Source organism: Cylas formicarius, unplaced genomic scaffold, assembly GCF_029955315.1.
Source record: "Cylas formicarius isolate icCylForm1 unplaced genomic scaffold, icCylForm1.1 PGA_scaffold_10__41_contigs__length_53128322, whole genome shotgun sequence".
Lineage (NCBI taxonomy): Eukaryota > Metazoa > Arthropoda > Insecta > Coleoptera > Brentidae > Cylas > Cylas formicarius.
In genome coordinates, this window is record NW_026844214.1 from 20,177,884 (window position 1) to 20,249,972 (window position 72,089).

Genomic DNA, 72,089 nt, shown 5'->3' on the forward strand with positions numbered 1-72,089 from the left:
AAAGGTATTAAAAACACCCCTTGAACCAGAGCGATAAACATTTATAACCACTGTATCGATCGTAGGGAATACAATACCTCAGAATTCGGCATGCAAATCTACACAACATTTATCAAGATCTAATGCTTCACACTTAATATTATTTTTTACATATATTGCACAGCCACGTTTGATGGTGCTTTTCCTACAGTAGAAACTCTGCAGGATGGAATTTTCAAGATTTACACTTTTTAGAATGTCTTCACTATTTACATGATGCTCAGACATACATACCACATCGAAGTGATTATCCAGAAGGAACAGAGACAACATATCGATCTTGCCTCGCAGGCCCTGCACGTTCTGGGCAAATATTGGGAGCGCCCCACTACCACAAGGAAGAGTCCCAGCTACTTGTTGGGGTATACCTCCGCGGGACGTTAGAAAAAACGATTAATCAGGATCCCGGACGGCCAGATGGATGGATCAAACATTTTTGCGGAGTCATAATCAGATACAGTCACCTTGAAGGATGCATAATATTCCGGATATTTTGAATTTGCTTTGTTTAATAATAATAATAATAATGTTAATAATAATAATAATAACAATAATAATAATACTGATAATAATAATGATAAAAATAATAATATTAACAATAAAAATAATAAAATAGTAAAATAGAATAGAACTTTATTAACCATTCAGATAAGTCACAAGAACAACAAATGGTACGTCAAGAGTATGGCATTTACAATCACAGTGGAAAAATATATAAAATAAACAAAAATAAAGTACAAACAAATTGCACTAAATTATACAAAATAGTTCTAGATAATAAATAAGATGTAAATAATACATAATGTGGAAAGTAAACATGTAGATAACAAAGTCACGAATTACTAAACATTCGTATGCTTAAGAAGCTCAAAATATTCATCGGCGCCATAAAAGGGATTCTCTATAAAGAAAATTTTCATTTTCAGGTTAAATTGTCTGGTTGGAAGATTTTTAAGCTGCTCGGGAGAACATTGTATAATTTAACATTGATTTTAACAGTATAACACCTTGCCTGATGTTATACTCATGTCTACTAGTTAGTGTATGATAAGACCGCGGTGCGGAGTAGCGCCGCTAAGTAGCCGCATGGCCTTCTTTTGCAAACGAAAGGCTTTTTCCGAGTATTTTACCCCACCCCACAACACTACGATATATGCAGCAGATCGAAGTCGCAGGCCGTTCTTAGGGCCAACCTTGTTAGACAGTGACTGAGATGTCTTACCAGGAACAAACGCCGGGACAGTGTGGCTCAGATTTCGTCGATCTGGCTGGTCCATGACAGAGTTCTGTCAATAACCAATCCCAGTAGAGTAATATTGTCTTGATGAAGAAATTCTACTTTGCTACAAGAGAACGAAGTTCTTGAGTTTTTTGTTGGTTAAGGAGTAGGTTGTTTGCAGAGAACCACTGCTGCATTCTATGATTCCTAGCCGTTGAGAGAATTTCAGTGTCATCTGCGAACAGGTTTGACAGCGGCAGATCATTTATGTAAATAATGAAGAGCAGCGACCCCAGTATCGAGCCCTGAGGACGCCGCCACTCTCAACGTACTGAAACCTGCTGTCTAGATATGACTCTATTAATTGTAGAGGGATACCCCTGATGCCGTAAAACTCTAATTTATTCCATAGTACGAGGTGGTCAAAGGATTTTGTAAGATCATACAAATGGGCCTTCGAAATCTCACCATCACCATACCCCTGGACCACCCTGCTCACAAAGTCTATGAGTGCATGGGTTGTGGATTTCTCTTCACGAAACCCGAACTGAGAGTCACTCAGAAGTTTGTGGTTTTCAAAAAATCGTGAATGGCGAGTTTTTAAGGCTTTCTCGATCACTTTACCAAAGATACGGACGATTGCAGTGGGCCTTAAGTTATTCGGAATGTGCTTGTCTCATTTTTTATAAACAGGAATTATTTTAGATAGTCTCAGCTGAGATGAAAATTCAGAGGGCCCACAATGTGCTCTGCGGTGTGTTTCAGTATTTTTGAATTTATGCCGAAGCAGTCAGTGGAATTTGAATTGCTCAGACTCATGATAGTGTCATGTATTTCGGTTTCTGAAACCGGACTCAAAAAGAAAGTTTACTGGTAGAGAATTTCTTTAGATACGCAGAGGGATCATTGGATTTTCTATTAGTGGAGATTAGATCCTCGACCACATTGGAGAAGAATAGGTTGAACTCATTGGGCGTGATCGAGTTGGGTGTGACTCTGGATGATTGATTAGTTTCATGATTGATTAAGCCCCAAAAGCTTTTGCTGATGTTTTTAGATTCGGATATAAAGCTGGAATAGGCCTTTGATTTAGTTTCTTTCTTTTGTTTTTTGTAGTTAGAATTCGAATGTCTGTACTTTGTCCATTGGTCAGGCGTAGAGTATATTAGACATTTAGCCTTTAGGAATAGCACATGATCACTCTTATTTCTGAGGTTATGGTCGAACCAGGATACCGGTGAGCGAAAGGAATTGTTTCGCTCGACAACTTTAAAATGCAAGGAGCAGATTGTTTGTTAAGACTGATGGGTCTTCGTTCATGTCCAACAAAGGTTTCCAATTGGTAGCTTCAAAGCTGGCGGATAGACCACTTAAACCGGTCCGTGAAATTGGTCTAAATCGTGTGGGATTTTCAACCGCGGGACAAGAGTCTGAATGTAGTTTAAAAAACACTGCTGAATGGTCAGAGATTGCTGGATCCACACTGCCCGCAGTAAACAAACAAGGAAATTGTCAATACAGTTTGACGTGGTTCCAGTTACTCGGTGATTGTAGGAGAGATACCAAAGGTAGCTAGTTAGTAGTCAAGTGGAATTTGATAATAAAATCACCCGTAATGATGAGGTTTCTTTTTGGAGAGTAGAAATCCCTTAGGAGAAGCTCAAGTCTAGACATAAACAAATAAGGGTCATCGTGGTTCCCTGATCTGTATACGTTTATGATTATGGTGTTTTTGTGGATTAACTCTATTCCGCAAAATTCTGCGTGAATATCTAACGAGTATTTGTCTAAATCTAGAGATTTGCAGTAAACTTTTTTGTACTGTAAATTTATACCCCCGCTCTGACCGCAGTCTGACGGCATCGAAAACAATAAAAAATTATTAACGCTCAATGATTTCAAAACCTCTGCATCACAGACAAAGTGTTTAGAAACACATAAAATATCAATATTTTTGTCGAACAAAAAACAATTAAGTAAGTCAATCTTGCTAGAAAGGCCATGAATATTTAGGCTAAGAATAGTTAGACTAGTTTTATTAATTGGACTACCTTTATCACTTGGACTGTGGTCCTGAAGCCCGTCTACCAAAAAAACGATTCACGAGCACTCCGGTCGGCCAAATGGGAGGGTTGAGAATTTTCTCCGATTCAGCATCCAGCACCGTGCACTTAAATGATCTACTCCACTTTGACCTCCGTAAACATAGGTCTTAAGACCTTCTGATAGCCACCTGCAGCTTGCACGACGAAAGGTTGCTAAGATTGCCCACTATTGGGGATGAAATTGGATCAAGTTTTTAATTGCGGCGGCCCGGCATCACTTGCAGAACTGGTTCCAGGGACCGGGGCGCATCCGGATGTCAGATTGATGATTTCGCTGTATTTTTCCTGGCGGCAGCCTCATGCAGAGCTCCAGCAACAGTCGGTCCGGTTAGACTTTTTTGATTGGTTTATTAACCGTATAGCGATATAAGCTGCTGACTTATTCTTCAACATTGTCATCTGACGAACAGGGTCAGTACCCAGAGCCAGAAAGTATCAGGGAGTTTTGGGATGGCATCTGGCAGGACCCTCTCAATCACAAGGGATCGGCTGAGTGGATAAAATGCGAACAAAAGAAGACCGGAAAAATACAACCCATGCTCTCTCAAGTGATCGTCGTGGAGGACCTGAATAAAGTCCTGGCGAAAGCTAAAAGCTGGAGGGCCTCCGGACCGGATGGAATACAGAACTTCTGGTACAAAAGGTTCACTGCTATTGGGTCCAAACTTGCTGACATCTTGAGCCTGAACAACCCCCAGTCTGCGCCACCCATTCTGACAAAGGGGATGACCTACCTTCTCCCAAGGACAGATCACCCAGTTAAGGACCCTTTAAAGTACAGACCCATAACGTGCCTGCCCACGATATACAAAATTCTCAATGGAACAATAGCTAACAAACTGTACAAACACAATCTTTTGGCTGAAAAGCAGAAGGGGTGCAGACGGAAGGCACAAGGGTGTAAGGAACAACTTTCAATTGACAACGTTGTCACGCGCAACACAATAGCTTGCAAGAAAGATCTCTTTACTGATTATCAGAAGGCATTTGATAGTGTTCCGCACACTTGGCTGCTGCAGTGTCTCTCTGTCTATAAAGTCGACCCCAGAATCATCAACATTCTCCGAAAAGCCGAACAGCATAAGAATCCAACGAGGTATTTTCCAGGGCGATGCTCTAAGTGCCCTATGGTTCTGCATAGCGTTAAACCCACTCTCCTCCGCTCTCAATAATCTCAAACAAGGGTATCCACTTAAAAAAAAACTTAAGATTTCCCACTTAATGTACATGGACTACCTCAAAATATTCTCGGACACCGAGAAGGGGCTAAGACGGCAGCTCAGATGCATTGAGAACTTTTCGAATGATGTTCGAATGAGATTCGGTCTGGAGAAATGTAAAGTTGGCAGACTTCATAGAGGAGAGTGGCGCCAGATGGACGGCCATGAGCTTACACAACATAGTAGTGGTGATGAAATAACGTCCCTGGAAAAATTTGAAACCTATAAATACATAAGTTTTGCTCAGTCGCGAGGAATAGACTCTAAGAATGTCAAGGCGCAGCTCACCGGGAGATTCAAACACAGAGTCAAACACATCTTAAAAACAAGAATATCAGGCCGTAACATGGCGACTGTAGTCAATTCCTACGCCGTCCCTGCAGTGGCGTACAGCTTCGACATCGTCGATTGGACGTTGACAGAGCTTGACGGCCTGAATAGGACCACAATGACAGATCTAACTTAAGTTCCGTGCTCACCATTCACGAGCTGGCAGAGCGAGGGTACATCTACCTCGAAGTATCGGAGGCAGGGGATTCTCGGATTTGCAAATATGTCACAAGACCCAGATGGAGGGGCTGCAGAAATACTTCCATCAGAAAATCGAGAGCTCAGCGCTCCATCGAGCAGTGACAGGTCTCGATAGGTCACTTACAGCCCCCATGTTGCAGGACACACACTACCTTGACAAGCCCGCATCAGTTGGCTGGCTAACGAACGGCAACCTCTTCCCCGAGACTGAGGGTTTCGTGTGCAATTCAGGATCAGGTCATACCCACTCGGTCTTAAACACATAATCAAGGACCCGATAGTAACAACAACGAAATGCTGCATATGTGGAGAGGGTCATGAGAATATTGAGCACCTCATTAGTGGCTGCCCGATACTGGCGCTGAAGGAGTACTCCACAAGATACGACAACGTAGCCAAGATATGCCATCGGGAAATAGGCTTCAACCTTAAACTTCTTTTTTTTTTCACTGGAACCGGAAACATTCTAAGTAAATGCTTCAAAGCAATTACATAAATCGTCATAATTAAACAGCTTATTTCTAACAATCAGTTCGGTTTTACACAAAATAAAAGTATAGCTGATGCAATTGCATTATTATCTGTAAGGATATGTAACTGTCTGGATAGAGAACATCCCTGTGCTGCAGTTTTTATAGATCTGGCCAAGGCGTTTGATGCAGTTAGTAATAGCTTGGTGTCAAGGGTCTTGCGCTAAATCTATTCAAGAGATACCTCCAGAACAGAAAACAATCAGTTAGAATTAAGAAAATTATTAGCAGCAAACAAACTGTTAACTGTTTACTGTTACTGTTAACAGGGAACAGTCTCAGGTCCCATTTTATTCAACATCTACCTAAATAATTTACTTGTGATTAATACTAGTGGAATACGATGATAGACTCCTAATGATGGAAGCCGACACTTGGAATAATCTTGAATTGCTAATGAAAGCAGAGCTTTGCGCGATATCCAACTGGTTTGACGAACACTTACTTAGCATAAATTTGCAAATACACAGAGATCTGAATTGTCGCAAATAGAAATAAAGAACACTGTCAAATATCTTGGCACACTATTGGACACCCACCTGAACTGGAATATTCATCTTCAAATACTAGTTAAAAAAATCAGATCACTAGTATATATTTTTAAGCAAACGAGACAAGTTCTTTCAATAAAAGAAAAATTTCCTTATACATTGCTTTTGTCCAGCCACTTTTACTATACGGCGTTATCGGTATTAGAGGTTATTCAGAAAAGAGTCCTGAAAGTTATATTTAAACTTGACCTACAGTATCCCTCAGCTCAGCTTTTTAAGTATTGCTGGGTATTAACTATTCGACAACTATAGTAACTATGATTCGTATGAGCAAAAGCTCATTATTGAACCACCAAGCAACCACGCTGCAAAAATATAATTCCGAATGGCACTGCACCGTATCTCGGGTATTTAAAAAATATTATAATCGATTGAGTTATCGGAATTAAACTAGCTAGATCTCTTTAAAAGATTGTTTCTTGCACTAGAGTATACGTTAATTAAAATTTTAAATGCAACAGTATTGCAAGTATTAGTAAAGAAGAACATAAGTTTAAAAGTCACCGAAAACTGCAGCTTGATAGCTTTTTTCAATTCCAAGAAATTGTTCACTCTTGTCTAGTCATCTTCAGGTATAATGTCTTGCTAAAAATGTAGCTGGAATGCTACCAAATCGAAATCTATACGCAGTCTGTAAAATCCGCTTCCAGTTGGACACACAAACGTGCTTCCAAACAAATATTATTTATGCAAATACACGTCACACTTGTATGCGAAAGTAAGTGTACAAAAGCTCCATTTTCGGTTCGTTATTGCGGCAACCTGCGTCGCGCTGGCCAGTTATAAAACTCTATATTAGGTTTGTTCGCCGGAGTTACGACTATTATATTTACACTGCCGTTGGCGAATGTGGTTTTTGGCGCTGATCCATGTAAGTTTTATCAACTATTTTACGACTTCGTCTGTTTTTGCTGTAATTGGCCTGGTCACCAGGCTTTATGGTGATCTATGCGCTAGCAAAAATCACGTCCCGGCTACGCCGGACCCATTTAACTTGACAGGATGTAAATATCTCGATGCGCTGCTCCGCAATCGACGCGATGAGAGCGTAATGTTCGCCGCTCCTCGTTGTGAGGATATCGGGAATTAGGGAAGAAATACGAGACGTTTTTATTGAGGCGCCGGGGGACATCGCAATGCGCCTAAAAGTTTTAATTTAAAACCCGATAGCTGCTAAATCGATGGCTAAATGCGTGCAGTTGGTTTGGGAGAGTTTAGTTCAACGGGTTTGTATTGAAGGCATTGGTCCGTACAGCTACATATGCGAGTAACTTGTGACACACTCATTTTCGTATACAGCTCTTAAATGCCATTCTTGATGTGAAAATGTACTTTTTCCTACTCGTTACTCTAAAATACTAAATGATGGTGTTAACGAAAAATTAAATAGCCCCACATTATTATAAAATGATCAAGAACAGTACACCAAAATCAAGAAAGAAATGTGTCTATCGGTTGAAATCCGCTAAACGCGCTCTCATGGATCATGACGTCAGCACTCATGTCAATATCTCGCCAGTTAGCTTCCGCACAAGCTGAAAAACTTTTTCATCTGTTTGATAAAGTTTAAGCCTTTTACTAGATATTAATTATTATCTTTCAACAAGCAAATCCTTACTACCTTTATTTTAGTAAATACAGCGTAATTTCTTCTATAATATAATAACTCGGATTTTTAAAAGATCAGACCTGAAGTTTGGACCAAAACTTTACAATCTGTGCCATGCCTCCTTGTTCTTAAGTTGAAAATTAGCAATAAAACAAGTTTAGTATTAGTTGGGAAAATCGGAAAAATTCTACTTGCTTGGGTTGTTGTTGGTAGTCAAACATGCGAGCAATTTTTTAGAAAGACTCGTTCATTTGAGTTTAAATCTTTTGGTTTCCTCTTGTATCGGTTATTGACGAATCGAACTCGAGGACGTTTCGCTGTGGGCGTCTTCAGGGCTTAACTGAAATTTGCATTGCAACTAACCAATGTAAGAAAGAACTTAGGATATTGTTAATGCAGGGTTGTTTAAATATTTACTTAAAAAATTATGTTTATTTTAAATAATGTTTCTTTTTAGCAATGTTTGTGGTCGTATTTATATTATAATTATTAATTATTTTTAATAAAGGACTTGAGGGCCAAACATATAGTTGTTCCTTGAAGCTTCCTTGTTGCTTAAACCTTCCTTTAAATCAAATTTATTCCAAGAACGCTTTAAGGGACAAGGAGGTCTTAAAAACCGAGAATGAGTTTGATCTTAAGAAAAACATTATACACCTACATATTTAGTTTATTTTGATTGTGAGAAACCAAATGTGCATGTCTTTATTGTATACCAACCTTTATTTGATATGTTATTGTCCAGTTTGACGTCGTAAAGTTTTGGGAATAGCTTCATGGAAAATAGTCGCTGGCATTTGCTGTTCATTGGCTTATTAAAATTAAATTAAACTTTGCTAAATAATGTACTTTACATAAAAATTCCTAAGTTCGATTCGTCAATGCATCACCCGGTATAAGCAGTTACAGAGGATAATACAAATCAGGTTCAGTTATGTTCTGAACAAGTCACCTGGATGATTGGCGAAACGTCAACAAGTTCGATTTATCAACAATCGCCACAGAAGGGATCCAGACGATTTGTAGATAGTGTTGCAGTGTCCTGTGGAAGTTTCTTTGAAAATTCGTATATATTTAATTGAAACTTGTTTTTTCGCAAAGTCACAAAATCAAGATTTTTTTATGAACATATGTAAACCAAACATGGTTTTAAACTGGATTTATTTATTTTTATTATCTTCCACGAGTTCACTGCTGTGTCCATTAGGCGGGCTTATAACTATCCGTATCTATATTTCAACACTATCAAACCGTTTTAATTTTTGTTTTGCTTGACATTGAAAACTTGATGTTGAAATACTTTCTATATTCTCCTTCTCGGTTTTGTTTTTGAACTGCTTTACTACGATAACTGGATTTGCCTGACAAGTCGAATTCTGATATCTGCTCTATTTCTGACAATGTTTTCATGTACGGCAAGGCTTCTACAGGTTCTTAATCAAACTATAGTTGCAGCTTCTTGGTACATGGTTTTCATTTTTAGTGATTATTTCTGAATTTTTCCTGTTTATTGTTCGTATTTGTCAACTTAACTAAGCCATGCTTAGTTTCTTGCCTGTTGGCCAAATCAAAATATGTTGTATTTCTTGCTAAAGCAAAGCTTTTTGTGCTAAATTTCACGGCACACCAACAAATACCTTATCTGCATTGTGATGTCTGATGGTATTTTGACATTTGATATAACATTATTTCAACAAAATATATTTATGTATAAAACAGTTACAAGAATACAATATTAACAAAGCTGTATGTTTCCTCAGTTGTTACAACCAGAAATATTTTAAAAATCAGTAACCCCAAAGATGACATTTAATTATTGAAATAATACAAGGCAGTTGTGAGCCACAGAACTGAAATTCAGAATTCGGGTAAATCAATTTTGATACCATTTCTTAAGCTACATTAATTATACCGCAGTATTGGCTATTCTCTGGTTATCCATATTTACACTTATATTGAAATCCTACAGTTTGAAGCTTTTATATTTTTCTCGTATCACACTAGAAATTTTCCTGCGTACTACTTTCAAATTTGAAAAGTCGTTTGCAATAAAGTCTTTAATGAACGGCTTAGAATGACATCTGTTGAATATCAAAGATAACTTGGTTTTTAAATATTAAATATTATAACCAAAATATGTTCGCTTACTCCATACTTTAACCACTGAATCGTGAGCAAAGTTTGTTAAGTGTATGTTATTTAGTATGTTATACAGTCAATCAGTGAATTAATTCCTGCTGTTTCACAAAAATTTACCAAAAAACTAATTGTCTTATAAAAATATAGAATGCAACACGTTCATGAACTTCTTCAGTCATCTTTTTTAAGCATTCTCCGTTATGTTGCGCTCGAGCCAAATAAAAACAAGTGACTTTATCAAACTTGTTGCATTAATAGTTTTTAATAATTTAGTTTTGATTTAATCATCAAAAAAGTCTGTAAACTATATACTGTATGAAAAAGAACATATCTTACGAACATGTTTTGAGTTAAAAACTGATGCTTTTGTTTGCTTGTTTAAAAACTTTTGCAGCAACAACAATCAAGGAGAAAGAATGTGCAAAATAAAAATCTTAAAAATTGTATGCTTGGGTCCAGCATCCTTTTTAAAAGTCAATTATAAATTGGCCAATATTTGAACAAGTTTTTCACCATAATGTACTGCAGAGGTACATAATACAAATTAGATATAATAATAAACAAAGACAATAAAAGGACAAAAATGAAAGTTGCCATCAAAACACATACACTACCAGAAACTGCTCTCCACTCAAATGCCAATCAAATGGAATACTTTTACAAACAACGACACTCAGTTGTGATTTCCGATTCCAGCATCTACACTTATTAGATTAATTGCTAAAGTTTAAGTTGGTTACTTCTTCAGTTTGTTCGATTATTAATTAAATGCAGTAAGTTTCATGGGGGATTGCATGACGAAATATAGTTTCAGCAAATATAAGTTAAAACTCAGCGGAGAAGGCTATAAGACAGAGAGCGTCTATAAATATTAATTCGACGATGTGTGCTTTTGAATGTGTTCGGTAGATTATAGCCATGATATTTTTACGTTTCTTCATTCTTATGTGGATGTGCGGTTTTGCTTTGAAGAACATGTTAATAAAATTTTTACGTCGGTCGTATATCACGTGTTCACTCGTCACTCGTTTATTAAGTTCTCGCTACTCAGGTGACTAGAAAACCAAATCCGGAACATATTGAGGAGTAAGGAGGTATTACTGTATCGACTCAAATCGAATTAAAAAAAATAGTTGATTGTATTGTAGGACACCACTTTTTCAATAGTAATGTACGTAATTTTTAAACCAATAAAGATACAGCATCGGTTAAATTTTATAACATTTGGGAATTTAACATATGCATTGCTAATCCTAAATATTAAGTTAGTAGAGGTAAGCAGACAATCTTGCAAATGTTGTATGACTCAAAAAAAAAGGTTCTCTAGTATTGATTTATTTTGTCTACAGGGTCTCGCTATTTTAAGCTACTACAACCAAAATAAAATTTTAAATAAAAAACCTGATATTGTCATACCGCTATAAGTTTATATAATTAATTTTAAAATTAGTGCTTCTGTCAATTGTTACTTTTTTGGAAAAACTACACTGAAAATCGGAATTTCCTCTAATTTATTTTCAAATCTCTCTAAATATTTTGAGATTGGAGAAACATTTTGAACCAAACAAGTTTTGTATACCTTTTTGTCTCGTAAAGTTTGAAATAAATGTGCTAGGAAAGTAATACTAAAATCAAAGAATTTGTTTTTTTTTAAATATTTCCTAATCCACCCCTGCCAATTTAATTTTGATAGCTAAATATACACTTATTCCATTTATTCGATCCTGCACATTTAATAGTTCAAAAGTTACACAATCTCACCGAAAATATTTTTATTTAGGAACTGGAATATTGTTATTTTTAAATATTATATTATCGGTATTGGGGCTAACAAATCTATCTACCAAGATCATTTTAGCTTAATTTCTAGTTCAATTGTTGAACAATTGTTCTGCGCTGTATTCTAGCCTAATCACGGATACTCTTCAACCAAGAGACCTGTTTCCTCCCGACTCTCTTGCGAGTCTCTACTTACCATTTATAATAAGTTGAAGAGTACGGTCACTTTCACCAAGGAGGATATGTCCCAGATATGGCAGTCAACGACACTTAATAGTTGTCAAGATTTCACGAACAGCATTTCCTCAATTCAAAACGGCTTCATTTGTTTTCATAACTCCTAATAATATTCGGAGATTTATATTGTCTTTAAAAAGTGTGAGTTCATGCTTTTGAATGTTATACCAGCCACTTCAACTCTACATTTTACTGCCTTGGCTGGATCGTATTCCTCAATTAGGTAGCACCCGAGTTACTTAAAGTAAGACACTCTTATCGTGCCATATCTACATTTACATGGAAAAGCAAAGCCTCTTTTGTAGTGTTAACTGAACGCAAAAGACGTTGGAGACCCTGAAGACTGTCACAAATAATGATTCTGTCGTCGGCATATCGGATGTTATTAATGAATTCACCATTAATTTAGACCTCGTGATATAGTTGAACACCATACAACCTCCCAAGTCTCATGCTTCACGGGAGAATTGCCTTACCCGGCTAGCAACCGTGCTCCCAAAGAGAATTCATACCAGCTGATATAGAAACGCAAATAACAATAGGAATTATTCAACTAATATATTAAAAAAAAATAAAATTTTAGACGCAATTCACGCATCTTCGGTCTACGCACTGCATTAAGAGGTAGAGTGAGGGTGGCAAAAGGAAAAAAAGGAAAGGTTTGAAGATCTTTGGTTTATTAATGTCGGAAAAAGACTAGATTTATCACAGCTGAGTAGTCGTCGCTGGATATACTAAAATTTAAAAAAAAATCATTAAATTTGAATAAAAGAAAATACAAGTGATTTACGAACGAACAAAAGAAAAGAAATAATGCACTGCCATCATGTACACGAGGAGTTCACAATTATTAATCGTAATAAACCTTCAATTATTTTATGATATTATGCTCTGCGCGCCTCAAAAAAAGAATAGTACTTGTAGGTTAAGCGCTCCCCTTTCTACCGAACAGTCCCGTATTCACTGAACCAAAGGCTAACCCCAAAAGATCGGCGCTTACGCTACGGTTGATAATCGATTTAAAGTTTAATAAAATTTATCACGTTAGGCAAAAAAGAAGCAACACTGAAACGCTTAAAATTAAACGAATTCCTTATCTGCTCTCCTTGTGGTATGGAGCTCACATCTAGGCGAGATGCAGGTCTCTGTCGGTACAAAGTCTGGTGATGCCGGCGCGGGATCCGAGCAGATTGTTCAGCGTCGTAGACGACACGTGGTCCTGGAGAAAACGGCCGCTCGCCACCAAGGCTGGGCAACAACACGAGTAATAAGAACAATAAGATGGCGAAGAAGAAGGGGAAAAACCCTGTGAACATTGAATAACCACTAAAATTAGAGCCAATAATTACCTGGAATGCATGACCTCCAATAAGGAGAGTTCTACAAAAAAAGTAGTATAAGGTAAAGTTGGCGGAAAGTGCTTCAACAAAATCCCAAAAAAGTGGTCTAGGAGACCAAATACAGACACCACAATTTGCTCAGTCACAACCAGGTCTCTAATTTATTATTTCTCATAAAAAATAGAACCTCAACAAGAGCAGATTTTTTCTGTGGGAAACCTAAAGCACGAGAACTTCCGCCCGACTGCTTTTATGCATTCAATAACATCAAACAACGTCGGAACTCCGTGTAGGTTGATCAATAAGGGGGGTGAATCTGAAACGATTCTCTAGACGGGATTTATTTTTAATGCTTAATGAAATCTTGTATCGTGTGTATTCGGCTTAAGAAGCTCAGAAGGGTTCGCAAGGTCACAAGGTTGCGCATTGCTATAACTCAGAGGCGTATTGTTGCGGAAGGAAAAATGTGTGACGTCATCATTTAAAACTTATGCAAAATTCAGAAGTTTGATATGCCAGTGGAAAGGCAGTGAACTCCAATTCAAGTTAAAGAGGTTAGAGATATTACAAATATCTATTTGATTGAAGACAGTGATTTTCAAAATGAAGCTGCACTTGGAACCTGGGACAGAGACGTCGCGCACGCCTATGATATTTTCCGGAACCCTGTTGTGCGCCATAGACAACAAAACAGAGGTGCGGGGGCGCTACATTGTGTTTACCTTCGTTAAATAAGAAAATATATACTTGAATAATAAAGTAACTTTCCACCACACGAACCGCAAATCAGAAGAATACTGAACGAAAGCCCAATGGGATCCAAATGTAATAAAAAGTTGATGATTTTATTTACTAATCTACGGCTTTGCTTATAGATTGGATGACTCCGACCAACGGTTTTAGGGACCAGCTAAGGACACACAGATTCAAACTCCAGGAAGCAAACCCTGTTGGTAGCCCTTCACTGGTCTTAGAGCGGTCGCAATGGCGGTACCAATATTTGATCTACAACGCGGAATGACACTACACTACAGCCCTATGTGCAGATATATCACGAACGAGAAAATGTTAACACGTAGCTAAGTACTCTGCACCCTGTCCGGTTGATTCTAGATTTGAACGGCGGATATTGTTATGGAAATTTTGGAATTAAATTTCAAAAAATGGTGGCGTTTTCCCTTTCTTTTTGTACTGATGCTTTTCTGTTGAGTGAGGGCACTTGTTTCGCGCACCTCCATAAAGTAAAAATTGAACCGTAACAAAGAGTAACAAATAAATTAAAAGAAATTCAAACCAACAAACTATACGTGGTGAATTTTGCGGTGGTATTTAGTATACGTTTTTTAACCAAGGCACCTCTTGCTATAGAAGGATACGGGGTTAAACGTAAACAGTTATTTTCCATTTTTTACACTTTTTAATAACGTGTGAGATACACGTATTGGTTTTATTTATAATAGGGTAATTTGCCATAGGTTTTTCGTAATAATCATGAAATTTTCGGATACATCTTTAAATTTTATGCAAAATTAGTAATCTTATGTTTGTTGCATTCTTTAGTAAAACTTAAAAACGTTCTAAAATCACATTTCATAATAGGCTCGAAATAAATTTAAAACATTTTTTCGAGTTTAGCGCATTGCTTAAACTACTACATTTAAATAACACAGTAAATAATTTCATATAAATTGAAATATTTCAGTCTTGTTCCATTTATAAAAATATCTTATCAATACTTGAAAAAATTAAAATACTGACCATTCCACGAGATTTTACGTAAAAATTTCAAATAGCGTCGGTTTTTACCTATACGCTAACTTGTCAGAGGAGTGAAATACAAGGGGTAGCTCCGAAACTAACAATTGACAATTGTGTGAGTGCCGCAACTTTCGTTTTACAATAAAGTAGCTCAGGTTTATGGAAACAGCGAGCTCCTGCCTTTAGTAATGATCGAGATATCCTGTAATTTCAAACAAAACGAAACACACTAGACTCTTTTCTAATAATTTCTAGTAAATCTTCTGAAGGATAGATTTTGAAGAACTAACGGAAAAACTAAAAATTAAACAGAATTTTCTAATTTTACTAAATATTATTAAATGTTTGGAAATAATTTCCTCTAAGCATAATTGTCTTGTTTTGTTGAGGTACCTTGTTACGTCTACGATTAGCTGGAGACCGCAAAATGTAGTTGGACGGTAATCGGCTAAATTATTATTATAAAATTCAATATTTTCTTTGCTTTCAACTTCGTTCCAGCACAGCAATCGACGAGCAATTGCAAGTTAATGAAAGTTCGTAGAAAATTTTAATCCTGATCTTTCTTCTGTTCGTTATGAAAACTCACCATAGGGATAACTTATTTTTATGCATTTTCTTTTGAAATAAAATTTCCTTTTCCAAAGTTTTACGGGAAATTCGACGGTGATTTCTTTGACGCAAATCCCGGACCTTTATTCGAATATAATATAATTAATGGTAGCGACGATAAATTACCGTCCTTTCCCAACTGTCGTAGTCATCGTCTTTTGAAATAAAAATTTCTCCGAGATATTATTATGGATTCGACCTAAAATAAATAAAAAAAAATCGTCATTAGATCGTCGAATACAAAGAAGCACTCGCTGTATAAACGTTTTAAATGACAAAGGATAATCCTTTAAACGCTCCTTCGAAACTAAAGTATCTGTTTATAGAGAAAATAATAAACTCCCGTGTTGAGACGCCCAGTCCATTATCGTTTGTGGAACCACGCAGACTTGTTCCATAGATTATTACTGCTACCTATACAAAAGCGAGACTATTTGTACTAATTATGTGATAGAATATGCTGATGAAATGCTAGCTTCAGTATTCCCAGTATCTGCGACTCGACGCTTGCATAAAAACTTTATATATATATAACAACTTTGTACTTCGCGTTCAGTTCTCCTTGTAACGGGTTAAATAAAACCTCGTAGTTCTATTTGTAAAATAAAAAGTGTTTTTTTAAAAACGAGATCCTTCGTTAGAAAACCTTAACTGGCGCAGTCGTGACGGATTTGGGGTAGTTTTCGGTCAAAGCCACGTCATCGGGACGATTTGATAGCGAAACGTGGGTTTCAACCCTTAAACTCCAAAACGAACCAGTGATAGACTGTCTGACAAACCCAACGTGATTGAGTTCGACTGAGGGCAAGGAAGGCAAGAAATCACCCCCGCAAGCAGTGCTACGCAAGGAAAATTCCAATAGGAAGAATAGGCTGACGACTAAGAGAAATCAAGGTTAGTGCCCAAAATTCCTATTGTTCTCCTTTCATCTTCCCTGGTTAGGACGGTGGAAATAATTTTAAGGACTCTTAGTTTTAAGTTCAATTTTAAGAAATTTCAAAATCAATTAAATTTATGAACGAAGATAAATACGTCGACAATTTAAGTGCGTTTTTTACTTCGTTAAATTTAGTGGAAAAGAAAGTAGAGAATAGTCAAATCAATTTGAAAATGAATTCTAATCAATCGTCGAATTCAGGTGTAAATTACACTTTGTTAAAAATGTTTATAGATAGTATTCTGCCATATAATGGTGATTCCAACACTTTAAATAGTTTTCTATCAGCTGGAGATTTCCTTTTTGATACATATGGTCAAGGAAACGACGAAATTTTAAAACAATATTTGTTAAGAACTATAAGAATGAAACTTGTTGATCGCGCACAAATTCTAGTAGGCTGTAGAATGGAGTTAGTAACGTGGGACAATATTAAAGGAGCTTTGTTAAATTGTTTTGGCGATAGACGAAACTTAGAATGTTTAGAACAGGATTTGTTTATGGCCACCCCCTTTAAAAATGAACATCCTTTAGATTTTGGGAAAAGATTACAAGTTTTAAGAAGTATCCTTGCTCAAAAAATTAATGCATTTCCTGCCGATACCATGGATAATGCAAGCAAAGTAATTCATTTACGTCAATACGATCAAATTTGTTTAAGGACGTTTATTAGAGGATTACCAGGACAATTACAAAGTATTATAAGACTTAAAAATCCGAGCTGTATAGAATTAGCTATGACCCAAATTGTTGAAGAGGAAAATTTTCAATATACACAAAATATCTTCAGAACTCCAATTCAATCAAAAGTTTTACCTAATACTTCTATCGAACCCGTTAAACAATTTTCACAAAATCCAAATTATTTTAGTAACCAAAATTTTAATTATGTACAACCGATTCGCCCTACAAATTATTTTCAAAACAACAATCACCATAACCAAAATTTTAAAATTAGGCATGATCAAAATCAGTTTACTCCCCAGACTAATAGTTTTCCCAGAGGTCCAATTAATATGCCTCAACCACGCGAAGTTCCAAGAAATTTTCCTACAAATAGGCAAGTTTTTGGCCCACCTAAAAACGTATTTAAACCGACAGGTCAGGTACCTAACAATAAACCCGAACCTATGTCAACAAGAACAAACTATACTATACCACGTCAAAATAATCAAATTAACCATTTGAAACCTACTGGCCCTAGAAATTTTATTTCTCAAGAATTATACCAAATCGACGAAAGTAACGCGGTACAAACAGATGAAACATCTGCGGTATTTCAAAATGAAAATATTCACCAAGAGGAATACTCTGAAATTGAATTTTCAAATCAAATTGAATACTTTAATGACACTCAAAATTTTGACGAACACCCTGAAATTGAAAATCAAATCTCTCAAAATTTTACAATAACGAGCCAATGCGACTCAACGAAATGACATTAGAAATGTATACCGAAATTAATAATAGTTTACCGTACATCCAGATTAAAGAACCCGCAATTAAACTTTTAATTGATACTGGTTGTTTTCACTCGATTCTTCGACCTTCCATTGCAGAAAAATTTTATTGTGAAAAAATATATCATTCCCCAACTATTATTAAAACAGGAACTGGTGAAAAGGAAACTCTATTTAAAGCAGATATTCCGGCTTTCCCAGAATTAAAGGCTAATACCAACCTATCTTTTATTCTTTTTGACTTTCATAAATTTTTTGACGGTATAATAGGATTAAACGACCTAAAACGTTTTAATTTTTCTATCGAGCTTGTCAATAAACAATTAAGGAATAATACAACTAATATACCAATTTTATTTAGACAACCACAAAACGAAATATATTGTATTACTGTGAATGCACACGAAATTGTTAACGTAAGAATTCCAATAACACAAAACAATGATGTTATTATTCCCGAGCAAGTCATTGAAGGTCTCTATTTTCCAGAAACACTTACTACTGCAAAAAACGGTTTTGCGCAAACAGAAGTTTTTAATTACACTGAGAAAAATATAACGTTAAATTTCCCACAACCTCTAAAAGTTTTATCTTTTCCGGACTTTCATAAAGAAAATTTTGAACTTTTTAATTTAGAACACATCTTACCAAAACATAAAGAACAATTTAGTAAATGCGACATTTCCAAAATAATTCGTTGCGAACATTTAAATTTAGAAGAAAAATCTGCTATAATAAGGCTTTGTAAAGAATATAACGATATTTTCCATCATGAAAACAAAAAGTTAACATTCACCAATAAAATCAAACATTGTATAAGAACAACGGATGAATTGCCTGTATACACTAAATCATATAGATACCCCTTTATCCATAAAGAGGAAGTTCAACGGCAAATTAACAAAATGTTAGACGACGGAATCATTAGACACAGCCAAAGCCCTTGGAGCAGCCCCATTTGGATAGTCTCGAAGAAACCTGACGCCAGCGGCAAGCAGAAATGGAGGATTGTCTGTGACTTTCGTAAGGTAAATGAGAAAACGATAGACGACCGCTATCCATTGCCTAATATAAATGATATACTCGATAAATTGGGACGGTGTAATTATTTTTCAACTATCGATCTTTCATCTGGTTTTCATCAGATCGAAATGGATCCGGAATCAATTGAAAAAACAGCTTTTAGTGTCGAGAATGGTCATTTTGAGTTTGTTAGAATGCCTTTCGGATTGAAAAATGCCCCCGCGACATTTCAGCGCGTCATGGATAATGTTTTGCGTGATGTACAGGGAAAGGTTTGTCTAGTATACATGGACGATATCATAGTATTTTCGTCATCCCTAGAAGAACACATCAAACATCTTAAACTTGTTTTCCAAAAACTGCGACAAGCTAGACTAAAAATTCAACTAGATAAAACGGAATTCCTACGAACCGAAGTAGAATTTTTGGGTTACATAATAACAAAAAACGGAATTAAACCGAATCCCAAGAAAATTATTGCAATCCAGAAATTTCCTGTACCGAAAACAGCAAAAGACATAAAATCCTTTCTAGGCCTTCTAGGATACTATAGAAGATTTATTAACGGATTTGCAAAACTCACCAAGCCATTCACAAATTGCCTAAAGAAAGGAGCGACCATCAAACACACGCCAGACTTTCTAGAAGCATTCGATCTTTGTAAAAATATCTTGTGCAATGCTCCAATACTACAATATCCAGATTTCGAAAAACCTTTTATATTGACAACGGACGCCTCTAATGTTTCTATAGGAGCGGTTCTCAGCCAAGGAAAAATTGGTAGTGATCTTCCCATAGCCTTTGCCTCTAGGACATTGAACCCGGCTGAAAGCAATTACTCAACCATAGAGAAAGAATTATTAGCAATCGTGTGGTCAACAAAATATTTCCGACCATATTTATTTGGCCGAAAATTTGTGATAGTTACCGATCACAAACCTCTACAATACCTGTTTAATATGAAAGAACCAAATTCCAGATTGCTAAGATGGCGACTAAAACTGGAAGAGTTTGATTACACAGTTTATTATAAGAAGGGCAAACTGAACACTAACGCTGATGCCCTATCACGCATCGAACTAAATATGATAGATAAAGAGTCACTTTTCGGAAATCCTGGAGATATTAATGAAGATATCGATAAATACATACATGAAGAAGATCAAAATATAAGCCTCGAACAATTGGAACAAATTGAAGACGTGTTTAACCCTCTAGAAAATGTAAACACGCCAAAAATTAATATCATCTCGGACATTCAACTTAAACCGCCAAATATTCCTAATACTGGTGAGACAGTACACTCAGCAGCAGAAGATCCAATATTAAATATACCAATTACCGAAAATATTTTAAATACTTACTCTAATCAAATAATATTTAACCAAAAAACAAACGGTCGTTATCACGTGATTAGGAGCTACCCATTCCAAAATAAATCTAGATTTTCTGTTTATTTAAGTCAAAACTATCAAAATGAAATAATTAAATTCTTTTTAGATTATTTGGATCCAACAAAAATGTACTGCCTTTATGTACAAAACACCGAAATAGATTTAAATCGAGAACTATCTGTTTTGTTACCAAATACATTTAAAAACCGTGCTTACAAATTGGTAATATCGAAAACTCTTTTAACTGACGTCACTGACAGGACAAAACAAAAAGACCTAATTGCATATCATCATGAAAAAACCTGTCATCGTGGAATTAATGAAAGCCTAATAGCATTAAAAAGGCTCTATTATTGGCCAAATATGAAAACTGATCTAACTGAATATATTAATAATTGTGACACGTGCCAACAAACAAAATATGATCGACATCCACCAAAATTAAAGTTTATGTTGACACCGACCCCTTCTGAACCATTAGAATCCATCCATATGGATACTTTTCAAATATGTAACGTAAAATTTCTTACAATTATAGACGTATTTTCACGGTACGCCCAAGCTTATCCGTTAGAACCCGCTTGCACAGCAATTGCTATCTTAGACGGTTTAGCGACCTTTATAAGTCATCACGGCCTACCTCAACAAATAACCTGTGATAATGGTACGGAATTTAAAACGTCTTTGCTTTTAGATTTCTGTAAATTGCATAAAATTGCAATTCATTTTACAACTCCTGGCAATTCTAATAGTAATAGTCCAATAGAGAGATTTCACTCTACTCTTGTTGAACTATATAGGGTACTAAAATTTAAAGAACCTAAAGAAGCCCCTAAAAATTTAATAAAATACGCAATTATAGGTTACAATTCATCAGTGCATAGCGTAACAAAACAAAAACCTTTTGACGTTATTAATGGAAAAGTAAACGGCTTAGATCCCTTTGATTTAACGGATGAAATCATTGTAAATAATTATATCGCAGATAGTGAAAGACTAAAAACTATCTATCAACAAATCTACGAAACATCGTTAGAAACAAAAATACGTTTAAATGAAAAACAAAACGAAAAACGAGAAAATCCACCTGAAATGAAACAAAATACAAAGGTTTACGTTACTGACAAAACAGCAAAACGTAGTAAGGACAAACCCCGAAGAAAACCTGTTATTATAGATCAAGATATTGGGAATAAAATTATTACAAAAAATAAAAAAATAATTCATAAATCTCAGATCCAAAAACCTAAAGCTTTTTCTTCTTCGCAGGTTAATGAACCGGACAACGCTGTTCCTTCTTGCAGCTACGCTGTTATTAGTGATAGCGAATAATGATATTGAAGTTATCCCAATTAAAACACCACTTCTCCCCTTCCGCTTAGGAAATGCTCGAATAATTCAACATCAACATACATTTTTGCATTTTGTAGAAACATCTCAACTTTTTAATCAATTACGTAATTTAGAATACGCTTACACTGTAATCTCAAAATCATTAAACTATACAAATAAACATAATTATCAGAATGTACACTATATTAATGGAAATAATTTACTTAATAATGTTCGATATTTAATTACTCAAGTAAAATTTAAACTTGGTAACATAAAACCTAATAACCGTACAAAAAGAGGTTTAATAAATGTTGTAGGTAAATTATCGAAATGGCTTTTTGGCACTCTCGATTCAGAGGATGGACAAAAATAGGATAAAATTATCACAGAACTTGTGCGTAGTAAACATTCATCTGACATCCAACTAAAAAAGCAAACCTCGTTGATTCAACAGCTGATTGACAACTATAATGATACTATAACACTTCTTCAGAAAAATCAAGAAGCTATTAAAAAACATATAGACATTTATGAATATAATTCAAATAAAACTATTACTGACGTAACTACTTTCATTAAAGCTCAAAATACACTAATGCAAATTATTCTAAATTGCCAAAGTTTTATAACTTTTTTGGATAATTTAGAAAATGCCATTACATTTGCGAAATTAAACACATTACATCCTGTAGTAATATCGGCGGCTGAATTAGAACAAATAATTTTTAAATTGACTGTTCTCTATGGTGATGATCAAATTCTAATTTTTGAAAATCAAAATAAATATTATCAGTTAGCAAACTTACAAGTTAAATTTACAAAAGATAAAATAATTTTTGCCGTCCATATTCCGATTTTTCTTAAAGATATTTTTGAAACATTCCACCTGTTCCCAGTACCTGTGAATCACTCCTTAATTATACCTAATTCACCCTACCTATATTCACCCTATATTGGGCACTGACATGCAACAATATCAAGAATCAATCTGCCCAATCATTGAAGACACCTACGTTTGCGAAAATCAACTTACCCAGCCCATCGGTGATTGTGTGACAACCCTCATTAAATATGCCGAAAACAAAAATTGCCACGTAGTCAATGTAAATGTTTCAACGCATATAATACGACCAATCACTAGTAGATTTGTTTTGATAATACCATCGGAACAGAAACTTAAATTACAAATGAATTGTCAAAACAAAGAATTAGCTTTTATTGAAGAAGCCTGCCTAATCAATGTTCCATATAATTGTGGTATAAGTACCCAAAATACTGAGCTTTGGAATAAAGAAGAAATTTTTAAAGCAAACCCATTCTCACTGCCACCCATTAAAATTGAAAATATGGAACATCACGATGTAAAGTACCAGCCACTCCAACTACAATCGATTGATCTCAATACGATCAAAAAACTACGAGAAGCTGCGAAATCATCGATCCCCGACATTGGTTATGAAATTCATCCAGTCACTTGGAGTCTCGCCACTTCAACAGGAATGATGTTTATTTTAATCTTGTTAATAGTTATAGCATGGAAAATCTACAAGAGCCATTTGCTGCAAGATTCCAAGAAAACCAAGAACGACCAGTCTTCCGAAAACAACCCTTCGTCCCTGTTGTTTTCCACTTCGGAGGGAGGAATTATGTGATAGAATATGCTGATGAAATGCTAGCTTCAGTATTCCCAGTATCTGCGACGCGACGCTTGCATAAAAACTTTATATATATATAACAACTTTGTACTTCGCGTTCAGTTCTCCTTGTAACGGGTTAAATAAAACCTCGTAGTTCTATTTGTAAAATAAAAAGTGTTTTTTTAAAAACGAGATCCTTCGTTAGAAAACCTTAACTTACTAGACAACTTGTTTTTTTTTCACTAGCCGCTAACGTATTGGATAATATTTTACCGACCCCTTTTACTATAATTGCATGTCTCCTCATTGTCTCCGTCGACAAAATTGTTTGCTTAATATTGCGTCATTTTCAAAAAGAGTGATATTCCTGACATCCTTTTCAATCTTTTGAAACCAAGGAAAATCTATTAAAACAAGATGATACTTCCCATTGTTTGATAATTTAGATGCCGTGGGAATAAAGCGATTCTGGCCATTCACGTTCTCTTATTAGGATATGTTACTATTTCTAATGCATCCTGACTACTTTCTTACAAGAATAAGGTTTAGAATTTTCTCAATACTTTTCTGTATTAGTAAGTGTTGTTAAGCCTCAGCATGAGAATATTTAGCCTGGGATGAAGCCTACTGATTAGACATAGGTAATGACCGCTTCAAGATTCGTCTCCCTGAATCCTTTACGATATACGATTTGACCGCATTCGTATAGAACAAGTTCAACCATCCCGCCCTCCTGCTGACAAATTCTGCATACATGGTTGCTAATTAAAGAAACCCAATGTTGATGTTTATTCAGTAAGCAATAACCCATAACCCGTCAAAATAAATGTCGTCCAATGAAGCTTTTTCCTGGACATTGCCGAGTATCTTTGCGCTGCCCATTTGCTTAGATGGTCAGTAACTTCCTCGCCAGGCAGCAATTTTGCGATGATGGTGACTTTTGAGGAAGTAGGTAGCATGATTTTTTCTCGACGTTCACAGAAGTGAATTCAAATCCTTAAATTCACTGAAACAGTCTTATTATTATTTTACAACACATATCACTTTTTCGGCAAGCGCAAAACATAAAATAATGGTAAGTAAGCACTCATTTGGGGCGTAAATTTCATGATTGATAAATACGTAATTAAGTTGCGAAATCTAATGGGAATTTAGTCATCGTAACAAAATGGAAAACAAGCTCAATTAGTTAATGCTGAAAAGGTAACTTTGTACTGATGAACCTTTTCCTTCTGGTTTATATTTAATGGATTTCGATTCATCTAGATTACATAGCCAAGAATCTCGGCAGCTTCCAGAACCGCTCTTCGCGTTTAATAACCAAAAGAAATGTTTCGTAGTTTTTGTATTATCCAAGGTATTCCAATTTTATTTCTTTTATATTTTTCATTATATCTTTTGTTGGATTGACTGAGGGATCCTTTTATTGTTATTATTAGCCTACGTCGGCAGCTTAGAACTCAAATTCCTCGAATAGTTTGCGAGCATTACATCATAAACCACAAAGAAAAATGTTTAGAATTGGCTCCTTCAATTCGGCCTCAGCATTTTTATAGCTAACCGAGTAACTTGCATAGTTTTGAAGCTTCTATTGCTATTTCAAGATGGTGAATTTGAAACAAACGTGAATATTTTGCTGTTATAATGATGAAATATAAAAATGTTTTAAACAAATAAGCTTTCCACAATATTCACCAGAATTAACAGATTCCATGTGACCTCTTATCGAATGTTATAAAAGTATGTTTGTCTATTTTGGGTTAAACTATAGAATTTTTATTTTCGCATTATTCCAGGAAGGAACTAATACTTAGTTTCAATAATGGAAAAAATAATGAAATAATGTACGGAAAGCATACAATAAATGAAACTATTTTAATGTTTTTGCTCAGGTAGAATTAATGAGACTGAAGATGTTAACAATGGGCAATAAAAATGTAACTCGATGCCTTTGGAGGGCGACGTGGACTTTAAATATCCGCCAAATCCCAATTGCTTCCGGTCCACAACAAGAATATCCTACAGAAAGCCCATTGCAGATAGTGCTTAAATTGATAATATGTTTTTACGCACCTGCAAGTGGTAAAACATTTTTGTTCTAAAGAAAAATCATTAAATTTTCACAATAAAAAGTGCTTTACAAAAAATATTCGTACCGCCGATATCAGGGAAATGCATATAAATTATTATTCATGAGATCATTAATACAGGAAATCTTATTCTTTCAGGGGAATAGGGGTTTATATACGCCAAAGAGTGATGGAATACAGTGCCTTGGCTCTCAACAGCACATACTTTTAGCGGAACTTAAAGGAAAAATAAATTAAAGAACACGGTAATAGAGGAAAAGAAACGCCTGAATTCTAAAAATTCTAAACATATGCTTTGGACCGCCTGTTTACTCTGTCTGTTCTGCATGCCTATTCTGCCACGTTTGCCTACTTCGTTAATAGTATACCAACCAGTTTCGTAAATGCCACTTTAGTGTCGAATTTGATTTGGCGAGAGCGGAGTACAGCGAAGCGAGTATTTAATAAACGAATGACAGGATGTTTCATACTATATTTTTTATATGACCAATAGGTTTTGCGCAAATTTTTATTTATATATGTATATATATATATATATATATATACATATATATATATATATATATATATATATATATATATATATATATATATATATATATATATATATATATATATATATATATATATATATATATATATATATATATATATATATATATATATATATATATATATATATATATATATATATATATATATATATATATATATATATATATATATATATATATATATATATATATATATATATATATATATATATATATATATATATATATATATATATACATTTTCACGTATTGATTCACGGATGGAAAAATGTGATGACACTATATCCCGGGATATCATCCGTTCGCTTATTGAACTCCGACTGGAATCCTGCATCCGACTGGAATCCTGCAGACGTTTCGCCAAAATCTCACTTGGCATCTTCAATGCTCGCGTGTTCGAAGTGTTTTCGAGAGAATTAAAAAAATGTTTATTTATGTCGTCATAGGTTGTTGTGAAATAATATTGTTGGTCGGAATAATTGTATATGTCGGTTAAAACCTTAAAAAAAAAAAAAAAATTGATATATGCTTCAACTATGACATAATACAAGAATTCAAACTACCCTTATGCACAAAAGTTAACCAAATAACTATTTGCTCTGCTTATCAATTTTTTTTTTCGGTTTTAAACAATAAATTAAAAATTACATCAATGACTGGGGTGACTACTCTGTGAATTTGTGCATTGAATGGTAAACTGAAACATGCTTTGTCCATTACAGTGGTCGTCGTAAATCGTTTAATCGCTCCTTCTACGACTAATTATTCTAAAATTCGTTTTCATGTACGCATACGCAGAACTCAGTTGTGTTACATTAATTGCGAAATCTGTTTTTAACGTTACGACAACCAGCATTTAGGCAAATTGGGTCAACTCAAGCTTCTGAATGTATTTATATTTAATTATGAATCAATACTTTAAAAAGGGCAAAGACCATTACTAGCGCTTTTCCCGTCAATTTCGAAATTAAATGTCGGTTATTGGGTTTTCATTTAAACAGTATACCAAATTCCCAACTCCAATGCTGTCAATCACATCACCGTTAGCGGTTCCTTTGTGTCGGGGATTGTCCTTGTACATAAATGTTACTATATTTTTTACGAGAAACAAACTTAAAAAAAAGATAATATTAATTTTGTAACTAAAATGTACCACTACCCAAATTCAACCATTCAATTTGTTTTGCCTTCTCGCAAAGGTGGTGACTAACTTTATCCTAGAGACAATTGTAAAAGGAAAGGGAAGTTATTCACCGCATTTGTAAGGAGGAACTGCTATCTCCTTCACACTTGCATCAAACTTCCTGAAAGTTTTCTATACCGTGAGAAACTCAGTAAATAAAAGTTGTGTCACCCTAAACGAAATAAAATTGCATATAGCTATGTAGCTAATACTAAGCATCACTTCCCATGAGGGATATAACATAGGTAGGTAAGCCAAACGAATCGTTAACAGAGATAATTATATTTATATTTATTAATTTAAATATTATATTTAATATATTATATTTAATCAACACTGGACAAGCAGAATAGTGCGAGATATCGACTGGCTTAGGTAACACTAACTCGGTGAATTTGAAAAGGGGCCTTAAGTTGATATCGCCTAGGAAGTTAGATTTTGGTTTTAAAATGACTGTAAAATAATGCAATCAAAAGTAAAAACCAATTAATCGATCTAACCGTGAATAACAATCAACGTTATCATCAATGTAATCAAAACAGCTCAAGAAAGAAATCGCGTTTGTCTTTTTATGAACAAGATCAACCGATTCCACCCGATTTCGTTAATTTTTAATTAGAGTCGTTGTATCGACGGCGTAACGTCGCAAAAGTGGGGAAACTCTTCCATTATTCATGCCCTTATTAATTAATCGACCCTTTGGAAATTAGTGCCAGGACCTTCGTCCGGTTATAGACGGATCCTTTTTTGTCTACACGGCTCTTTTCCCGGCATTTCTAGAAAATAAGCAATAAAAAAAATAACACACGCACGGTCAAGTAGACGAATTAATAAAACGCGAGGGACTATGTTTTAAGTACACAATATACTTTTCATTTCAAGAGATTAAAACTTTCCGTGTTATATGAATCGCTTTTTTTTATACTTCACATTAAACGGCTATTTAATCTTCGTCTACCTCTGGTTAATTTTCGCTCCAGCTTGGGTATACACTGACATGGTTCATGGTTTCCACTGCACCCCATTTGATTAGGTTGATTTTTACTGGTGCGACCCCAGTTTGAATGCAGTTTAGCATTCTTAAAGTCACTTGTGAAACCACTGCGAGGGTCTTCTGATAGATGGTAGAAGCAGGCGGCTCATCTAGCGGGTCTGCGAGAAAACGGTGTCTTGATTTTAGTCTTTGCGATCCAGTACATCTTGGATACAGGGGATGACGCTGGTCTAAAGTTTTCTTAAATTTTTCAGAGTGTTCATGCGCTGCTCTTCTTGACTTGGATTACTAAAGCCTGCCGCTCTGTATAGGATTTCTAGTGTTGTAGAAAAGCAGAGGGCTTGGGCGGTGGTTCTGAGCACTGTTGGTTTGGCAAGTCTTTTCACAGTGGTGCTTAAATGCTTTCGACATGTAAATTGTCACTCCAGGTAACGTTAAGCTTTCGCTTCGCTTGTAGAGACTGGAGGTGAAATGCACAGACCTGGGTTTGGAGGGGTTCGATTTAATACAATTCTCTTCGTAGTACTTTGACATGATGTGTAAGGTGTTCTCTAGTTTTGCTTCCACTTTCCTAAAAGTTTCTCCCTGTGCTGCGACGTCCAGATCGTCAGCGTACACAAAGTGTGTTGTATCATCGGGTGTTGGTGTTGGTCATGTATGTAGATGTTAAGTAACATGGGCGCCAGGACGCTTTACGGTCACATAAAATTGCCCGTTTTGTTGCAGGAATTTTATTATTTTTACCAGCTGGTCGTTGGTAGTACCATTGATTTTGGCGAGCAGCTTACGATTGTTTACGGTGTACGCCTGTTAAGGGATCACTGTGAGTTCACAGTATTAAGAATACGATTCAGAATCATTATATTTTTATGTTGTATTACGATATAAAACCTGGGTTACTCGAGATTTGTAAGAAGCATAAAAATTTATTTTGAGTATGTTATTTTTTAAGAATCCCTACAAAAAAATTGTCTATTACTAACTGTTTTATTAGACTCTTGAAAAAAATATATAAATAATGCAATTATAATATTACCTCGATACAGCGGTTAAACATAAAGCTGGCTAGCAGTTTTTGTCACGTTTCCATCTATCGCTCATGACAAACACAGCTAGTACATTGGTGATGTACACCGTGTGCCAAATAAAACGATTCACTATGCGGTTTCATATAAGATACGAAAAAAGGTTTCGTTCGAAAGTTTCTTTGACTCTCCTGAAGATTTAAAATATTATAATTTTGTTGACACAGGGTGTCCCAAAAGTGTCCCCCGACATCAACTTTGTTTTTTTTTTTAATGAAACACTCTGTATATTTCAACATTTTTTGAATCCTTGGTTAAAATAAAGAAGAAATTCCTATCCGAATTTTTGCATAGGTTAGGCAAAAAATGAGGTTTTGTGTTTGTTTTCATGTTTTGATTGCTCCATATTAAGTTGTGTTGTGACGCTACTGACCCAGGCATTGCAACGAAAATTTAACCACAGACTAAGGAGATGCACTACTCAATCAGTTTGACAGGCGCGCCTCAGCTTATATAGGGTTTCCCAAATAGGTGGTGTCATTTTGGCGAATTTAATTAACACTCTATATTTTTATTCAGATATAAATTCTAGGACAAAAAACAAGGTACATTTGTAATTTATCTTATATTTAAATTTTACGTACTTTTTGAGATATTCGAAATTTAAGATAACACCCGTATAAATTCCTGTTGAATTTAAAGCTGGCCACATTTGGTCACTTGATGTCAATATTGATTCCAATTGCGAATGTCAATATATATAAGGTGTTTTATTTAAAATAACAAAGTTTATGTCGGAGGGGACGCTTTTGAGACACCCTGTATCAACTAAATTATAACATTTTAAATCTTCAGGAGAGTCAAGGAAAATTTTGAATGAAATTTTTTTGGTATCTCCTATGAGTTTCCAGATCGTATAGTGAATCATTTTATTTGGCACACGGTGTACGTAAATTTCCATAACTCTGTTTCACCTCATTCACCGTTTTGCCAATGCGAAATAAAATTTAAGAGCAGTCTGTGCAGATTAACGAAAAATGTGCATTTAAAGAAAATTATCAATCATTTCATTTTGCCCAATCAAATACTTAAAATCAAAGAATAAGGAAAAATATTTCCTTTGGATTAAACCTATATTAACAGATTTCGTTTAGGAGATGGGCCAGCTAATTATTGAACCAAGATTAGTAAATTTGCGGTATCATATCATTTCATTACTTGTAAACTATATACCTTTCACAAGGTGGTTGGTCATTTAAATGCTTCGGTAAATAAATTAATATTGTATATAGAACAATTAACAAGTATCTCATTGTGCCGTAGATACTGATATTGTTTGGTTATTCTTGAATAAATATTTATTAAAGCATTAAAAAAAAAAGTATCTCATTGTGCCGTAGATACTGATATTGTTTGGTTATTCTTGAATAAATATTTATTAAAGCATTTAAAAAAAACCCTTATTTTTAAAATTCACAGTCCAGCGAGAACAGTAAGGAACAGAACTAACTAAAGGAATGGTAAACCAACTAATGTTATCATTTTCAAACAAAGAGACAACGTGATAGGTTCACTTCATGTAATTCAGAATTTTTCAATACCCTCCACCAAAGCAGTTCAAATCTCCCCCCATCCCCCCAAACCAGTTCCAAAAGTTATACCCTAGCCAATATGAGCTTGACTTTTGTCCTGTTTCTTGTTGCCAAAGTGTTTCAAAGCCAGACGCAGAGGAAATTTCTTTATTTTTTCAAATGAGGATTTTGGGAACATCGTTTTTCCAGAAATACGTGTTTAAAGCCGGCTCCTAATTGTTGCACAATGATAGTGCAAAGATAGTATTTCGAATCACAACTTCACTAATTAATATATCTTTTAATACGTTTTATTATAACTGTCTAACTTTAATGCGAGATGGAATAAAGGGATTAATGGAAGAAGAAAACTTTGCATTTGAAATTACTGATGGTCCCTCTAACTCGTCGAAAATTAAAATAGAACCTAGTTTCAAATTTTCAGCTTTATATTGAAGTTATTTTGTTAAACCTTTATTATATACAGAGGCTTCGATTTTAAATCTGCGTATACAACATACATTCTCAGGCAGTAACATTATGTTTCAAGATTCCAAGAAATTCCTTGCAAATTGGTTGTTATACACGGCAAAAGCATTCCAGCTTTTATTTATCCTCTATGGTAGGGGACTTATTTTGTCAAATAAGAAAATCACCCCCACTGGATTCCTATTAAAAGCTCAGCCTTTAGCCTGCAGTATAAACTTTTATAGTTGTTTTCAAATTTTTATCCTTTTCAAAAAACGCTCGAAGATGTATGTTAAGGTTTTCGAACGAAGGATCTCGTTTTTAAAAAACACTTTTTTTTGTTTTACAAACAGAACTACGAGGTTTTATTCAACCCGTTACAAGGAGAACTGAACGCAAAGTACAAAGTGGTCATATATATAAAGTTTTTATGCAAGCGTAGCGTCGCTGGTACTTAGAATACTGAAGCTAGCATTTCCTGTTAGTCATCAGCATATTCTATCACATAATTTGTAAATGGTATTTTTCGATATTGTGTTTGTATATATCAGTGTATATAAAAAAGACTGTTTTTACGAAAATTGCTACGTTAATAGCACGATATACTAAAATTTTCCGACAATTCGTTTGGTCGCTGCTTGGTTAAAGTGGTAAATATAATGATTTTAAGATATTGTCGATTATCCATTGCCTTTATTTTTTTACTTACCTTTTCGGGCAGTTGAATCACTTCCGGTGATCAAGTGTAGACTAATTTCAATTCTAATATTACCGAGTTTTTGTTAGTTATTATTTTATATCAACGAATTTTTATGTATGTCCAAAGTTTGAAACTGAATAGCCAAATTTCAAGCCAAACTCTTAAAATATTATATCATGCTAACTTCGAATCAGTCATGAAGAATAAGAAAGGAGTAAGTGAGTAGACTAAGAAAAAAAATTAAAAAGATTAAAATATTTAGACTCATTTAGAGGAGCTTTCGGGAATTAGATATAATGACGGTATACGGTATATTTATGAATGTTTAATGTTTGTCTACCCAAATAAAAAACAATTTCAATCCTATTATACAAACTAACCGAAACTAACACAAGAATTTCATTTCTTTTATATTCACAACCTAGATTGACTGTAACTGAAAGAAGTGTTTGTTATATATTATATATGTATTTTAAATTATTGCATTTTATGTAGTGTTTACTTTTGGGAGTAATTGTAATTTAAAATAAATATTATTATTATACTAGGTTGCAACCTCGGTTGAGGCACTTATCCCTGAAAAAATCTGGTGCAGTCAAACGTGAAGTTGTCCCGCTGGGACATCAGAATTGGAATTGGAATAAAGTAAAAATAAGAAGACCCTTAAGAAGTGACAGCAGCCCATTACAGTTTTCTTAAGTAATAAATTTTTTTATCTCGTTCTGCATTGCTTTAGATTTTACTTTTTTATTTGAAAAAGATAACTATTATGAAAAAAATGCAGCACACAAAAGTTTCTAAATAAAACATTAAATAAAAAAATGTTTTTTATGTAATTGCATAAATTGTCCTTAGATTTAGTTAAAAAAATGTTAGGGGTACTCTAATTCAATCCACTCCACTCATAATATTTAATTTAAAAAATGCAAAAAAGTGTGTTCTTATAATAGTATTGCTTCCGTAATATTTTTATAGTTTTTATGAAGATCCTTTCACATATAGGATCGTCAATAGACTATCTCACAACACGTTTGTAACACTTTTTCAAATATTTGCAAATGACAGTTTCCCTGAAGCGGCTTCGGTAGATCATAGGGAAAACGTAGTTTTTGTATCGACAACAGGAAAACTAGCCCTGTACTATAAATACCAGAAATTTAATTTGTAAGACAACAACGATAAAGAATGTCCTAATGAAACGCAAAAAGAAATGCAGCGACAAATTATGTAAAGAGATAAATATTTGGTTATTAAAAACTGTAGATGCAAATCCATCTCAAAATTGCCGATGTAAATGAATAAACGTTTCTCTAAAAGTCCAAACATTCGTTCTTAACATCAAACGTAAAATCAATTAAAGAAACTCAAATTGTGATTGAAAGAAGAAAGAGAGAAGATCCTTTTACGAACAGAATATATTCGTATAGCGACGCATCGTCGTTAGAGTCACTTTATAATCCAGTTTGTATATTGCTTTGGGACAGTGTTTCTTTCCGGCAAAGATGAGCAGTTTTTTAACCCAATTCATATACTGGCCGCCTTTTTTGTTTAACAAAAAGCTTTATTTTTATTGTAGTACATCCGCTTTCACAACGTCCCAAGGGCATGGCGCAACACGTTTTTGTGGCCGTAAGGACACACGAAAATGCCCTTTTCAAGCTGGAAAACAAATTAGAGTCGAGATAATATTGAGTTTTTCCGAAAGCTTTGTACGCCCGAGAAAATAAAGGGACGTCCATTAACGGTTTTGTTTCTAAATTAATTTTTTAGCTTGTGCAGTAAATGAAAATATTTGCATATTCGCTGATGAAAATGGCCCACAGATGACATCCCAGCTTGAAGGATGGCAACTAATTTAGTTTTCATTTTTCGCTGCAGAAAATTGCCAATGTCGGGTACACTTCGACTCGTTTCCCTTTTAACATTAGTAAGTATGATTGATTGTACGGCGAGTCCCAATGCGGAACTTTTTTTCGGCATTTTTAGCATTGTCCACTAGACTTTGAAATTAAATTTTGAGAAGGAGGATTTACACGTTGTTCGTCACGAAGCAAGTTTCTTTTATTGGACGGATTTGATGGACATATTAAGGCTATATTTTAAAAATATTTTTATGCTATACAGCATGTCCCAAAATGAGAAACGTATCAAAGACTTATTTATATTTTAAAATTTGATGAAACTCAGTGACTCGGATAACCTTTGAGTGTGTACTTTGATTAGAAAATTAAAATGGGATAGCCAAATTGAGAATTTTTCTGTCTCGGGAGCAGTGTTCTTCTATTGAGGATCTTAGTAGTCCCAGGACACACAATTTTCTCTATTTTACTCTGCTGTGTGCTACACCACGATAGCTTGGGGTGGGTGGGGTAGGCCAGTAGACTCTACATTCTTCAGCGTAAGATCTTTAGAATTATTTTCTTTCTTTTATATGCTTCGTTATGTCTATAGTGGTATTGTATGTGATGTGATGTGATGAATGTGAATAAAGCCAAATTTGTCTAAAACTAGTGAGTGCCTACTTTTTAATGCCCGGATATATACATTTTGACAATTCTGTATGTATTTTAGTCTTTATGTGATGCTTCAGATCATCTGGTGGTTGCGGAGATGGGTTGTAAATTATTTCTATCATGTATTAAATTGGCTAAGTTTGGAAACCATCTATCTCCAGTCCACCTTCTGTTTTTGGTTGCACGTTGCACTTCGTTTCTGTTATGTCTAGGAAAATGTAAAAATTACCTTCCATTTAACTATTAAATATTTAAATATTAACTCACTTTTCAGAATAATAGTGGAAGTTATGCCAATTAAACCTCTTATTATTAAATATACATCCTTCAGTTAATATAACAAAGTTAATTCATTACCTGCAAAAGGTTTCTAATACCAACATACGACATTCAACTCTTTCATCATAAGATGGTAACTATAATTTTTAAACATTCTTGGCTTATGTCACATAGACCGATTCCTTCGTGCATTCAGCCCAGAACTCATCTGTTATCAAGTCTCTTGTTTACTCACTCGACCCAGAATTAAATTTGCTAACATCTGTTCTTCTGTTAATTAATTTTCACGTTAGAGATATTAACCGCTTAATTACAAAATATACTTCACTACAGTATTCCCAAGAATATGATTCCGCAAGCAACCCCACACACAAGAAATATAAAGCTAAAACCCGATTTGTCACTCAACATCTTCGATACATCAAATATATTTGAGTAAAACCATTTCTGAAGCAAATATCATATATTATTGCTTAATTCAGCATCAAAGGATGTTTCGTCGATGATTATTGTGATTGCTGTGTTGCTGAATGGTTAGATTCAAAGTACAGTATGCAACACGTTCATAAACTTCTTCAAAAATTAGTTCGTTAAACACACGGCGGAGTTTATTAAACTTGTTGCATAAGATACTATTACGAATTAATTGAAATTTTACTGACTGACAGGAAATAAAAATTCTGAATTAAGAGGACTAAAAGAAAATCTAATTTTCAAGCAGCACAAACAATTACGAAATTTAGAAACCAGGATTTTGCATTCAGCTCAGAAGTCATCTGTTATCAACTCTCTTGTTTAATTGTTGGACCTAGAATTCAATTTGCTAACATCTGTTTTTCTCTTAAATAATTTCCACGTTAGAGATATTAACCGTTTCAATACAATACGCCTTGGCTAAAGTCTGAATGAGCAGCAAGAAATGGGATTAGCTGTTCGTAGTAGTAGTAGGTTTTATCACTGGCATGTAACGAGGTAAAGGATGAAGAGCTTGAACTGATGAAATTTATAAAAATAAACATAACCATAAAAGTAAATACGAAATTCTATGGCATTTTTTACTACGGAACTAGAAAAACAGCCATTTTTTTAAATGAAAATGCTAAAGAAAGTTTTTTTCTGGAAGGGATGATATCAAAATTATGCCGCAGGATTTAAATTTTCTTGGCAAATGAAGCTGCAAGCTACTAGAATACGCCATTTGAAAGTAGTTCAATTTTTTAAAGAAGCTCGAGTCTTTTGTGTCTTTATAGTGTTTTTACAGGTTATTACAGTGAGAACTTTCGAAGAGGTCTTGACCTTAATAGTATATATTTTGCAATACATTTGATAAAAGCTATTTTAGTGACGAATTTGATTTAATGCAAACGGAGCATAGTAGAGTGTGTGTTTATTAAACGAATAACTAAAAGCGTGGCTAGAAAAGGGAACTGTTAAAAAATCCGAATTTCGTCTAAAGCTGAGTGCAATAAAGGGGTATTTTGTCCCTTTGTCCCTTGGCGGTTGTGCAAATACTTGATGATGCAGCTTGAATGAGACCCGATGTATTTCAGCATATTTTCACTTGTCAACCAGACAAAAGAATAAAAATGCCTCCTTTAAGTAGTCAAATCCTAAGAAGAAGCAGGGAAATTTCAGTGATAATAACTGAAACTGAAAGCTATGATTAATGGAATGCCAGTCAAGTACATTCTTTATTCCTGATCCTTAAACATAACAAGAAATAGTACCTACTTATTTTGAACCGACAGACAGCATCACGGAACATGGAAATATCGACAGAAATAGCGCTGTAATCAGCGTTCAACTTCTAAGTAAAACATTTTAAACAGAACATCAAATTTTCAAAGCAAAATAACAATGTTAGGTTTGGCAGCTTTAACATATAGATAGAGATAGATATGTTACTGTAACAGTGATAGCCGTGTATTAGATTCTGGGCTAGAACTTGATTTTGTGACTTTACTGATTCAAGATTAGAGAGAGATTCGAGAGAGCCAGTTACCAATTGTCCTGCTGAGCTTGAGCTATTCAGGTTCGTCTTTCTAATCAGAATCCACAGCTTCTATAGTGAAGCTCATTGCCTGTGATCTGTACTGCACGTGTGTGGCTGTTTCCTTCTCTTCTTGGCTGGATCTGCATTCAGTGTTTTCTTCCACTCCCATTAGGACTAAATGTAGATCTACCATTCTTCTTACAGCCTTTGTTTAGCAGCTTAGTAAGTCTGCAGTCGGCTTTAGTGATGAAAAAATGTAAAAAACAATAATTTCAATAAAATGTGTTTATATAATAATAAAAGTCTTTAAACAAGGCTGACGTACTGAAGACTGTAAAACTAAACTTCTTTTATTGCTAATTTAGGACCCAGCAATTGACAAACATGAACATTAAATTCTATAGGAAGAAAATATCTGCAAAGATTTTCCAGTCTCAGAAATAATAGTTAACAACTGGTAAAAGCCATAGCTTTAACATTAGATGGATGAAAATGTGGTCTGCGTGTGCGCTGATTTTCGCATATTTTGTTGTTGTAAAATATTACTAGTATCGTTTTTAATTATTTAATGAAAATGATAATAATAATAAAACTTAATTGAAACTGATATTTTAAGAAAATACTGTCTAAAAAATCCTGCAAACTATTGATTTAGGTCGCTGTAAGGTTTAAAGACTCAAAATTGGCAGTATCATTAACATACGAAATAGTATATTATGCAGCAAGTGCGGTAAACGGTATTTGACTCACGAGTTTATTTGACACGAGCGGAGCGAGTGTTTAATAAACGAGTGAGTTAAAAAGTTTACGGAACGTGTTGCGTACTATACTTTTTCTACGACCGTTAGTTTTTGGTTACGTTTTCGCAAAACAACACGAATACATCCACTGACATGACTGTCAGAATTATCAAATGTCAAAATTCAAAGCGTGGGAAATATCCGAAACATCCGATTGCTCCCAAACCCGTGCGGTAAAATCGCGGAAATGTCCGAAGTGGCTCGGATTCATGGGAAACGAAACTGACGTGGTAAAGCGACGCTTCCCGCACGCTAGGTATTTTACAGACAGGAGTAAAAAAATATATGAACATGATGGTGGCTAACAACATTTTATATCGATCTTACTTACCCCTTTGGTAATAATGTTGCCATTTATTCAGCTAGGTGCTTATATTGCGATACAATGTCAATATATGTCAATTGTTTAGAATAGCGGTTTACAGTGAAACAACATCACAGCAAAAAAAAAACGTGCTCAATCGAAATGGAACTAAAACCAATTATTTGCAAATCGGTCCCGCTATAATCAAACTGCTTTTAATTAAATTACAGTCCTGTCAACGAATTATTTGAGTGCGACTTTAAATAAAACCGTTCGAGGGTGTATACAAGCAAAATTCAACACGAACATTTCAATAGAATCGACTGCTTTATGTTGCATTTGATTAGATTTGTTCGTTTTTGTTGGCAAACGAAATATCAAAAGCTAAAATTTATTAGAAAAAGTCTGTTTTAACCAGTGGAAAACTCATTTTCACTCGATATTTTTAAACGCGAAAATATCCATAGAGGATAATCCAGGACAGGATTTTTCTCGTGTTCGAAAAACATTCATCAATCGCCGCTGACGTAGATATATCAAGTTACGGTATATCATTAGTGTTCCCTTTCAATCATTTTTTATACTTGTAACAAGTCTTTATGTTCCGAGTGGTCTTCAAACAGGTATTATATACTTTTTCCGGTTCCTATCCCAAAGCGCTTTCAGAAGAAATATCCCTTATCTCGGTAAAAAGATATTTTGTGTAGGTTTTTCTCAAATCGTCTTGAATTTTAATGGTAGTGAAGCATAAATGAAATTATGTTGATGCAATCTATAATTTTTGCATGCTAATGATTCCAAAATAAGTAGTTCCCCATCTGTTTCAGGACATTGGGGATCATTTAAGTTTGAGAAAATTCCCTAACAGAGAGATTGCTTTTTGTTTTTAGCCTAGTGTACTAGAAGAGAAAAATCACGATATGCAAGGAATATATTAGAAAACTATTAGAGATATAGCGGCTCTGCCATGCCGAAAATAGAGGAACTTATGAAGCAATTAAAATACAATTTTTGAGAATTTCGATTCAACATGCGCATGCCCGAAATTTAAAATCTCGTTTTTAATCTATGACCCTGCAGCATTCAACAACCAAAATTACCGCTGACAGATCATCAATAAGTTTGGATGCGGCAATTATATGGCGAACAGAGTTAGGTGTGTATATATCGCCGTTTAGAAAGAAAATGGCAGGCGCAATGCAGGTTAGTGGGTGAATTGTAGAGGCATGCGAGTAAAATCATTCCCTTCTCTACGAAAATATCAATACCGCCTGCGGCGGATGAATTTTTACCGTAGTAGAGCCATTATATTATCTAATCATTATTTGGTAATAAGTGAAGTAAAATTCTATTAAACATTTTGCAAAAACATTCTCTAATGTCTTTAATGTTTGCTGTAGATTTGTTTCAATCTTGCTTATAAATTTTTAGACTAAAAGTGGATGGTAATTTAATAATAAAATCTTTAAAACTTCACCGGTGAGGTCTGGCAACCGTAGGGCACTTTAGGTAAAGGCATGAAGGGGAGGATCACTGCAAAACATTCTTGATATAGTTAGACAAGAATAGTGTAGGTCTCAGTACCGATGCTTGTGGTATTCCAACATCACGCGTTCTATCCCATAAACAAAAATGAGGAAAAATATTTTTAAAGGTGACCCATAATTAATGCCCAGTACAACTGCAGATTGCTTGGGTAGAAAGATTATGAGTTGATTCAAATTGGTTTAGTTGATAACACACCGAAACACCGAAAAGTGAAAATTCCATCAAATTCACCTGCAAATCTCACTTATTACATTTATTGGACTCTCCAGAAACACATGCACATTTATAACTTTAAAAAAGGTGCAATGTTTGTTGTAAGGCAATGCCCTCTAGCGGTGAGTGTCAAATGCATATTATCATTGTTAACGTATAGTTTAGCGCGAGGGACGCTTTTTCAACAGATTCCGTAATAATTAACACTTAATAAATAAAAACAGATTTAAATTTCCCTATCACTTTATTTTAGCAGCATTATTTTAAATGAATCTTTCCTAAAAAAAATGTAAAAATCCCATTTTCTTATTTGCCATAAAAATAGCGGCCGCTTACCAATTTGAAAATAATTTCCTTCATTTTATCATTACTTCAGTAATAAGTCTTTTTCCGCAGCTATTCTTAATGGGACACGCGGTGCGGAGAAATTGTAACTCCCTAAATATTAAAAAATACTTAGTGTGTTCTGGGAACTAGTTGGGATAACAATCGATTACATTTCCAAACAAATTTATTCAAGGAATTTCTAAAAATTCAACAATGAATAGCGCCTCTACTTAATTTTTGATATTAGGCAATTTTTGGAACATCGGACTGATCCGCCTCTGGTAGGTTCTCTCAGAATAATCGTAGTATATGACGTAGATATATACGCCTGATGTTGGGGGAAGCTTATATTAATTCCAGCGGTATCTATTGTTATGCTGAAAAACTGGACGCTGCAGATGCTGAAGGCAGGGCAACGCCACAGGTTGAACTCATTATTGTTTTTCCATTATGTTTCTGTCTAAAAAAAAATGAAAGTATCAACTGTGTTGGCACCCTAGGCTAGTAAGCGCAGCCTCACGCTCCATGCTTAATTGGTTGCCCCTTTCTCCACGTCTTCTGCGGACTCCTCTACGAACATAGTGATGCTACAAAGAGTGTGGTCATCCTTAGTTGGACTAAATGGTATGTGCAAGAAATCTTTCCGTCGACTGTCAGTCTGCCGATATCAGTCATTAAAGGGTTGAAAACTCCCTGTAACAATTTCGAAAACAATGGGGAAAAAGAGAACTGTTGGTTAGCTAGTATTCTATTGAGCTATCCAAACCAAAAATCAGCCAAACAATATCCGACTATTCTTATGGTTCACTCAACAAACAGCAATCCAGATTGGGTTTAGGTAACACCCTCACGTGCAGGTTGTGTGAACAGGAAGACGAGACACTAGAACACATTCTGTGCAAATTTCCTAACCTCTCTTTTAGGCGTGAAACTATGCTTAGCTAATCCTATCCGTCCCCTGCGGTAATCAGGGAGACGACTCTGGGAGCTGTCATGGCCTACGTGGAATCCCTAGACTTGATGTAAAGCGGAGTGTCTAGGAGGAAGCACAATGGACCTGTTGAGGTCTACTACCCTCCTCCACTTGCAGATACAAAAATTCCTGTTTCCAGTGATCTCAGTTTTGGCACCATGCCAGATGTGGCCGTCTACGTTTTTTGGTTAATGGTAATACCAAACCAAGAATGGTATGCCTGTAGCACTAAGTTTTATTAGTTGTTATTCGCGACCACTGGTTTTTCTCAAACCCCCTATGCTATCACGGTGCCTGTGGCGACTATTTACTACACACCACTCATCGGACCCAGCAATGAACCCTATAATGACTTAAAAAATAGTGCACATTCTTGTAAAATATCTTTTTCGAGAGGTCATTGCTGCGTACTAGGTGGCGATATTTGTTAAACGGCGTGTTCATTACCCTAAATGCAAAGAATCTTTCTGAGAAAAATTATAAAACACATTTAATTTGATCGTTTACTCTACTTCACAAAGGCATTCAAACCGACATAACGTTATATAGCTAAGCATATGCTGGGTGTTACAATTTCCATGGCACACAGTTATACGATCCCAATTTTATTATTGACAAAATTTAAAATTAATAGCAAGAAACTCGTATAAAGCATATGTTAAAATGCATCGTTAGTTGCTTTACGTTCAGTACATCCTATGTCGCTCCACGTTAGTAACTTAACTAAATATTAAACACTGCTCCGGAGTTCGGCATTTATAGGAACACAAACCCGGCAGAGGGAAACAAATTCAATTATCAATCATTATCTCTCGCATCAGCCCCTTCCTTAGCTCGGTTCGGATTTTGTATACACGAGGGTATACAGTGTGTAATTAAGGAGAGTTCGGCTTTTTCGATCTCTGCGGTGCCAGAATCATCTTTAAATTCGATTACTCCGAATTAGATCGGCGACAAGATATCGATGTTTCTATACTACGTCTATATTGTTTATTTTACAAAAAATAATACTGTTTGTGTGAAGGACGTAGGAAACTAGTTCCTGAAACTACTTGTTTGAACTTCAAATACCATTATTTGAATCATATCTCACCGTTTTGATTAGCATGCATCTCCAATCCTTATCAAGAGCTGGCCACTGATATGTGAAGTATTAGTTTCCAATGAAGACTGCTTCCTCGGACTTTCTCTTGTACCACAGTCGTTCTTTGTATATTATTTCTGCATTTTTTGTTGATTAACCCATAGGTGCTACGCTATCCAGCACTCGAAGGTGTTGCTTTGCTGTACATTGGTCTTTTGTTCAATATACACTTGCCGGAATTGACTTTATATATTTATTAGTGGATTGTTTTTTTTTCTTTCCCTTCTTTCTGAATCTTTCTTTCTAATCCTACCTGCTTTGTGGCTTGCCAGCAGTTTTGGAGGCTGCGTTAAGATGTTGTCAAGTTTGTGTTGGCTTATTGTATACTGATGTCGTGATATTACCAATGCTTCGCTTGAGTAGAGCATCCAAAAAAGGTTATTGCCCATTCACTTCTTGCTCCTTCGTAAATCTGATTGTTGTGCCCATACTTTTAATCTGCGTCAGGAAATCATTAAATTAAAGCCAAGTGTTGGATTTCGTCTCTGTTGTGGTTGTAGCTTTTTATGAAGAAAGTAGTATCTGCTTCAAAATAAAAATTGTGGACGCCATATTCTATTATATCAAGATTCAAATCATACTGTTGCATTTTCACTAACATTCCCACGATGATAGTGAAATTAAAATATGTCACAAAACAATAAAGTGTCGCAGTTAAATTTCAGCATATTTGTCAGTCCTTCATCTTGCCATATCTTAAAGTTTTTCGAAAATGTTTACAATTTTGTACAGTAGTCCTGGATTGCTCAACGTTATTTACTAGCAACTTGGACTTATATCTTCTAAATATTTTACTTCCCAATAAATAATAATAGTAGAAAGGGACCTCCATTAGGTGATAATTCAATACATATCAATGGCAACTTCAATAAAAAAAAAACTTCAATAAAAATTTACTCCCATGTTTAGTACCAAATCACCATCTTCCCATTTCATTAATATCGAGGTAAACCACCTTAATTTGGATTTTAATGGTTGGTTAGTTTTTATTAATTTCAACTTGGGACAAATGCAGTGTCTTTTATCCAAATTCGTAGAACCATAAAAGTTGCTATTGTAAGTTTGATTTGATAAAATTAAAATAAAAATAAAAAAAAAACAATTAATTTGGGATAAAAATTACTGAAAGAATGTATCGACATGACTTTCAGCATATTTTTTGGGTGAAAATCATTCGATCAAGCTACAAGTTTCCTTTAAATTGATTTGAAACTAATATTTTGCAGTTGCTAGTTGAGCAGTTTTAAACATAACAGAATTACTGAGTTGCTAATTGTTCTTGTCCATCCCTGTTAATTTCTTCCTTCTACAGTTGGGGATGTTTGTATTTCAAATCAATGCAATGCGATGCAATGCAAGACAAGATGAGTCTTTACATAAACTGTACAAGGAAACCAAACACAAGAAGCACCGTTTTTTCTATTTTTGTCTTATTCTTATCCTTTTAAAGCGACAGTGACAGTGCAGTGGTACTGATGCGAAGGCAATTGCTCAGGGCCTAGAATGAATCTAGAAAACTTGTTTATTAACAACGTTATTTATAAAAGTGAGGCTTCGTATTCAATGTAACTTTAATAATTTTGATAGTAGAAATGTCATCTAACGTGTTGACCAAGTTTATAGTCAATTTTCATGAGTCAAATTATGACTATGAGGTCCATAACTGAAATTCTCATTCGATTTTGCATAGCCGCGTGTCATCAGATTTTGAAACTTATGCCAAATTAGTAAATTAAACGTGTAAAAAATTTGATCGGAACATATTGCTAAATAACGTAATTGCAAAAAAAAAATGTTTCTAAAACGTGATGTCTAGGCGTGTAAATTACACTCACGTCTCAACTAAATCATTGTGCTCCCTGTTGCAATCAACCCTTTACTAAAATAAAATTTTGGGACCCCTCCTAGACGGCCAATTACGATCAACATGTATTTTATAAGGCGGCAATTTTGCTGACAATATTTCCGCCAAAATTTTCAACGCCTAAGAAAGCAAACAATGTTAAAAACACAATTTATAAAACTCCCAACTACCCTTTGTCATTCCAGATTGGGTTATTTCGGTCTCGTCTTCGTCTTTCTGTTTTATAAGACCGTAAAACGTTTACTCGCTTGGCCTACCAATTTCGAGATAATCATTTTAATTTTCAACGACGCTGAATAAAGTATTAAACGATGATTAATAACAAATTTGCTTTCGTCCACCCCGCCCGTTTATTTTTAATGTGTTTATCTGTCGCCACTGACTTCACGGTTCGACTAATAGGATCTTCGGGAAGGGTTAAAAGGGGGGGGCATAGAAATTGGAATAACCTCAAATAAATAAACTGAACGGCAGATGAAGTGGGGCAACGAAGAAGTTGCCTAATTTTCACTTCGAAAATTCTGTGCCGATGTTGGATTTTCAGCCAGCTATGCCAAGTATCATCCTTGGTCTATTCATCAGTGATGTCGATTTGAAAAGTTCTTCTCGTTATACAAGGTGTGAAATTATACAATTTTTGTAAAGAATATGGAAGAGGTTGGGTGTAGCACTGGGTGATCACTTCCTTATTTCTTGGTCATTTTTTGATACATTGCGTCGCTATGGAAGTATAAGAATTTGATTAAGTTCCGTTTTCATTTTAAAGTTAGGACTATACAATAACAGATACCGACTAAACCTCATCAAGGAATAACTTGTAAAGAAAATGGTCAATACGAACGACGTGCACTGGACCGGTTCTCCATGCAGTTGACCCCGAGAGAGGTTCTTGTAAGGATAGATTGTCCATAAAAATTATACCACTCAAAAGTTCTAGAAATTTTTGATAGGAAGATAATTTTTTTTTTGATATTCCACTTGCCATTGGAAATGTTTGTTGTTTTGTTCTCCCTTTTCTCTTAATGTTTTGTATAACTGATTAACCTTTTCATGGCTAACTACTCATTTTACATTTTCGTGTCCGCCATAGGTCGTTAAAAGAACATCTTGCGGGGCAGCTCGGGCATACCAGAAAACGTTTTGCAACGTGCCACTTGTCGTCATTTGCTTGGCACAAGCCCCAGTGATAGATGGTAGTTGCCAAGCGAGAAAACGGTGTCTTGATTTTAATCTCTGAAATCCAGGATATCTTGCATACAGGAGATGACGCTCTTCGAAAGTTTTCTTAAACTTTTCAGAATGTTCATATGCTGCTCTTCATTACTTGGGATGACTGGGATAGGTTTTCTGGTCATGTAGGATAAATGCACTCTGTAACCAGCCTGCTTATATCAACTTTTTTAGCATGCGCCGATCTGGACCAGACGGGGCATGCGTATCCAGTTGTGTACAAGCAGAGCGCTTCGGCGGTGTTGATTTGGCGCCCTATTTACTATTTGCCAACAGTCTCAGTATATAGGTTCCTTTCCACTATATGTTAGCGAGCTGTCAAGTGTTACTCCAAGGTATACTGGCTTGTCTGTGTGTTCAAGAGTGATCCCATTCCAGGTAACCAGCTTTGGTTTCTCCTTCCGCGACTTCAGGTGAAATTTAAGACAGTTCGCTCCTCAGTACTTTGACATGGTGTTTAAGATCTTCTCCAGTTTGGCTTCCACTGCCCTCTAGGGTCACATAATATTGGCGTTTTTGTTGTGGGGATGCTATATATTATATATAGTATGCAGCGCTTAAATGATCCAGCACAAGTCTTGTTATGTGCTTTTTTTCGAAACCCTCTAAAATAATGGAAGAGTTGCAACTTTGGACTTTCTCCAAGGCCTAGGTATTGTGTAGCTTTCGCTCCAGCAACCAGTCTTTTGAATTAATTTGTTCCACGCACACATTATCGACAATGGCGGCTTTTTCGTTTTCTTCAAACCCTCATTAAGCTCTCTGATTGTAAAAGAGTACGGGAAGTGGTTAGTCTCTGCATCGATGTTGCGTTGTATCTTTATCTTGTAGCGTTTTTGGGAGGGTGTCCCGTTGAGGAGGATTTGGCGTCAAGTTGGTTTGCTGTAACCTTAGGTAATCTTAGGTGTTTTTTTGAGACCCTGCGGAGAGCCGCTATGAATTTACTGTTGTTGTCAGAAGTAGGGGAAATATTATACAGAGCCGAGAAAATCTGAACACCGATGTGTTGGCTTTTAGGAAGAGTTTCACATATGTTCTTTACACAGCATCTTGCATGCTATGGCTACCAAAACAGTTATCGGGACTGTACCCCCGTTTCCAAATTTTACTCATAAAGGGAAGGGTAGTTTTCGTCGGTTTTATTGTATTTTTATTGTATCCCCAGTTAGAGCTGTGGCAGTAAAAGTCACCTATTATACAATCCGAGATTACCGTAAACTGTCGGCATTGGATTGTCAGGATCTCGGTGCCGCTCGGTATCTTTTAGACGCTTTTACGACGGTTTTATCAAGATCGCCCATGTTCTTGTGGTGCTTCAATAACCAAATACATTCAGATTTCAGGCCCACACAGCACGTCCTAGTTGAGGTTTTGCATAATTCTGCTATAATGTCCTGTTTGTCCTTCAAAATTTAGACTGGCAACTAAAAAATGGGTCTTGGTGATTGTGTTGATTGACTTATTCAGGTGGTGGAAGAATTGGCAGGTATCCTTACGGGCACCCTTCTTCCTATCGCAAGTATGGCAATTTTTATAAAAACTTAATTTAATACTTAGAAATACGAACATGAAGTACCATTTGAAGAAGTTTTTAATGGTTCCAGAATAGATAAAATATTGAAAAAATGATATTTTCATTTTCTTCCACTCGTATCCAAGACGCACGTCCCTGTGTACTACAAAGTGCATACTTATGAAAATCCCATCGTACCTTTAAAAATACCCCTGTTAAAATCAAGTTTTCATGTTTGAATAAATAGCAAATTTCTATAGAGTACCAGGATGTTATTGTTTCTCCCTGCCTGTAGGATATTTGAGGTGAGAAGGTTCTGTAGATTTGAAAAAGTCTTTTTTTTACAAACTTGGAGATATTCTAGAAATTTTGTTGCTTTATACTGAAACATTAACCTTTATGATGATAAAATTAAATGCGGATAAATCCAAAAATATCCATATCCTTTCACTAATTGACTATTGTTAGTCCTATATGACATGAGATAATGACTGCAGATTTTTTTTCTCAGTAACTGTAGTGTGACCATGGACGTACTTAACCATTGTCTATGGCACTATTTTTTAACCGGAAACTACTACTACAATGAGGAATGTCGAAGCCATTCCGATGTGCTTACCCTTTAGTAAGCATAAAGTCTGAATCCGTAAGCAATTGGAAAGTTCACAGTGTACCCACGCTGTATACAAACTTCGACCGGGCGGTCAATGGCCAACAACTACCTACACGCATATACCCACATGACTATGAAAAGTTATTAGAATTAATATAACTCAGTGCACGCAGCGGGTGGTTGGAATAGAAACCAATTAAAATGTCTTGTCTTCTACTCTTGCAGTAATAAGAATTCATCGGTTTCCATAGTGCACAGTTTCTCTGTTGCCTAGGTATTCGTGATTAGAAAAGGGTATTGTTTGTGAGATTTCTATTTAGCAACGTTAATTACAAGATTTATAATAATTAAAGGGTTGGGTCATGAATATGAAACTCTTACCGGAACATTTTACGAAGATCATCGAATTAGAGGAATTAAAGGTACCGCAGCATAAATAATCTTAACGTTAGCAGAAATGTTCGGCTTGGTCCAATTTTCGGCGGATGCGAGGTTTCTTAAATGAGCGCCTTGGGAACAATAGCGTTCATAATTTGGCTACACTCAGGTGGCCATCCACATCGTTTCAGTTAACAACGGTTTTTTCTCGGTCCTCTTGCAAGCTTTAGCTTACTTTAATGCAAGTAAACGCAGTTTTGTCAAAGTTTTTCAAATTTTTAATACATCTAACATTTTCTGACCTTGTTAACTGGCCCTTCTAATTTGGAATCTATTGCACCAAATATATAAACTCGGTCTGAAATGTAATAGGTTAAACAAGCAAACTTATGTCGTTGTCAATATTATTGTACATCATTGTTTAGCAATGGGATTTATTATTTTAAATCTTGAACTATCGTAAATTTATAAGAACAATTTATACAAGTTTTCAAAATGTCTTAATTATCATCTTTATGCCGACGATACTCATGAGCAAGAAATGGCGGAGACTGAGATCACAATTAAATCCGATTGAAATAACTTTTACAACCGACTAAGTCGTCGGTGTTGGTTTTTGGAGTGGCCCCAGGAACACACTTCACTCAAATAAATCTAAAATTTTAGATGTGATCTTGGACTCTGAGTTAGGGTCCAAAGTTCACATTAAAAACACATTAGCATTAGATTAGATTAGATGCTTTTCAACTGTTCAATATTTGCTATGGTGTCTATGCGAATTGAACTGTCTATACAATGAACTTCCAGTCTATAAAAAGTATAAAATTTTTGTTTGGGGTATATTTATGGATTTCGTCTTCAGAATATGTGTAACAAGATTTAAGTGACACCGTGCCACATTTTATTTTAAATTAATTAAGCATGAACAAAATGTTCCTTATCTCTGTGTGCTTGTTTAAATTAGCGGTATGACTCAAGACTTTTAAAAATCCATTTAAAACGTATCTCTGTAAGTTTCTGCTTTTCTGTGCCAGACAACTATACTCTGCATTTCGCTCCTTTCTTTTTAATTGTAATATTAAATTTATTATACATATATAATAATATTGGAAACTCTGCGTTCTATTACATTTACGTTCACGCTGAGGTTTGAACGGTATCGGGCCAAATGTCTGATTTTGATCAGGCCTTTTGTGAGGTATATAATTAATACCAAATAAAATTATTCTAGCCAGATAAGCGGCTACGTAAAATTTCTATTAGAATTTTCAGCATTTGTATTATAATACTTACGTAGAAGAAAAATTTCAAGTAGACAAGAAAAATCAAACGCGAATATTCACGTTTTGAATTAAGGTTTTGTTAATAAGAGAATAACTATTTTCAAATATTGTCACGGATAAAGGGATGCTTTTCGACTGGGAGCTTTAGAATTAGTATTCGGTTTAAAAAACATGAACTGAAGAATTCGAGCTGAAGACACTGCAAATACAGCTTCAGAGTGACAAGTTGACGGTGTAAGTCGACCAGGAAATCAAGTGGCCGGGAGCCAAGCTTAAAGCCGAAAGTACGAAGACAAGACGTTGGCAAAATCATCACCAGAGAACGCTCTATTTAAACTAGAGAAAAACCAGAGTCAATAGCTGCTCAAGCATGGTCTGCTTAACTATTATTTCAAATAAAAGTGATATTCTCAATTTGATACTTATATTAAGTGAATAAAATAATCAACTTATGTAGTTGTTAACTTATTAGTTGTATTAGTTGTATTACCGATTTCTGTTAGTTCTATAGCGAGTGACATAAAAGGTACTCCAAATCTAAAGAATTGGGAGATATTATCAAATGTTTGAGGCTGAGGTAAATTTTGTAAAAATATTCGTGCTATCGCATCTTTGCTGCAACTATTAGGCTTAGGTACGTATTATGAATAAAAAGTTGAAGGCTGGAGACAAAAATCACTGAGAAATTCTCGAGTAATAATATATCGACTCATATTTATAAAAAAAATTAAATTGACTGGTCTGGAAATTCAGACATCTATATATACTATAGTTTAGTATAATCTGTCTTATCATATGGGAGAGATGGATGCACATCACGCAGAAAATTTTCTTCATGAACAACGCGTTGTGTACTCATACCAATACTCATTATACTTGCCACACACAAGTAGGTTTCCTTACTTCATTGGATTTTTCGTTTATAGGCAAATGTTGTTTTAATTTTATATTATTTGTAAATAAACAATGTAACCATTATTATACTAGAGTCGAATATATAATATTGCACGCCTATGTGCTTTTCTTCCAAAAACTTAATCGATTCAAATAAGATAACTTACTTTACGGCTAAATTTTCCGACGGATTTTATATTTTCGGCGCGCGTCATGGTCCTGCGATTCCGCGTTTTAATTAAAAGGAAACAGAAATAATGAGTCGCGTCTAACACGAAGAACGAAAGAGTCGAAGAAAAAGTCACGTCTTTCAATTACTCTCGGCCTATTAAGATGTCTCAAATGATAATAATTAAAGAAGCTCTAATAACATTTGTTGAGCGAAATTGGATAATTATCTCATTTCGTTTTACGACTAGGTGCTTCTGGGAAACTTTAAGGAATCGGTCTTTTTATACTTAGTCAGCATTTGAAAATCATTGTTCTATAGAATCTGCCAAACATCCGTCAATCTTTGGGCCATTTTACAATTATTTTGAAATATGCAAGGTGACCCAAAAAGGCACATTTCAGAGTTTTTTATCTTTAGTTCCTATGGATAAATAAAGGTAAGTTACTTTTTAATTGGTTATACCTGACCGTTTTTAAGAAATTTTGACAAACATTTTATTAAATAACTTCTTAAAGTTTGTTCACACAAATTTTCTTTTCCTATTTACTTAATATTGGGCAACTTTAGTCTTAATCCAGCACCTTACAGTGTTAATTCTACTACACTCTCTTTCCAGGCGATCCAAAAAAGGTTTACCAAGTGAGGGATGTTTTCTGATAAATTTTTCAAAATCTGATCTTCAAAAAATCCCATTTTCGAATGAAAACTAAAATAAAGTACAACCCAGGTGTCCCTGTGGAAGAGGAGGAAAGACAGGTGCCTCTATTGATATCGTATACTTTTCACATTTCGGTTAAATATGAATTAAAAAACCAGAGCGTTTTACAGTCCCACGATATATCGAAGAATTTTTTTGCTCGCGAAGGGATGAGATGGAATCTCTGGTTCAGCAAAAACTATATGAAACAACTGGAATAAGCAGACAGAGAATCTAGAGAATAACTAAAAACCACAAATTTGAATATTTCTATATGAGTTTTAGAAAAGTGTGGTGATGACGAAATTTTTTTGGAATATGTGCTTTTTTCCGACGAGTCAACTTTTCATAACAACGGAGTGGTGTCGAAAAGGGTAATGTTTTTAGAACCCTTGAGCACTAACCTTGATCCGTTAAGGGGTGGAATGAAATAATTGGAACCCGAATAGTATGTCCATACATTTTGATGGTCCGTATACGGCACCATATTTCTCGGATTTTTGACGGGCCATTTGCGTATACTGTTGGAATTTATACCTCCTAATATTCGTCAGCGAATGTGGATGCACCTAGGTGGTGTTCCAATATCCAAATAGATAAGACGATGAATCATGAACGAAATATTGGGGAATTTTTTTCACCACTCTGAGAGTAACTCACCTTTGTTTGGTCGATAGAAACTAAAGGTATAAAAAATATAAGGTGTTCGATAAAAACATATATAACTTGTATATCTCACAAGAGCTCTTTTCATTACTCGCACAAAAACTGAGGCAAATGTGGTGGGTCACTCTGTATATTATTCTGGGGTTTCTATAGGCCAGGTTAAGATTAATATAAAGCACACATATCGATCAACTTTATTTTGTCGAAAGAAATGGTCTTCCTAAATGTCTTGGATTTGCTCAGTATATGAAGTACTGCGCAGGAAACCGGAGTATGTACCTCTTCTTTTGTTAACTTTTTCAGAGAATTATTTAACTTAAAAGCGGTTGATATACCATGCGTTCAATTTATCTTGATAACATTTTAATTGGTCATATTTTTTTTTGTTTTTAGAGATATCAAGTTAAATAATAAAACAAAATGTAGGGTTAGTAGCCAAGTTTTTTTCCAAGTGACGTATTAAACAAAATACTATCAATTTTCTAATATATAAGCCTACATCATATATTTTTTAAATGGAACAACCTGTATATTACATATGTGTTTAATAGAATATCTTATTCCGATTACAATGGTGCAACACAATTTCTATTTTAGTCCACTCATTTTTGACACATAGGCAAAAATAGGAAATTTTTACATAATTTCAAACAGTGCCCTAACTGTCTGCAACAATAATAGTTATTTACAATTAAAGTAGAACAGAGACACTTAAAATAAGAAGTAAAGTAAAAAATTCTTTCACCATTCCAAATATTGCTATACGTGACCACCATTTTCCTGCACATATTTCTCATACGCTCCAATTGTTTGATATCTTGCATTTAGTAACGTTTCCTGATTGTCTTTTAACTGATTGATTGCCTTTGAAATCCTTGGCCACGAAAAAGATATGAAGATAAGTATAAAAAATTTCTATTAAAGTTGTGAAAAGAAAACTTGGAAAAAACTTCAAACTTTCCAAATAGTTGCCAAGGGACGTAAATGATATCTTGAACTTTTAAAGTAATGTATTTTTTAGTAGATACACCAAAAATATATCTAAACTTAATTAGAGTGGTTTTTGTGTATACTCATTAAGTTAAACAGCAAATACCCGGCTCAAACGATTACTCAAACAAACAAGCATTTTTTTGGAAGTTTGGTATAGTGTGTTTCACCCTGAGACTTCTCTTTATAGAAATTTTGCGCCTCAAATTCTAGTTTTGATTAGTTAACGGTATATAGGTCAACTTATATATACCCTAAACTTTCCTAAAAATTAAGAAGCACTCTGTGAAATAGTCCATTGACAAATCCATAGAGTCGCGGTTAGCCATCTATATTTAACGAATGGTTGCTGTTTTAGGGACAATCACGTCAGTCATGTGTTTCCTCGATTTTTATTTTCAAGTTTGTGATTTTAATAACTTTTTTTTTGTTAGTTGTGTAAATCTGTTTTTCATTTTGATTAAAAACTCAAAATTTCAGGCCAAGAATAAATCGCTGTTGGTGCATGTTCGGTAACCCCTTTGAGTACATTTGGAAATATTTCAAATTTGACAAAAAAAACTATATAAGAAAAGTTGGCAATTTCAAAAGTCATGTTAGTATATTTTAAAATATTTTTTAGTCTAAATATATAAATATTTAAGTATATTTTATGGTAATTGAAATAAATTTTAATAGAAAGTAAGCAATTTTAATGAGAATTGATTCAAACTGACCAAAAAGCGGTTTTTCCATATATAACCGAATATATTTCATTCGTTTATAGCCAACGCTTGATAATATTTTTCAAATGCTTTGAAAAAAATACCATCAAGGAAAGTAACCAAAGATAGGAATAAGGGACTTATGAAACAAAATGTGTTTTTTTTGTTAAATTTGAAAAGTAGCTAAAATATTGAAAAAAAAATCCCTTATAATATGAAAACATATAAAGCAATACTGGAACAAATTGTTTTTATTTTCCATTACGACTTCAAAAGTTCGAGTTTTGCTAAAGAAGTGAAAGCTTATAAGCGTATCACTGGATTAATATAACCAGAAAATTAAACTAATCCATCGTGACGGTCGCTCTTGTTTGTCGTTTCTGTGCGTTGCCCGGTAATTTCAAGATAAATGACCAGTCATTAAACTAAATTAACAGGGGGAGAGAGACGAAAAGACATAAAAAGTTAATTAACTATCCTAAACAAATAAAATTGCTTTCGTGATATTGCCTCGTCAGAAAATACAGAAACATAACTAACTAAAATTGGGGCGAGAAATTCTTGAGTTGGCATTGCGATGAAATAAAAATATTAGAATTTCGCTTCCAAATCATATTTACTAAAATGTCAGTTTATTAACAAGCAATAACTTAGCACAACAAGGAGTTCGATGAAATTCAATTTATCTAAATCTCTTGAGTACGAAAGACTTTATCAAAATGAAAACGGTTTTCTTAAAAAAACTTTTTGGTTGTTTGACCCTAGAGTAGGATCGATTGAATGACGTTTCAAATTTCATCCGGCATCTTCAGAGGCTGCTAGTCCATATCATTTGTACGTGTCGGCATTTAAACTTAAAGTTTAGTTTATCAATAACCGACAGAGGAGGAATTTAGAAGATTTGTAAATAGTTCATCTAACTAAATTATACGAGTATGGTATAGTATTCTACTTCAAAAGTAGCCTGTATAAACGTGAATCCATAAATGTTATCTGTCCAGCGTGTTAAAGTGGCATTACAGTGGCATTAGCATGGGTCGTTAATATAACCGACTCCATTAACCAAACCAGCAACAATACAATAAAATGCAAAAAAATATCGCAAATCGGACACTATTCCCGCTACACATTTTTGCGACAACTGTGTAGGAAAATGATTCCCAGTATACCTACGCCAAACAAATTCATAATTCCCAAATTATGCGAATTACACTCTTAGAAGTTGGAATAGAGATATTCAACTTCGTCGAATTTTCTATAGAAAAGCTAATGGCCTCCTAAGGCATAATTAAAGCAAGTATAATCTACGCTTCTGACGAGCTTCAATTTCATTAATTTGCAGATATTATCTGACGGTTTTTGGCAAATTTCTCGAAAGATATTCTGAATACGGGATAAATAATGAGGTCTTCCGATTTAATGGTTGAATAAAATGTTGAAAGGGTATTTTATTAAGTATTCAAAAGCGGATAATTTTTGTGTTTACGGAAGATTGGCTCATGGTGGAACATCGAAATGCTTATGAAAAGTGTTTAGACAATTTACACATACAATATTTATAGAACCCCTCATTTTTCATATTTACTGAATGAATAAACAATGTAACATTTAATCATTCGTTTAACTGGGTGCCTTAATTTATCGAAATTCATTTGTTTGCTAAAGCAGTTGGCATAATAAGACATATGAAAAATGAATGTCACTTGCCCGAAAAAACATCTATATAAATTTCAAAACAGTAAGGACTGTATACAAAATGGCACACTATAAATCAAATTTATTTAATAAAAAAAAAGTATAAATCGGATGTCTTAAAGATGTACACATAAAACATTTTTCATTACAACTGGTTTCTCAATTGGTGAGGGTAGATTTTAACGGCCCGTGGAGGTCATTTTCTTTTGTGACACTTTTTAAATCCTGACTCATGCTAAATCAACAAATCGAGTTACACCATAGAACAACGTTCAAAGGATAAATTTTATTATCTAATTAAGTTTTCGCTAGTACAAATTTTGGACTCAGAAGTTCGATACTAAATGAGCAAACACCCAGGCGTTTAAACAAACCAAGATAGGCCGATAACGACACGAAGGGTGGAAGTGTACAACAGAAGCCGATGCAGTCGATTCTTCGCTGTACACGGGAACTTATTATTTTGACGAAGAAACTTGACGAATTTGACGCACAAAATCAAACTCCAGGTGCTCAAAGTTCACGACCATACATGAGCTTGCAATCTTTTGGAAGAGGAATACAAATACTCGCACACAGTTTGTTTTGTTTCACTTCACAAGGTTGGTCAGATCTCCTCTTCCCGTCCTACCGGCGAGGAACTTTGGACAATCACAATGCATTTTTGTTAGCTTTGCTAGCTGGTAGTATTTATGTAGTAGTTACGTCGGAAGAAAGCAAAATTGAGCTGGACTGACAAGATAAACTATTGAACTATTAAAGTAATCCTCAAAATCGGCTTTACCATCAGACAGTTAATGAATTCACTATGCCCTAATTGATAATAATGTTTCAAATAAATTATCGATATATCAAAAAAGTCTATTGTATATTAATTACCCTCAACAAGCCACGCTACGCACCACAAGAATATTATTTAACCAACCATAATATGTCAAAAACTTGCATGTTCGTTCAATTAAAAGTAAAATTTATTCCTGCATGAGTATTCATATTCATTATAATTAAAATAAACGCTCGGATTTATTCTGTGATTATGTATTTTACATCTCTTATAATATTAAAATGAATTTTATTGTTATCACGACTATAAATAAAAGTGATAAAGACTAAGACATAATAGCAAATGAATATTATTGTTATCGCGATTATAAATAAAAGTGATAAAGACTAAGACATAATAGCAAAAAAGCTACAGTTATAGCTGAACTTAACACGCAGCTCACTCAAGAGCACTCTATCCCCGCACCATTATGTTAATAGAATTCGCTGACACTAGCTGTCCCAAATAGGATTCTTCGTCTGACTTACTGATGGTACTGATAGTGTAATTTTTTGGCCGTCATATTACATCAATAAACCATAACCGTACTTGTGGTTTTTTTTTCAGTTAACCAGGTGGAGCGGTGAAAGCAATTCCGCATCGGTCTGGGCGAATTTCGTTTTTATAGACTAAATTGATTCGAACAGCTAGATTCAACGGTCTGGGTGAAGTTTCCTATCCCTTTGCAAGACATTTTCTTGAATATCAGATCAGTTAATAATTATGCTTCTGTTCTTAACATTTCCGCATCTCCGCAAATAGCAATATTTTCAATCAACCAGTTTTTATTGAAGAGCGAATTACAAAGTCAGAACTTGGTTTGTATTGATAATCAGAAGGCTTTAAACGAAATATAGAGAATTTCGGCTAATATATGCCATCCCAAATGGAAAATATAAATTCTATGAATATGGGCAAAATTTTGCATAAAGTCAATGTGCAAGGGATTATAAAAATCAACAAGAAGAATGAATTGAATTGAGAACTTATGAGTTAACCAATGAATTCTTGGCTAATGATAATTTCAGTCACACAAGAGGTTATAATCTCTATATACCACAACGTTTAGTGTCCTGGAGAGGACCTATCAAGGACATTGGTGATCAGAGAGGCTTATGTTGTTTCGGATCTCAAACTAAAAAGGTAAAAATTATAAAGGTAAGAAGCGCTTTCAGTAAAAGGAAGATCGTTGCGGTTACTGAAGAGACTGCCATGCAGATAGTTCCCACAAATGACAACTATTTCAAGAAAAAACATATTACGAACATCGAAAACACCAGGACTGTTTAAAAAATATGTTGGTTCAATGTACCCACAGAGAGAGCTGCTCTGGAGGCGCCATCTAGTTCTTTAAAAGGCTAAAAAAGCTAAAAAAGAGAAAAAAAAAAGACAAAAACAAAAGCGGACATTAATTTATATTATTATTAATCATTTTCTCCGCAGGTTATATTGTTGAATGAACCTCTTCTCAAACCCATCACCAACTTTAGAATGTATGGGTCAGCAGTCAGAGCAGAAAAGCCCAACGGCGCCGATGGAGTGTCGATCTTCCTTAACAAAAGTGTAAAATATAACACCATCGATTTGAGTAGAATTAGGATTTCTGAAAGATGTCCAGTGATTTTGGTGGAACTCACGGATCTCTTCATTTGCGCAGTATATAATCCTCCACATATTAGTATATATAATGAAAGCTTAAATTCTATATTTTAGCTAACTCACAATAAGTCGGTACTGTTTCTGGGTGATTTTAATGCGAGTTATTTACGCTCGCGGAGCTGGAAGTGGAAATATCTTGCAAAAATTTATTGTTGAACATAACTTTTTCATTTTGAATGGCGCTTCCGCGACAAAGATTTACACGTTCAGGAATACATATGTAGTGCTCCTGAATGTAGAATGCAAAAATTCTTTAAGATAGAACTCACAGGGACCATTTTCCCATTCTATATATGATTTATAAGGGAGAGTACATCCATGGCTTGCTCGAAGGACTCTCTGAATACCAAGAAGAAACTCTTTACTTTAATTAAAATTCAAAACAAGGACGTACAAGTATGCTGGATTCAAAGTCATACAGGCATCATTAAACATAAAACTAAGTTTCAAACAATTCTTCTCGAAACTCAAGAATAATATTGTAAAGTAAAATTCTTTTGCCCGTGGTATCGGGTGCAGAACTTTACCAAACGGAGTGCCTTTAGGCTGCTCAGATTGATAGCGGGAAGGACGGGGTTCAGGTTATCTGTTTCCTTCTTTTTCTTTCTTTTGTTTTGTCGGGCGCCAGTCCTTTTTTATACAACGGAACAAAATTGGAAGTTAGGAAAAGGACAAATCTAGCTTCCTACTGTCTCAAAAAAAAAAATTGGGGCAAACAAGGTTTCAGAATCAGAAGATAATATAAAACAGTTAAAATTTAATTCTGCATGGATTCTACAACTTAATTAATTCCCATCCCTTTACAAGTACCCTGTTAGTTGTCTGAGGTTTGACTGCTGATGCTTGACTGGCTGCAGATGTCACAGGACGGGGCAACTAGTTCCGTCAACCTGGTCGCTCGACTGGTTGGGTAACTTGACACCAATGTTCCCAGCGTCCTTCGAACTATCGGTTCGGGATGATTTAACCTCAAATAAGACAAGGCAACAGCAGTAACTTGTAACGGAGGAATTTAAGAGTACAAAACCATCAGTTTTCTAAATTTAAAGTAGACTGAAGGTCTAACGGCTAATGATTAAAAATAATTAATAACAATGATGATGGTGCTCAGGCACCCTAACAATGAAATGAAAATTACAACATAACCTTAAAATTAATAAAATTATTACAAAAATTGCTTTTTTTTAGCCGCAATACAAAAATTAAAACACTATTCGACGAAGCGTGTTAAGAATAGAATTTATCAAATTAATAGAAAAGATAAATAAACAAATGACTGAAATGGATAATTCAAAATTAAGTTGCCTTTGGAGGGGCGGTATTTATAATGGTGATATTCAAAATATAATTTCTTGTACTTTAGGTATCAAAACCAAAAACTGCAAAAATAATCAGTAAAAGAACATGAAGCTCATCGATCATTAAAACAATACTAAAAATATAAACTTTAAATGTTACCGAAAGGAGGGATAGAACTCTATTCAAACGAAGGAGTCTCAAACCACAGATATCGAGAGATACGTGCAGGTGTTTAAGCAGTGGTAACTTATGATTTCTTACAACAGTAAAGTTAAAAAAAAAACAACCACTCACCCGCAGGTATCCTCGCTGAAAGTACTGGCAGAAACCTCCTCCTTTGTTTGGTGTCTCTTCGACTGGATTTTAAATGGAAATAAATCCGGAATTCCTTCGAGTAAATTGCAACCTGACACAATGTTCTTTGTACACTAACAGAAACCAGCAGTATCAGCGTTCAATTTACCACAAGCAAAGGAGAGAAAGAGAGGCCCCCAATCTAGATACCAAGAAAAAAAACACGTGTTGCAGCATGAAGGCGATACAACACACACGATACGTATCACGATTGGTAGGTAAGCAAAAATATATCGTGCACAATAAAGGGAGAAAGAGGCCCCCAACCTCGACACTAGAAAGATACCGTTGCAGCAGGAGGGCAATATAACACACACAAGATATGTATCGCGATTGGTGGGTAAACAAAATAAAATATATCGTGCACCAGAAACTTACTCAATATATAAATTCAAAATTTATACTTTTAACTGTCGATGGCTAACACATTTGAAAATAAAAAGATATTATTATTTCACAAATAATCCAAAAATGACAATCAAAGAAAATGTGTAAACCCGTAAAATAAAAGAAATTATTTGTCGCAAACTAAAAATTGAACGTTTAAAAGAATTTTAACATTACCAAACCAAATTAAAAATATAAAATCAAATACATCACCATTATAAAATACCAAGACCACGATGTGCCCTCTTCCAATCGCCAAAAATCTCGTCCGTCTTAATTCGAACCCGTTCCAAAAAGAAAAAGTACCGTCAAAATAGGTTCAGTTCCGAGAGAACAATGTATCTCAGAATAGAGGTTGACCTACTTACTGTGTACGTCACTCACAAACATGTCACAAGCGGTACGGAAACCGATAAATCTGATGTCTAATTGAAATCACATTGTAACGAAATTTATTTCCCATTATGCTGTCCCCCAACCAAGCCTTCACCAAGAAACTGGTCAAATTACCTTTGTTAAAAGACCAAACACATCAATAAAAGAAAATCTTACTTCTTAATGGCATTTTTACTTCATGAGATTGCTGTTTACGTTGTAATGACTTATTGTGATATTTTACTGATATGAGAAAAAAAAATTGAAAGAAAAGTCTAATTGATTCGAAATATAAATGTGTACAATTAGTAAATTGTAAAATAAATAAGTTGCTTGTAACAGGAACTTGTGTTCCACAAAACATTTCCACATTATAATCTAAATAAAGATTTGAACGCCATACATTGTCCCTGTGCCATCTTAGTTAGGTGCTGAATTGGGTAATTAAGTACTCCATATGACGTCAGAGCTACGTCAAAATGCTAGTTGGGGTCTCTCCCGTTGGCTCGAGAAGTCACAAAGCTAATTATACCGTTTTTATGATTTTAACTTATAAGTAAGCACAGTGTCCCATTAGGTAATGACAACAAAGGTATTAGATATTCCTATAAGGGGTGCTTTTTTTCGATGCGTAGAACTTTAGGTTGCAATAAAACAACGATGGATTATTCGATTGACATGAATTTTATTTATCCGAAAGATAATCTTGTGAAATTACATTTTAAATATGATTTCTGGCATATGACCGCCACGGCTGGCGCGCATGTAGTCCAATCTGGACGTCCAATTTTCGATGACTTTTTCCAACATTTGTGGTCGTGTATCGGCAATAACACGGCGAATGTTGTCTTCCAAATGGTCAAGCGGTTGTGGCTTATCCGCATAGACCAATGACTTTACATAGCCCCACAGGAAGTAGTCTAGCGGTGTTAAATCACAAGATTTTGGAGGCCAATTCACAGGTCCAAAACGTGACATTAGGCGGTCACCAAACGTGTCTTTCAATAAATCGATTGTGGCACGAGCTGTGTGACATGTTGCGCCGTCTTGTTGAAACCACATCTCCTGCACATCATGGTTATTCAATTAAGGAATGAAAGAGTTTGTAATCATAGCTCTATACCGATCACCATTGACTGTAACGTTCTGGCCATCATCGTTTTTGAAGAAGTGCGGACCAATGATTCCACCAGCCCATAAAGCGCACCAAACAGTCAGTTTTTCTGGATGTAACGGTGTTTCGACATACACTTGAGGATTAGCTTTGCTGCAAATGCGGCAGTTTTGTTTGTTGACGTAGCCATTCAACCAGAAGTGCGCTTCATCGCTAAATAAAATTCACCTATGAAAATCGGGAACAACGGCAATCTCGTTTTGGACCCATTCCCTGTTTAGCACTTTTAATCATTACAATAACACAATTGTACAATTTCCATTCATTATTATATTAAGAAATACGAAACTTATCTTTTTTAATTTTTAATTTAGGCGAAAAATGGCAGAAAGAAAATTAATTTGTCTACCACCTGAAACGTACCTATTTATACGAAGAAGTATAGCAACAATTTCACCAATATAAGTGTCAAATAGGCAATTTATTGTTATATTTATAGAAGTATATTCGTAAATAGAATTCATAACACAAAAAAATATATTTTGTTGGTTAATAATAATATTGGCCAATTTGGCTAAAATTTGCCATTTTAAAATATCTTATAAAAATGCTGCTTGTTGTTGGTCAAAACTCTATATTTTGTGTAAATAAACCAACAAAATATCTCTCACACTGTTTAGCAAGACATAAAAATTCGTGTGTGTCAATTACTAAGCTTGTAATACATAGGTACAAATCTGAGTTGTTCTTCGAAAGCAGTGCTTAAGGAATTGTTGACATAGTTTCGAATCAAAGTGAGAATATTCCATTCAGAAGGTAATTTTTAACTATTAACAAGTTTTCATTATTTTACCAGACAAATATTCGTTTGTAGCGTTTATGTATACACCGTGAATGGCGCATTCCGACATTTTCAATTTCAATCTCGTCCGGAATTCCAGGTGCATTTGATGCCCGGATTAACATTTTACCCGGTTCTGACCTCAATTCTCCTTAATTGCATAAATTTGTAATTTTGTAAGGCATAATTCCTTATAGTTTTGTGGTAGGTTTGACGCCATTTGCGAAATGTATTATTCCGTTAGTTCGACACCAGGGCTAATTCTGATCTAAGTCAAGCACTTTTGACCCAAATACTTTTATGTAATCTTAGGGTTTAATAATTTAATTTGTTTCGTTTACCTGATGTATTCACGTTTAACGAAACAGGTTTCAACGAAGCCGAACCCCATCCTTTCATTTTTGATTTTAAACTATTTACATTGGGACGATATTCATTGACGAGAGTTAAGCCGGAATTACTTTTATACTTGTAATTCCTGTAATTTTTGGATATTCCTTACAATTTCTCTTAATCTCTGAGACTTCTTTGAAATCCTGCAGAATTCCCCAGCAATTCTTTGTTGTTTGAGTAGATATTCTCGTATACGGATTTGAATCAACTAATTATTATGCTATACTAGTAACGAAAAATCACTCTAACAAAAATATATATAAAATATATAAAACTACCCTATGAGATAAGGGAAAAAATAAAAATTTGAATAAGAAACTTTCTTCAAGATATGGTTATGAAGATTTATTACTAATAACGTAGCAAGTACGTCGCATTATTAACTAATCTAAGACTTTTGATTTTAGTATTTTACCTTCCATAATTTTGAATAATTAATAAATATGCCTTTTTAACTACTTGTTCATGATAAATATAATAAAAATGTTTACAACAGTGTGTTAAATTGTATTAAAAATTATGAAAAATTTTGAATCTATAAGTACTTTAGTAAACTTTATTAGATGGAGTCATCAACAAATTTATTATTTATTATAACCAACATATTTAAAGGAAAACAAATTAAATATATAAATAAATAAATAAATATCAAATAATAAATATTTAAAGCCAGATGAGCCTCTGGGTCCAGTTACCAGTATCGTTTGTCTGTAAAATACTTTGGGGTACCTAAGCGCGAACTGAATTTTAAGTCGCCTGCAAAAACCAAATACCTCTGACGCAGTTACCCATTCTGCCCAGTTACCCCACCTGACTTTACCGGTATCAGTGTAAAGTTCATCAAATTGGTAAACTTTAAAGGTAGTTAATTACTTTGGGGATTTACTAAACTCTCGCTAATCGATTGAATCATATAGCAGAACATAAAAAAGCACGTTTTTTAAATATATATGGTATGGTGCAGTTAAAACATTTTTTTGTACTGCTACCTTTGTAATTGGAGACATTTCTAAAATGCATATCGTTTGATTTTATCAAAAAAAAACGTGCGTCAACCTTACAGCAGTATTGCACCGCCCGTATAATATTGTACCGGGTGGCCTGTTTATTATGTTATAATATTTTACATCACAATCTGTAATAAATATCAAAAAAACTATACTAATTATTATATTGCTGTATTCAATCGTTAAAAGTGATTTTTTTCAAAGGGAAACACCCAGTTCCTATAATTTTGTAATATTTGGTATAAAAAAAATTGTTACTTTGTATAAGGTTTTTTACTTCATAAAGGTGTAGATTTGAAACGATTTTCCCTTTAAAAATTCTAAACGACAATTCAAGAACAGGGCAGCAAAATAAAGAAAGGTTAATTAATTTGTTATATTTCTAAATAAGAAACCAATTTTATCAAAAACAGTTAGACATTTGCAGAAAAATTTCCCAACAAAAATGTACAATGACTACTGTTTGTACACGAATAATAGAAAAAGTTTTAAAGTTTAGGGCCCTTTTAGAAAAAAAAATCAATTTTACATATTTTTTGTCAATATTGCAAATAATAAACTATGTTTTTAATTTGTTTTATTTAATATCAGTATTTTTTTCATAATTTACTTTTTTTTTGAAAAACGGTTTATAGACTTGAGAACTTTTTTGTATTGAAGTAACCATAACAAGAAAAAAACAACGTTTCTTATAGGTACACTTATACAAAATTCGACTTTTGTTGAGTGCGTTCCATGTAATTACTTATTTTGAAAATATTGACACAGAGCACTAAAAGGAAATCAACACCAAATAAATAACAAAATCTTTCAGTTCAGTCATTCAGAAACTATAAGATTTGGGGATAGGATATTAAATAAGGAACATCCAGAATTTTTCAAAGAATTCAAACATATTTTATATACAGGGTGTTTCATTTAAAATAAACCTTTATCGCAAAGTTTTTTGTCGATATTTTTAACAGATTTTGGGAAAATTTATCAACGGGCCACCCTGTACTCATACAGCTGATAAGAAGAAATTCAATGTTTTTGATATGTTTAAATTGCTATTGAATTGCCCTTCCTTCAGTTATTTTTGTAGCCAACTTGGGTATTTTCGAATCACTTAAATTTCTGGAGGAAAATACTGGACAAGGTGGAAAACAATTCGCTTGCTTGCCTGGAAGCAATGCCCGCAAATGGCTCCGCTCCGCCTTTTAAATAGGGAATACCTAGATCGGAACGCGAAAAAGCTTTTTAAACAAGATAAAAGTTGGGATTAGTTTTGAAATATGAAGTTGACGACTTCTCCAGTCGGAGGGCGACAAAATACATTTTAAAACAAAATTATACTTACAACTTTTTAATAGGCTTTTTCGCTGGCGCTTGACAAACAATTTCGGTCCGTCTACAAAAAGGTTTCGTGGCCTACCAACAAGAAACACTAGATTTCACGCGTTTTCGAATTAGAGATATTCATTAATTTCTGCGAATATACAATGGCGAACCCAAACCGAATAAGCCGGCGTTTATCGCTGAAAGAACCTGTTATTAATTATCCAAATATGAGAAATTTTCTGAGTGTGATCCTAAACCACATTAAATGCCAGTGGCGTAATAGTACGCGACATGCGGGAATTTTGCGAATTCAAATTTTTATAGTTTTTGCCTTAAACCCGCCGTAATGTTCCTACTAAAGGTCCGTTGGGTATCTTGTTTCTCCGGCTGTTCGCCTTGAGGCAAACTCCAATTCAGCCATGTTGCATACAATAACAAATTACAATTTTACAATTATCAATTTTTTTGCTTTAGTTTTATAAAATATATATTTTATAAAATAATTTCTATAATTATATTAAGTTTATTGCACTTTGTCATCTCTTTTCAACAAATTGTCTTGCAAGGTACTTGTGCGCTTCTAAGCTTCTAAGCTTCCAGTTTTTGTAGCAATTTGGTATTCATGAATTTGTATTGTTTTCCTTTGGACAAATAAATTATTATTATTAAAAGTGATGAAAACGTTTACTAATGAAACACAAAAACATTTAATAATATTAGTAAACACTTTACTATATATTTTTCGAATGACTCAAAACTCTAGTGTTACGATTTCTCACAGTGACTTATCTTGATAAAGAAATTGACAGCAAAAATCAATTCAGAATAATAATGCTAATAATTTTAGAACTCTACTTAGCTCATCGCGGATCACTGGGCCGCGAGCGAAGGGTGAGCCCTCGATGAAGCCTATTAAGGGTTATATTTTTAAGAGAAGGTTGAACATTGTTACAGGTTACAGGAGCATTATAAGTGAAGCCATTTCTAAAAAAAATAAACGATAACAAGTCGAAATGTTGTTAAAATTGCGTAGATTTAGATGATTTCTTTGTCCTGTGACAAAGTGACACTCAATTAAATAAAAGTCAACAGATGGTACTTCAAAATCTATAATGACTCAAAAACACTCAGACATCAAGAAAAAAAAATCAAAAAATTTGAAAATCCGAAAATTTACTATTGAAATTAAATGTGAATTTCCGTCAAAAGAATATTGAATAAATTCAAAGCAATGCGTACCCATTTCCCTTACACACTTTAAGCGTTTTACCCTCCTCAACCACCGCCCTCCATCTAGTTCTACCTCTTACTACTTCTGCTCAATTTCGTGTTCCCAACATATTAACGCCTCTTTCTATATTATCTATTCCCTTTTGTTTCTCTCTTATTGGCATATAGATTCTTATAAGTCCTTTCTTTGTGTCGCACCTGATCGCCAAATCGTCCGCGTATGCTAAGCCTTGAATTTATTGCCCATTTCTACGCCTTCATCTATATCATCAAGAACTCTTATTACAGATTCAGTGGGTGAAGGGTTCTAAGGTTTTTCCCTCAAGTTTAACTGGGGTCATGGATTCTGGGGCGCATATCGTCGTCAAATTAATGAGTTTTTTTGAGTATCTGAAGTTTTTCATAATTGTCTATACTCTCATGAATATATGGAACCCTGATAATAAAGTTTACTTCTTCAAAAAGCAAATTATAATGTCTTTCATAATGCACCAAAAGTAAAACAGCAACTTGTTAATTCAATGTTTTGGTTGTCACACAGGTGTGTTATGATGACAAAAGTTATAAGAGACGCAAACTAAATGCAACACACAAGTTTGTAAGATAATATATACACAAGACATCATTCTATTGGTTCTAGGAATATTTAATATATTGCCAAATATGCTCTTTACAAACTCTAACAAATCCATCAAACTTTCCCATGTGGAGGGCCTGCTAACTTAATTTCCGCCTAATTCCTTGTTAAGAAGGATTTATTTAATCATTTGTAAATAATATTTTAGTACTATTTACAAAACTTCTGGATGCTTCCTCTGTCGGTTGTTGAGTCGAACTTGCTAACGTTTGGCCAATCGTCCTGTTGACTTCTTCAGAGTTTAACTGAATAGTTCAACAGGATAATTGGCTGAACAGTTTCAGTTAAGCTCTGAAGAAGTCAAGACGATGATTGGCGAAACGTTAGTAAGTTGGACTCAACAAAAACCGATGTAGGAGGAAGAAGTTTTGTAAATAGTATTACAGTAGCCTGTGGAATTTGCTTTGAAAAATTAATCTCTTATTACTATTATTCTCTGAGATATTGTTTCAAAATAACTGTTTTGCAGAAATGTAGTTAAAAACTGATAATCCTTGCTCCGCTTGTGCGAAATCAAATTCGTATAATATATTGTCATATGGTTTAAAAGTAAATCACCATAAATTCAATCAAAGAACTATAACATGCCTTATAGTCACTTTTATTTTTTATGATAAAAATACACTCCAACAATTTCTTCGTAAATTGATCAGTAGATAAAAATCCTTACCTGGTACAGTTATCTTGTCTGTAGAGGTAGAAAGTACACTATTACGAGGACGATATCTTTTCTATCTCAAAAGTGGCGAAAATGAAACACACTTTACACTACACTCCGTTGGTCGTGAAACATTTGTCGAAGTCGTAAAAGTTTAAACACCGACCGTAGGGAGGAAGAAAGTGTTAAAAAATAAGTTTTTCAAGAGAACCTTACCAAAATTAAATCTGCATATAGCTTCGCCATAATTATTTTTGCGTCTTCATACAATTACTATTCAATAAATATTTAGCTTGCAAACTAATGTCCTATTTTTGTGATGTTTAATTTCTTTTTTTTTTTTTCGTTCTTTGGGTTTGAAGCGGAATAACATCGCGTCAATATTACTATTTTACTCTCGATGTAACTAGTGTGCTTCTCACGTTGTTCATTTCCTACTTATCCTTACTTGTTTAATCTCCCTCGTAACCGCGATTACTGACACTGTGGGACAACCCGACGTAACACGCGAGAAAGCTTGAGAAAAAACAAGAAAGAGGTGGTAACTAGTCCGTAATTGGTTCGGAACCTTCTCCAATCCAATATAGTGAAACCCAAGTGCATAAAATTTCTCCACTCCGTTACCTTTTCGGTCCCGAAAGTTTATGACAATCCAATTCTATTCCTGTAATCTACTAAAATTTAATAAAGTAAACAATTAATTTCAAAGAAACCACCGGCTACTGTAACACTATTTACAAATCATTAACAGAACTTAATTGAATGAATTCCAGAGGATTTGTGAATAGTAAAGTAAACAATTATTCTCAAAAAATAATAAAATGTGAGACTTGGGCGTACTATATATCCGACATACGATGGTTTGTATTGTTTGTTTTCTAAAATGGACCATCTAGCATAACAACAATGTCATTTTAATAAATAAGCATGTATTAATAAGATGTAGAAAAATTGTTTTATTAAATTAAAATTAACTATTCGGGAACAGTAAGGCACAATAAATCTACCTTTAAATACCCAATTGTAGTAATAATTTTTCATTAAATAGGTTTCATGTCTTTAACCAAAGTAACCATGTCGCGACGCCTTTCGAAAAAGAAAATAAACAAATTAATACTAATTTTCCATTTTGCTTACTTTTTAATTACTAATCAGGTGCTTATTTATATTCTTCTTCTTGGGCATTTTCCTTTACCAGTTCGCCATTTTTATCCTACACAGTTCTCTTATATTCCAGTCCCCTACTCTCAGATCTCTATCAATCATCGCATGTCCAAGGTATGTCTCCCATCTTAGTGCCGGCCGTCCTCTTCATCTTCTCCTTGAAGGTTTCCATTCCAGTTCTCGTTTTGCCACCTTTGTTCTGGCATTGTTTGTACGTGAGCGTACCATTGCAATGCTCTGTTTTCTGATTTCCTTGTTATTAAGCATTCTATTCCCATTCGTTGCCAAATTTCTGCAGTTTTTATTTTGTCAGTTCTTGTGACTTGTAAACATCTTCTCAATTCGACCGTTCTTATTTTGTTTCTGATCGTTGTTGTCATTGGCCATACTTCTGCTCCATATCAGGTGATGTTTTGTATTATGCTTTCGAAGACTCTTTTTTTGTTTCTTTAGTAAGACTATTGTTTGGTAACATACTCTTCTTGTGTTCTTGATGTTTTATCGTTTAGCCATTTCTGAAAGACATCTTTTTTCTTCTTTAGCATTTCTTCTAAGTCGTCACTATATTGTTCTAAATATTTATTTTAGTTTTGTTCAATTCCAAGCGCTTCTTTTGCTGCAGTCGTTATTGCTTGTTTTAGATGTTGATACTTTTCTGGTGAGTCTATTCTTCTCAGTCCTTTAGTATATTTTGTAGCATATTTTGATATAATGTTCTGATACTGAATTGTTGCAGTAGTTCTACTTCATATCTTGTGTTGTTAAGTTTTTTCAGCTCCTCATCATTTTCGGTATTGCCTCTTCGGTACTTTCCTGTGTATATAAATTTATGTCATACAAAACGATGATTACTTGCATATTCCGCCTGTGTATATACTCTTAAATCTTGTATTATGGTTCTGCCAGCTTTCTTCACTATGATCAAGTCAATCATCGATTTTTGATTCCTAGTTGGTTCCTCCCAAGTATACCTATATACTGGAATTTGGTATTGGTTATTATCAATTCATGTTCTCGACATATTTCCAATATTCTATTTCCATTGTCATTTTTATCTTTACCTTCCCCGAATCTTTTTACTATGTTTTCGTCTTCCTTTTCTACCTGACCATTAAAATCTTCAATTTAGATGATATCTTTTAGTGTATTAAAGAAGAGTTCTTTCTGCACTTGAGTTGCATTGTCATTCATTGCATATACTCCAACTATTGTTGTTGATTGTCCAAATATTTTCCATTTATTTTTTAAAAGTATTGCTGCTTTTTCATGTTTAGGACTGTTTCCTCTCCTTGTCCCTTTTTCTTGGTCCCACCTAAAACTATAATGTCTATGTCCAAGTTTCCAATTTCTGAGAGTATTTCCATTTGTTTCGTTGCTATTCCTTTTATATTCTTCTTCGCCTAAGTCTTAAATCCTTGAGACCGTCCAAAATCCGAGGCTATGTAGGATTTTTTTTGTATAATAATTTTTCCAAATGTCCGGTAGCAGGCCCGGCATCTGAACGTCCTATTCCTCGGTGGACCATTTCTACAGGGGTGCACCAGCTAGGACGTGAGATTCGCAATTGAGTAGGAGAGGCTAGCTGATGCTAACAGGAGGCAGCATCATATATTTGCTTCACTACCCCATTTACCCCCCGGTACTTATTTATTATTATTTAATTATTATTTTTACTAACAAATTTTCACAATTTTTTAATGTACCACATATGGGACATATTATGTCTCAAATATTGTACTTTGAGTAAATTTTACCGTGTTATTTGAAAAAATCATTAGTTACGTATTTTAAGAAGTACACCCTCCCATTTATAGGGTCGATATTTAAGACAACCCATTTTTCTGTGACCCACCTAACGAGCACAGCTAAAATAAATCAAATTTTTTAAAGCACTTATTAGAAGGCAATCCTGCGTGTTCATCAGCGTTTCAAAACATTGAAGATTTTACTGATGTATATTTTATGATATATTCATTTGTTTTTATGAAATTACCTATTAAACAGCAAATGTTATCGTCTGGCGAAGAGTATTTATCTTATTTTTATTTTATAAAATTCTAGACATGCTTAAAATCCTGCATGTTCGGCAGTTCTTATTACCATAATAATTGATAGATGTAATGTTCGATTGTTGGTGAGACATTTACTTTACGGCAGCCCCGGCCGGCACGACGGGTCTCATGGCCGCCTTACCCAGTTCCAACTCCACCCTGCTTGCTACGCAGCTGCTAGAAGTAGGGTATTTGTTGATTTATATCTCCTACGTGTTTGATTTATGGTGTTGTTCCGTGACATTTAAAACAAAGAAGCGCACCGCGCGAACGATTATGGTGGCATTGCCTACAAGTTAAGGGAAATATCGTTAAGCAAAAGCGCAAATCATTGTGGTTGATTTAAATGGCCCGGGTAGAACGATTCGGGTTTCGGGATTGTGTAGGCATTATCGTTCGAGTGGATTTCTGAAAACGTTGTTCGATTAAATGGCTATTCATCGAGAGGTTTGTTCTAATTTAGGGAGTGTTGACAATAAATAATTATTCCAGTGTGATAAAGATACTAGAACTGTATTGAGAACGTCGAAAATATAAAAACGAACTAATGCACACGCTATAAAGCGAAACGCGGGTATAATTATAAATTTTTCAAAATTAGAACCAAAATAAAAGTTATTCGGTGGACACTTCGTCGGTCCATGCTACGGCATGGAAAAAGGAAAATTTTCCACTCCACGGAAATTTAAGGAAATTCAAAATATGTTTAAAGGAAACTATTGGAAATTACGTATTGATACAGCTTCGCTATCATTTTTTAGCCGCAATCAACTAAAGTTAAGTAGATTACAATAATCAATTTCGATACATATTCATATTTTTTAACTAAAATTAATGTGCCGCAAAACTTTTTTTAATAATTGTATTGCAAATTATGAGAAAGCAGATGACGCTTATCAGGTTTGCTAACAAAATTTCACCCACGTTATAGGCATAATAGTGTCGAGTAATAACATGGGAAATAAAATTATTTTTGATTCCTACTGTAACTCCGATACTAATAGATAAGCTTTCATGTCAAGCTATCATTCACAGAGAAGACAAAATACAAATTTTTAACCGGTTAACCACCATAAATATTGAATTTTAAGATAACAAACAAACAAACAAAAAGCAAATTTCCAAAAACGTTTTATGAAGCACCCCGTGAAAACGGCCTGTGACTAGCAGACCGCCACATCATTGCCAACTAGCAAGGACACAACACGGCATTCAAAATGAAAACCCTTAAGCTATTGTTTGATCAAACCTTCGAGGGAGTGACACTACGGAACTGGTGAGAGAAAGAGGGAACTGGACACCCTGATGGATCTGACTATCGCTCCCAGGTCAATTAAAGTATACTAGGTTAACAAAGGCAACTTTACAGAATATGAGGTTTGATATCAAAATATTAAGCAGAAACTCTATACCTGAATTATATTTGATCGAGTCCAATGCATGTGGTAAGAAAAATATTACATATTGGAAAATCATGTTAATCATTTAAATAGAAGTCTTTAAAAACAATTTTTTTTGAGAATTGTCACACAAAGTATATATTTCAAAGCCTTGCAGTTTTATAAACTGGTCAGTGTCAAGGAATTGGTTTGAATTATTGAGCAGAAAAAAAACACAGTACCCGAAAGTAGCAAAACTTAGGTGGAATTTTTTTATTTAGAAATTCCTTCTGATCATGACTTTAGCCTTACTTTGTTGCATTTTCAGTGTTAATAAATGGATAAATAGGCATACTATGTCCCAAAAATCGGAAACTTTCTTTTTGTTACTGCTGCTTGAATATTAAGAAATATACCAAATACCGGCCAAGGCGTTATATTGTAACCCAAATATCAGACACTGCCAAAATAAATAAAGATGATCAAATAATCTATTTTTTAAATGAAAGTATCGTGTACAGGTTCTGCAAAGAACTAAGATCTAACTTGAAGAATGACTTTCGAG